This window comes from Sinohyriopsis cumingii, chromosome 14 (assembly GCF_028554795.1).
Source record: "Sinohyriopsis cumingii isolate HCF-2022 chromosome 14, ASM2855479v2, whole genome shotgun sequence".
In the NCBI taxonomy this organism is placed as follows: domain Eukaryota; kingdom Metazoa; phylum Mollusca; class Bivalvia; order Unionida; family Unionidae; genus Sinohyriopsis; species Sinohyriopsis cumingii.
In genome coordinates this window covers 117,644,445-117,716,533 of record NC_142974.1, presented here as the reverse complement: position 1 = coordinate 117,716,533, position 72,089 = coordinate 117,644,445, and the positions used below count along the sequence as shown (strand labels likewise).

General features: G+C 36.6%; 1 protein-coding gene across 1 annotated transcript; it reads right to left on the bottom strand.

The window, feature by feature from the left end:
- Positions 1 to 13,633: 13,633 nt before the first annotated feature.
- Positions 13,634 to 67,750, bottom strand: LOC149784687 (uncharacterized). The gene is made up of 3 exons (XM_089933034.1): positions 66,555 to 67,750; positions 48,161 to 48,997; positions 13,634 to 16,350 (listed from the first exon to the last, which is right to left on the bottom strand). The coding sequence occupies exons 1-3, from the start codon at positions 67,444 to 67,446 to the stop codon at positions 15,500 to 15,502; spliced, it is 2,580 nt and encodes an 859-aa protein (XP_089789160.1). The 5' UTR covers positions 67,447 to 67,750; the 3' UTR covers positions 13,634 to 15,499.
- Positions 67,751 to 72,089: the final 4,339 nt, after the last annotated feature.

Below are 72,089 nucleotides of genomic sequence, written 5' to 3'. Positions count from 1 at the left end.
TTGGGCTATCCTTGATGGTGGGGGATTTTGGTTTCATAATCTATTATTTGTTGAGGTTGTTGATGTAACCCCTGATGTTATCCCTGAGGGACCAGGTATTTGGTATGTGAGTATGTTATCCACATAGAGTGTTGTTACGCTCTTCATATTCATTGGTCTTGTTGGGGTCTTTCAAGGTAATTGGTGATTCTTTACTTAAGTTACGAGATGCTGCACTTAACAAATTGGTCGGGGAGCTAGTTGTGAAGTTGAGTTTGGTTTGATTTATTTGTTTGATTCTTGGACTTGCGCTCGTGTCCAATTGTCCTAATAGTCATGGAGAACTACTAGTGTTCAGCTGAGGATTTGTAGATTGATTGCTGGGGGCTATTCTTTTGAGGGTGTTGATTTTCCTAACATTATTCTTTCTATCGTTAAGCGCCATTTTGTTTGTTTTCTTGAGACATTTTGGGTTTAAGCTATTTTAATTGTCCAAGATATTGTAGTTAGATTTTGCTTTTATTTTTTTTGTTTTATTTTAGATATATATATGTTGCACCAATATAAAGATGATAGCTGTGTTTGAACTAGTTAATTTTTTCCTATTTTATTTTAGGAATAGTTATTGAATCAATATGAAGATGAAAAGACAGGGTTTTGTATTAGTTATGTATTGTTACTATATTGTCGATATTCTCCTATTACAGAAAATTTATGCAGAGGTTTTCTGGAGCACGAGAACGTGCTAGGATTCTGTCCAGATTTTATAGTTGTGTGATTCCTAGTACCTGTTTAAGGATGTTGCGTCAAGAGAGGGTTAGTATTAAATGGTAAGGGTTAATGAAAAGTGGATTTGGCGCTATTGTAATTTTCTTATAACCGAGAATCTCAGAGATTTTATGGAGCTTGTGATTATGTAAGGGACCGTCCATAAATGACGTCACGTACCTAGGGGGGAGGGGGTCACATATTTGTTACGCAATGTGACGAGGGGAAGGAATTTGTTTAAAAAATGTGTGACGGGGGGGGGGGGGGTAGGGTAAAAAAATCGGCCAAAATCGCGTGAGGTCATTTATGGATGACCCCTAAGGACTTAGTTCAGGCATGCGTTAGGATCGTACCTAGCACCTTTTTAAGTAAAAATGGAGCCCAAATCTTAGAACAAAGGAATTAGAGTGTTAAAATGAGAAAAAGAAAATAGAAGAGGGAATGATACTGATAAAAGTAATATTATATTTAAAACAGCACAGAGTGTTAACGCCGGAAGGTTTAGTAAATACAGACCCATTAAATTATGTTTCCTTTATTTGATGACGAGTTCTTTTGTTCCTGGTTCTTTTGTGGTGTGAAGGCTATGCAGGTTGGTGTTATTTGATCACTGTAGTCTTTATGTTTCTTCGTTTCTATTCTTTGTTTTTTTCTTGTTCTTTTTAATGCTTTTCGGATTTGGCGGTTAAAAGAATTGCCCTAGACAGCCCCATCAAAAACGTGCACGCCTGTGTGGATCGGAAGCCGTGCTTGGAATGAATGATGGCGTGAATGACTCACCGACCAGTTTAATTAAAGTGGTTTTCGTAAATTAGTACGGGGTCTCACTAAACACAACCAAGACTCTCCAAGAACACATTAAGACTTTACAAAATACTTTAAATTTCGAGAACAGCAACAACAACCAAACAAACATAGAGTGTGAATAATCAGCGAATGTTTGTGTAACAGGAAAAGGAGTGAGGTCAAGAGTTGCCAAGGGAAATAACTCCCGTTTTGACGCAGAGTGTTCGGGTACAGTAACGTGAATATTCATCCAAATTTGTCAATAAGTAGCAAATGCCACTGGGGAGGTAAACATTTCAACCCCAATTTAATTCCCAAAACATGTCGACACATTCAACTTCAGCCATGGGACAATTCGACCCCAATTCATCCATATTTAAAACAATAATTAGCACATTGCTAATGGTGATCTCCGCTAAACACACGATTATTCATTGATATCTGCAATTCAAGAAAATGCCAACAAATCGCCTTGTCGCCTAAAAAGATGTCGACATTTAATTATAATTAAAGTCATTTTTATTAACTTAATGAATGCACGCTAATTTGATTGAAAAGAAATAAAATTTACCATACATTGTAAATTTGTATAAAAATCCGATTTTTTAAAAACAATAATTAGCACACTGATAATGGTCATTCAGAATAACCACACGGTTATTCATCGATGTCTGGAATCAAAAGAAACCGTTAAATCGTAGCGTAGATGTAAATAGCTAATTATAATTAAAGTCACTTTTCTTTGAATGAAAAGAAAACGGTATGAAAATGTAATGTTCTACGCGTTATACTTTTTTTTTACAAAGAGCCGAAAATTTTCATTACATGCAAATTGTTATCTTAAGCTTTAATAAAGTGTTAGTTTGATTAGAATTTTTAACGTAGCTTTAACAATTTGTCAGTCATATCGCTACGATGTCTGCGGTATGGCCAATTATAGTGATGTCTAGCACTGGGGCATCATGCCGCCGACATGTAGCATGATGTCCCACCTAGTCACATTATCCTGACACCAGGCCGACCAGTCCCAACATTAACTTCTTAATGCTGAGCGCCCAGCGAGGCAGCTGTTAGTACCATTATTTGCAAGTCTATGGTATGATACGAACTGAACTATGTTAATTGTGACAATGGCGTTTTATCTTTGTGTACAATGCCATAGTCGTGTCAAGCCTAGCCAGCTTGTTTTGCCTTGTAATAGTACGGGAAATGGCAGCATCTCATTTGCGATACAGGTTAGTGTAATGATTCATTGTCTTGTTTTCTTCTATCAGTTTTCCTCTTGTCAACATTTATTTATTTATTTATTTATTTATTTATTTATTAATGTCAAAGTTGAACTTGCTGAGTAGCTTAGATGCGGCTTGTATATTCATACATTTTTTATATATAAAAATACATTTAAATGATTACGTTCCTTCAAGCTCATTAACTTCCTCAAGTGCTTGAATTTCTTTATTTTTAGAACATAATGTAAATACATATAGATGAACGATAAATATCGAATAAGTGAACGATTAACAAAAAATCGTACTAATTTGGATATTTAAAACTGATTCTTAAATTGCTTGTAGTAATTGTGAAGCATTAAATGTTTGACTTTAAATACCGATATATTACGTTCTGTAACTTCAAAGGTATTTTATTTCTAAATTATTTCTGAGCCTGAAGTTAGTAACGAAATATTCTTTACAATAAAGCAATACTACGATTACAGATACATATACATTCTGAATAATATTTAACTTTCCAGAAAAACAATATATATTTTATGACTAGTAGTATATATAAAAAAAGAATTAAAAAGAATGTTTTAATTGCTTTGACATAGAATTAGACCTATTGCTGTACTTAAGTAATAATCACAATCTTTATTAAAATTATACAAATTAAAGTTACAAAAATAAAATAATGCATTCTGTAAAACTTCTTTCAAAATTCAATCTTCACTTGTATATTAAGTATATAAATTTTGTAAATTATTTATCATTGGTGCTTAATATATTGATTACGTATACAAATAAAAGAGTATGACTTTTCTTTTACAAATTAATTTTTTCTTCTTTAAAGTTGGCATTTTGTTCCTTGGATTAATACATAGTATTCGATCACGTAGTTCCTTAACGAGATATGAATGACAACCAGTTAAATACCGTTTTGGTTTTTTACAACTTGTTTGTATAATATTGCTAGTATATCTTGAGAACAGAGTTATATTGATTTATTAAAAAGAGCGATTGTCCCTATGGTACTAGAAATGCAACGTATACTTCCTCTTTTGATAACATATCATACTTATTCAGCCTTTCCTTTATTTTGTCAATTATTAGTATATCTCGTAACCAGTTTTATTGTTCATGTGTGTGTAAGTGTTGAGCATTTATTGGCCCTCTCAGTGACATGCCTTTTCCGTGCAGTTCCTTTAGCCTTATTAATTAAAGTGTATTTTCCATTTTGTGATTTTATGTACTTTGAATTTTGTGTACGTTTAATGCTGTTGAGGATGTCTGCGAAAGTCTCTGTCTTTTGCAGTTCGGAGGTTTACCACCATACGCTGTCATGTATTTGGTTAATGTGTTTTCCTTTTGCTAATTGGTAATTCCAGCTATCGTGAAGAGCGCTTCAGTAATCTATGAAATGGATCTCTGTCACGCTTAAAAGTTCATGTATTAGGTCTTGTGCGCGCACTACACTTTACAAACAACTTGAAACCAAGACAATAGATTTATGTTTTCGAACCTAGCCGCAAAACTATGAAATGGATCTCTGTCACGCTTAAAAGTTCATGTATTAGGTCTTGCGCGCGTTGTGGTTTCGAGTTAACGGGGAGTTTTATAATGTTATTGATGGACTCTTCATTGTCATTAGTCAAATTACCGCGTTCAGTAGTTTTGCGGCTAGGTTAGAAAACATATTTATAAAGTCTTGGTTTCAAGTTGTTTGTAAAGTATCGTGCAAATGTCTGATGCTCTTCATTGATGATTATTTCCAGATTTTCTGACCGACTTTAAAACCTATTGTAGTATTTGCGTCTGTGGTGACACCAGTACCAAATATTTTGGCCATTATTACATCACGTTCACCTGTTTCCACTCGACGTTTATTTTGAAGGTAGTGCCTGGTATTATCCTTCAGATATTTAGTGCAGAGATAGCGTGTAGCCCAACTGACTGTAGCTGCTTGGAGTGCGGAGGCAGCTTGAGAAGTCTCAGCACCCCATTCTTCCGTCTCTGGGATAGTGAAGGCTTCCCTCCTTCTCCTACGCCACACACGGGGATGATGTGGTCACATTATTTCCCCTTCCCAGTTTTCCTTTTGGGGGATCACGGCTCTTGGTACTGGTTTTAATTATTCGTGTGGCTCGTGTGGCTGTGTCTGTAGTTGACGTAGTACTGGGGGCGTCCTCACTTCAGGCTTGACCTCACACTGAGGCCTTAGCATGAGGTGAGGCATGATTCTTTCTTCCTTCTCTTTCCTCTCCTCCTCTTCTTCAAATGTTTCACTTTCCTAGATTAAATCCATGGCCAGCTCGTCCAGGAGGCGCTTGGCATATTCCAGGTGCATCTGGAGTTCCATAAGCTTGGTGAGTCTGCTCATCCTCTTTAAGTTCATGAATCAGCGACGTGTAACCAGACTGACGAATGTGTTTGCTTTATATCTGTGAAATGCGGACGTGAAGGAAAACATCCCCTGTTACCAAAACGTACAAGACCCATATTATCACCACAAAAAATGGAAAGCGAGGACCTAAAAGAACCACTCACTTACATTTCACTTTCAAACACTAATTACAACCACAAACACACATAATATTTGGACAAGCCACGGAAACGAAGTGTTTATATAAACACTTCTATTTATTTTGGACATAAAATAAAGAAACGAAGTGCTTATAAACATACTTTTATTTTTGTAACTTACTAACATACAACTGACAATTGAACTAGTATGTCTTTTCTAGCATACTAGGGTATCCCTGAAAAGAGCTTTTTGTGTGGACGGGTAGTTATGACAATCTTTTATCATCAAAGGTTGCGTCCCCGTCTAGCGGCAGGCTTTCCCACAGGATAGGGCCTGCTTCTTCTGATTGAGGACAACTCCGCCGAGTCTACAAAGTCACCAAATGCTCTGTCTGGTTCCTGCTGCTGTTGCTCCCTCTGTCCTCTCTGCTTCTGAAGTCTGTACTTCTCCATCCACTCTTCTTGCTCTTTCTTGATTTCCTCTCTGAAGACCTCACCTATTGGGTCTTCGGCCACTTTCAGCATTGTGACATTCTCTATCTCTTCAGGCGTGGGTATCGGCTTTGCCTGACACGGTGCGAATGCAAGTAGGCTTCGTTTAGTTTAGCTAAATTAGAAGGCATCTTCTTCATAGGCTGATGAGTCAACAATGGATGGTGAGACTGGTTGGTTTGGTTGGTTATTTGGATTAGATGGGCCTTCGCACAATTGTGTATGTTGCTCTCATTTAATCCTGCACGCCATGATGATAATTATTCCTGGGGGAAGGAATTAGAGCCACATCCCCCATGCGTTTATGGGTTCACAGAGCACTGTTAATATGCATATCAGGTCGTGGGACTAAGTGTCCCTAACGACCAGAATAAAAGGCCTTTATGATTGGGAATGGACGCTACACGTTCTCATGTTAAAAGATGTTATTTGAGTCTGTTATCAACTGAGCCATGTGTCAACTAAATCAATATGAGACGCCCGTGCCGATTGGTCGCCACTATGACATCACATTGGAAAACCTGGATTTGGACGGGTGGAAATGGTTCCACATCTCCCTCAAGGTACAGGATATCCAGGAGAAGCAATGGAAGAGAGGTACCCGTCAGCAAGCGCAAACGCACAGGGCCCTAAAACACCAGCCTGTACTTAACCAAATCTAGTCCAGTTATTTAAATGGACAGTAAAAATAGAAATTATGTGTGATCCACCTTTGTAATTATTCAAATCAACTAAGTCAAATTGTTTTGAACATGATTCATTTATGAAGTTGGAAACTAATTTACAACGTGTACATACAATAATCTGATTTAAAAACCAATCAGTAAAGTCGGAATGACTTATAGTTTGCATTACGCAAAATAAAAATTAGAGAGTAAAACGTTTGTGGTGGTAAGCAAACGGATAAAATTAGAATATTACGATAGAGATATTATAAGGAATGGTTCTCAAGCCAAAATGATAACCATATACATTCAACCAGGCAATATAATTGTTGCTCGATCTTTTCATATCGAATTTAGGAACATCGTCCAGGCAGGTCCGGAAATGGTCTACACTGCTACACGGATTGGCGGGTTCCTGATTTGTAGGCAACAACATAGGTGCACTTCCTCCAGATGAAGTCCACCATTTCCTTTTCGGAGTCATGCGTAATTTTCGGTCTCAGCTTTGATACTCGACTATTGGGTATAACCGGTCACTGATAAATCCGAACTTAAGTCTTTGGACTCGTTGGTTAGATAGTTGGGTCTCCGCAAGCTGCTACACATGTATATAGCCGTGCTCCCTTTCCTTCTATTTTGTTGGATAGGCACGGCCCATGTGCATCATTCTTTTTACGCTCCTTTCTCCTTCCTTGTCGATTTAGTGACCATTGCTCCGGAGTATTTTACCTGTTACGTTCTTTGTCTTCCAGTGAAGTTATTCTGCAATACCAGTTGCTGTCCACTGCTAACTACGGTACTTGTAGGTCTGGTGGCCTCGTCTTTTCCCTTCTCTAAGGTTCGTTCATGGCAGCACGTGGGCGCTCGGTTGTAGTACTCTGCGATGTTCACTGTACGACGTTCCCTGGTTGAATGATATAATGAATATGGAATGAATGATGGTCAGACTGATTGACTGAATTATTGGATTTACGTCGCGTGCGTAAATGGTCAGACTGGAGACTATCTCGCTTGATATGGATCAAGCGCAGACGCGATAGAAACATCCCTAAAATGTTTAGGTCGGAACGCTATGATTGCTTCATTTTATGGCGAGGGATAGAGAGAAGTGAAAGAGCATGTATCGTGATAAAAATTGAAAACAAAACGACAGACATATTTTCAAAAACAGTTTTATTCAAATAACTAGCAACCAACAAGTAACAATAAAACAAAACATTTTTCAAATAACAAACTATTTTTGACAAGGTTGATAACGTTATGAAGTTAGACATGATTTTCATTGATGCAAGCGAAGTTTCCTAGCTAAAGACAAAAGAGAACCATAATGGTCATCGTTTCTAGAAGAATGACGATCAAAATAAGTCACTAAATGTTCAAAGGAATATCAAGATTGCGTTGAGGAAGAAAATACACACAATATTGTCAAAACACCATATAATCGGTGCCTTGTAATTTCATATTACTGAATCGTGCCGTCTGGGCATTTGTTCTCATAAAGGTCGCAATCCATACAAATCAAATTAATCCACACAAACCTCTTTAGGGAAGTAGACGGCTACCCAGTGTGTTCCTGGGAGATGACTGTCGTCTGTGTTGATGACATAAGCTTGATGGTCTTGAGGTTAGCGATAAGGCAGTTCATCTTTGCCACACACAACAGGATTTCAAGAAGCAGTGTACAAACTGTTGTTCAAAAGGTAATAATGTTCCCAGGTATCAATTTTTGAGTTGTTTTGTTTTGTTTACTAGATTTTTCTTCACAGGTAATAATAAGTTGTCAATTCAATTCCTGATATTTTGCTTGAAAATCTCTGACAAATAACCGTTTCATAGATTCGTCACCACAATCTGAGCCAAGAGAGCTTCGATGTGATGGATCTATAGAGCCATCTACGTAGGAGATGAACGATCACGCAAGTCTGTATACCAGTTATGCAACACGGCTTATTCCGAGATGAGACTCCTAGCTTCCTCCAGATACTTGTCCAATTTTTCTTCTTGACACAGCATCATACATTAATTGTGTTGAATTTGACTGGGATGATCGTTTGGACATCCATAGCAATCCTTCTTGATCAATTCTGTATTTTGTTCTGCCAGGTGTTTGTTGTTCTTGTGCTGGCTATCTTGACTTCATCGATATGTTCTCATCGTCTTTGTCTTGGTGTTATGTTTCCATGGTATCTTCCCATTCTATTTCCATAGATTCTCCACCATTAAAAGTGGGATTACAGTCTTCCATAGTTTCTATTATTCTAGAATGACTTATCTCAAACGGTTGATCTTTATGGTATTATCAAATTGGGCATACAAGATGACGTTCACTGTGTGGGGTAGATTTGTTTTAAACTGAAATTCCACACGAATCTGACCGGATTGTATATGGTGGAATTGTCCCATGTCGCGGCCTTGTTCAGGAGTGAAATAAGAAGCACACAAAGTGTAGTCTTATGCATAATCCTCGTCCGTAATACTGTGAGTGGTGTTGGTTCCTAACTCACCGATGGCTTCATATGGGGACAAGTACGACCTCAACTAATACTTCTCATCCTTAGGTTCGAAGGGTCTGGTACACAAGGTCTTGTCATCGTGACTCACTTCAATCTTTGATACGTCGTAGTGATAAAAGTTGAAAGAAATTCCATTTTTGACTCCGCTGAATCCAGTGTCGCTCACAATACCAATGATTAAATGTTTGGGTAACTGCCCTTGAAACAGAAGATCTTCGATCATGGAGTGCTGTCCAGTCGGAATGGTGAAAGTTTTCACTTTCATGCGTCCAATCGTTTACCTGGCCGTCGTTCTGCTCAAAGTGTGACTGATGTCGTTTCCCACTTTAGGTAACACTTCCACATGTCGTTCGTAGAGTATGGCTTACTCAATGAAACGTTTGTAAGGGTCATCAGTTGCATCCATCATATGGAAAGCGATACTGCTGCCATTCAGTCTCAGACGGACATCCACACCATTCAGTAAATACTTTTCTTGTAACCACATTTCCAAAAACGATCCATCAGTTCTAAACTTTTGTTGTCTGCAATGATTTTGTCTCGACAAGCGTTGAATCCAACATTCTCATCTTTAATCTTTCCTTCTTTAAATGTCGCATGCCTTCCTCTCCCTCTTGCACACATCCTGGAAACGCAGTTAGGGGCTGCAAACTCTTCTGGTGCCAGTGGCCAGCTGTTCATATAGAATATCCTTTGGCAGCCTCCCACCCTCGATGCGTCGGACGTGTCTCAGCTATCGAAGGTGGCGTTTGCTCAGCATGGAGTATACGCCGGGGATACTTGCATGCTGAGTGGGACGCGGTCTTGCCAGGCGATTTTCAGAGTGACTAAGTCGATTTTGATGGAAGAAGCAGTTGTGTCATCTTGCACGCTGATGTTTCTCTACTTCAGACATATGCTGGGCCCGAATTGCATGATGCAGGCATCTGCAAAACGGTCTCCCATTCTCTGGAGGGTATCCTTGGTGTCGGTCACAAGATCCGCCTCAGCCGCAGAGAACATCTACCTGATGAGCACCGACCTCATTTTGGTTTTCGAGCACAATCGTGTAGGTCGAACAGCCTCCCGTCGGACCTGCTGTGCAGATATACGCCTTCAGTGGACGCGTCGTAGGCATAGCAAAGGAGCAAGAAGATTCTGAAAAACGTCAGCGTCAGCACGCAGACCTGCTTAACGCCACTAATGATGGGGAAGGAGTCTGAGGACAAAGTATCGTACAGGACTTTTCCCTTCATATCGACATGAAAAGAGATTATCATGCTGCGGAATTTTTTCGGGGTGGGGGTGGGGGTGGTCAGCCGATGTTACTGAGAAGTTCAAATAAGCCCTTCCTGATGATCAGGTAGATGGCCTTAGTGAGGTGGCTTACACTTGAAGAAGGTGTTTGTAACGCAAGGTCATAGTAAGTGCACAGTTTCAACAGTCTGTGACCATTTTCGTTAGTCTTTCCAGTGCCATGACTCGTGGTCCACACCTACTCTGGCATTACAGTCGCCGAGGAGGAATATTGGTTCATCTTTAGGGCATTCCTTGATTTGTTTGCCCACCTGCCCATAAAGCTGTGCCTTTGTGTCTTCTGAAGACGTGAGGGTGGGAGATTAGACACTAAGGATGTTAGCAGGACCTGCAGAAGAGGCAAGGCGGATTGACAGGAGACACTCAGTGCCCCTTGAAAAATGCTCAGCTGAGGCCAGGAGGGTGTTTTTGATGTTTTTGAAGCCCACTCTGTGCTGGCGGGGCTCCTCGTGCTCTCGACCCTTCCAGAAAAAGGTGTAGTTTTCCTCTGAGGGGGCCGCTGAAAACGAACCTGTCTTCCTTGAAGGCAGCTATGCTGACATTTAGTCTGGTGAGCTCTCTGTCGATGATGGCCGTCTTCCTTGTTTCGTCCACCTCCCTGGGGTAGTCAGAGATGCATGTGCACATGATGCATACATTCCTGCTTGCGAATTGAAGAGCTGAAGTCTTCTTTGTTGGTTTGTTTCTTTTGTATTGTGCAGACCATCTGCCTGCTTGTCATGCTGAGCAACACACTGAACTCCAGGCACCCACTAGAGAAGGCAGACGTTGGCAGGCAAACACATTACTGACTGGGGACTGCCTGTCTTGAGGCGGGCGGTAGTCAGCAAGTGTGACGCAATGATTCCTCCCACCGTCAAAGCTGACCCGTGGCACCCATTTCCCTACGCCAATCGGGTGGGACTTATAACCTGTAGACTGCCAGCTTCCGTGTTGTTTCCTTAGTCATGGGTGAGGCTGGAGTGTCCTCTCCATGGCTCAAGCCTGTGCATGGAGTATTGAGATCATGGGCTGCCAAAACATCAGGATCCCCCTCTCGTCCTAGCTGGTGGGCTCCAAGTTAATGCTGAACTTGACAAATGGCACCAGTTTGAATGTAGAAGCTGACGTAATAAAATCGTAGTTGACACCCAGCCTCCTTAGGGGCTTCACTCCAGATATTCTGTCTAGGTTTATTCCTGTAGCCATTCCTTCTCCCGACGATATCCACATGGGGGGGGGGAGGGTCTGGGCAAGAGTTCCTGCTTGCCAAGGGAAAGTAAAGCATATCACATAGTCTCTTCTTTCCAGGTGTAGTGATTGCCGCACAGTCTGGTTCTGCTAGGCATGAGGCATGAGGTTACTTGCTTATGACCTCTCCTACACTATTGTGTCCACAGCAGCACCTTGATGCGGGGTCCCCTGTTTTCAAGCCTGCTGTGTGGCGCAACTGAGTGACCGGTGGTATAACTGGGTGGGCAGACAGGGCTCCTTAGCCTTACCAGGCAGCCAGCCAAAGAGATGGAAAACTCTGACTCCAAACATGGGTTTGTTAGCATTGTCAGGCTGTTCATATAGAAGAAGGAAACTCTGATGCCAAACCCACCATTGGATGATGGCTCTGATGCCTTACTGATCAATATTACTGCACATATGCAAAATCAATATGAAGTAAACAGAGCTAACATGTCAGTGATGTCATGTTCAGGTGGGCAGAACTGAATTAAAAGTTTATTTTTTTCAGATCATCTTTGACAGTTATCATAGCGGAAGAAGGAATCAATTAAAATTTGATTGGATTAACTTTTGATAAAATCTCTGCATGCGTGTCAGTTTACTCGACAAAACAGTCATTTCTACAAACATGGATATTCAATGGCTAGCAAAGACTAATGGCAAAAGTGGTCAACTTTAATTTTGTTTAACAAATTATTCATTTCCTTTGATCAGTGAAAGATTAAAAATTTCAGGTGTTTAATTAATGCATCTTTGAGTAAGAATATACCACAAATTATGCTCAGACAGAGGTCTCAGTAGAATTTTAAAACTAGGAGTACAGGACTCCCATTTTGGTAAAAATAGGAGTCTGACTAGCAAAAGTTGCAGTCCCCTTCAGGGGTCAAGCTGGACTTGAATTTTAGGGAGAAATGACTTCTCCTTTTGGATAAAACATGGAGAAGTAAGAGCTCAATAGGGGGGTTTCATGGTTGTAATGGAGTTACTGATCATAGCACCTAAAATTACCTCCCGTAGCTCCAATGCGCATGCCCACAAAAAAATTCCAGTTCCGGATAGTTCACCATTCTACACTTGGATAGCAAAACATACAGTCAACAAAGGAAGGAATCTTAGCTGTACTACAGATAATTATGGTTAAACCAATGAATCAGTTATATATGTCAAACATCTTTTGTTCATGCTAGAAGAAGAATTATAGACATTAAATCAGATAATTAGATTCAGCGTCCATACTTACATTATATCTGATAATTAAATAATATTTTCTTTCCATACTTAAATGATATCAAATAATTAAATCAAATACACTGTTCATACCTGATAACATAGATTCATTATCCATAATTTCAGATACATTTGTAGGAACATTTCAATTTGCTCTCCGATTTTAAGCATTTATTGCACATTTTTGGTTATATAACTTTAACAAAAATGATCTTAACAATTGTCATTTTGCATATTATATGTTTATATATCCTTCTTTCTCAGTTACTTTTGCAAGGCCAATAGTTTATTTATAACACAAGTTAAGAAAGTGATAACGCAAGTTCGATAAGAAAATTATAACACGAATTTGATACCTTAGCTAAACATTTAAACCAGAAAAGATTTTTTAAAAATGAAACAGTCTTTTAGTGTATTCAGAAGAACTTAACAAAGCAATAATTACATTAGCTATCATAACGATAAATGCGTGTAATTAATGCTGACGGAATATTTATTCATATTTGGGTGTTAATATCGTACAATATTCAGATTAAATAACATCCCAATGACTATTTTTTTTGTTTCATTTTCTTTTTGACTTTTGAAACATCAAGTATCGGACAGTACATGCAATAACTTTCAGCATGATTTTTTCTTTGCTTATGCTGACATGTAATAATTCTGAAATTTGCTGGGGTCTTTAGACAACATTTCTGATTGCCACCAGCAAATTCATCTAGAACAGCCATCTTAAAATTAATTTAATTCTGTTGAACTTATCTTGCATCAAATATGTAAGTTTTAAAGATCCAATTATTTTACAGATTCCGTCCTATTACTTTGGTTCGCCTTTTAAATTGATATTAATCCACGTGACCAGATGTAAAATTGCACACAGTATGATTTAAAAAAAGAGACTGCTTGTAAGAACATGCTCTACAAGTCAATAATAAATGGATACTCAAAAATATTCATTTTTGTTGTCTTTATTTATCAGTCACTCTTTCTATCTTAGCATCATTTTATACTCGTTTTTAACCAGAAGTATGTTTATGTAATATACGTATGCGAACACACATTCATTCGAGGATATACATACCCATGCACCAGATGAAAGAAGACAGACATGCATACAGACATACAGGCAGATAGGTGAGAGCCACAAATGTCCTACAAATGCATAGTGTGTCTAACATCGATATTTCTCCAAATTTTATACTCTAAAATTTCCAACCGTTCAAGGAAATAAAATTAAAATAATCACCAAGTAGACTTGTACATGTGCCTGTCTGTGCAAGCGTGGTTGACATTTGTGCATTTTGAAAAAACTGTTATTTCTTAAAAAATATCATGAACATTCATAGAAAAGCAACAGTTTAAATCAATAATAAAAAAAAACCTTAAGAAGTTAGAATTGTTTTCTCGTTGTTCAATCTCCATTAACTGCTATGACTGAGGCTGTAAAAAATAAACATTTTTATTATTCTTCAAGCAAGATAAATTGCAGTAACTCTTTACGCAGCAATACACTTTCGCACAATCAAATAATACAAACTGGAGCATAAGGTAGTAATGGAAAGTTGATTAAGTTATGAAATGGTCAGAAAACATTTATTTGAAAGCTGGGAGCAGTGCAAGTTAGTGAGAAAAAATTAAAAGATGTAAAAATAATTGATCAAATATTGATAGAATTTATTTTTAAGATAGTGAGATATCAATCCTGCTTGCATAATGTGTCATTTTCTTGATCTACATCTGCCAACTTAATTGACTGAACTATCAGGAAGTGAGTTGCACCAAGATGCCCTCTGGTGTTTTCAAGGGGAGATACTAACCGTGAAACCCCCTATATGGAGAAGTGGATGCACAGCAAGAAATGCAATCTTGCTCTCTCTCTATATATATTTATATATACAAACATAAATACATATTTACATATGTATGTTCCATTATTTGAATTTCTCAGTATTCATATTTGCATTTAACTAATACATTATTTTCATGTAGACAATTTTCTGAGTTATTTTGGCCATATGACTCTAAAGATAATAACACACACTACCTTGCAACAAATTTTAACCAGGTAACCAGATTATATTGCTGCAAATTAAAGTTTTTAAATTCTTTTAATTATTCATACTTTATAAAATTTCACAATAATGGCAGCTAAAGTTTTTATTTTGATGTACTCTTATAAATTACCACATGTACATCTCTGGGTCTTTCTACCTCTGAATTCAATCACTGAAAACATTAGTACATTTGTCCCCACGGACAACAGACAAAGCCTTTGAACTTGCCGTCCAGCTATTGCATCCTGTTCTTGTGATGTACTCTTATAATGACAACATGTACATCAAAGGGGTCTTTCAGCCACTGAATTCTTTCATTGTAAATATCTGCACAGCTAATTGATCAATACATTTTCCCACAAAGCAGATGGCTGAAGCCGCACACTTATCACATGCATATGGAGGATTCCCACCTCAGTGATTTTCTATGACACAAATAAATGAAACTGGTGTCTAAATATGCGTGATTAAGTGTTTCCAAGATCTCAGGTCATGATTTATGTTTTCCTTAAGAACTGTTTTAAACTGAATAATAAGACTGAATACTATTGTTAGATCTATTTCTGAACTGTTTAATCACAATATCTTAGAATTATATTTTCTTTTGTCTCGATCTAAAAAACTATCAGTAAGTGCCTATAATATAAACTAAATTATTGATTCCTCTATATTATGAATAGATGCAATCAGATCCACAAATTGTCCAACAGTGTCAACTGAAATCTGAACTATCAGCAATGTTACTGCTCATGTTTCTGATCCTCTTATTTTTTCTTTAATTTCGTTTTCAATGTTTTCAACTGATGTTGCTTCTGTAGATGCCTTTTCATAGTTCCCCTCTGTCTAAAGACTTGATCGCAAAATTCACATCTGAATGGTTTTTCTCCAGAATGTACTCTCATGTGGCCTTTAAGAGTACCACTGTGTTTAAACATTTTATTACAATGTTTACATATATACGGTTTATATGCAGAATGAATTCTCAAGTGTTCTTTGAAATTTGCCCCATGATTAAACTTCTTTCCACATTCTTCACATTTATACTGTTTGTCTCCTGAATGAATTATCTTGTGGTGCCTCAAGTTTCCACTGTCAGAAAACGTTTGTCCACAATCTTCACATTTGTACGGTTTTTCACCTGTATGAATTCTGAAGTGTGTCTTTAAGTATGCTTTTGCACTAAAACATTTACAACATACTTCACATTTGTATGGTCTGATTCCTCCATGTGTTGTCATATGCGTCTTTAGGATTCCAGACTGGTTGAAACTTTGGCCACACACTTCACATTTGTACGGTTTTTCCCCACTATGTACTCTCAAATGCCTCTTAAGATGACCGCTTTCAGTGAAACGCTTATCGCATACTCCACATTTGAATGGTTTTTCGCCAGTGTGTGTTCTTATATGTTTCTTTAAGTTACCACGGTCTGCAAACTTCTTATCACAAAACTCACATTTGAAACGTTTCGTCTCAGTCTCATAGGTATTATCACTAACTTTTGGAATCAAGGACTTCAAGGAAGTGGACAAGGATGATCCTTCGTTTGAAAGATCCATTGACCTAGAGCTAATTCCGGGTCGACGTTTTGTGTGAACTACGGATGGCACATAATCTTAGGATCCTGCTATTCAGTAACTCCGTTCAATTAATATTTCGACTGTACATTGTTGGCATACTATAAAACTTATTAAATCAAGGGTAAGAATAGACAATGCAGGTGTTTCTGCTGTTCGGAGATCTATACCTTAATATGTACACGAACGAACAAGGTCGACCTATTTGTAGCCTCATTAAAAAAAAAACACAAAAAAAACCCCCCAAGGCGAATAAACAGTGATGCGGTAAATATTCCAATCTTAGGATTCTCCTATCCAGTAGGACATTAACTCCGTTATATTAACCTCGAGACTCTTCATAAGTATACGATAAAACTAATTAAAGTTAAGATTAGACAACGCTGTTTTTCGGAGCTCTATACCTTTACACGAACGAACAATTTAAACAACACGGCGAACAAACGGTGTTGAGGTAAACATTCCAATCTGTCATTTGACCGGTGCAAGGACTTTTTGTATGCACGATTTTAATGCCACATACACCTGCCTAATATAAAAATTCAAAAAAATAATCCCCCAAACACACGAGTCTGGTCAAAAGCTTCCCTATTTCTGGAGAGGAAAATAAAACAAAACATAAGAAAGCATTCATTTGAGGAGATAAGTGAATGGAAGTTTATAGGATAAAAAGTTTATGCACCCGGATAAAAATTATACACGCATTTTTCACGTTGGAAGGTCAGTTTTGACAGTACGTGATTCTCAGTGAAACACAATCCCTTTCCCTCGGTACTAATTTTGAAGACAAAAGTAAATAAATAAATAAATAAATAAATAAATAAAAGCATTGTGTAGTCAACAGCTTGATGCAATTCAAAATAGTTGTCATCTGCGCAATTTTTTAGATGTTCTACTTGCCTTGAACCCACTCGACTGTTGCTATTAGTGGCTAGCTTGTACGTCCTAGCATAATATTCTATTGTTATGTTTATTTAATCTACATTGTTTGTCAGGTTTAAAAAACAAAAATTCATTACATACTATTGTAATTTAACATTGTCTCTTGGACTTGACCTTGTCCAGAACTGAGTTCATTTCTGCCTTACCTGAACTGAATTTTTTTAATTTTGTTGCGTAAACAACTAATACATAGCTAAATTATTATCCTTGCGTATGGGTTTAAAATTACTATCATTATTAATAGAAGTAAATATGTTTATTTGTGTCTAGTCCCAGGTTTTGAATTTCCTTAGTGTATTTTACATGATCTAGGTTCTGGTTTTTATTTTGTAAACATCAGGAACATTATAGAAGGTTCTTTTCCATTAGGTAATGGGAATTTTTAACATAGAAAACGCAAATTGTTACATGTGATCGAGTAGAGACCTATATAATCTTGTAAGTTTATAATCCATTTAAAGTTTCTTTAATTATGCCGAGGACGTGGTCTTGTGTGGAGGTAGAATTAAATGATAGAACAATAAGCAGCAAAAGAGTACAAGATAAAGATAGGTATAGCCAAAGCATTTAAAACTGTAGCAAATCTCTTAGCTAGTACGGAGTAGAAATTGTCACCAGGACTAACTTTCATTTGCTTTATGTTGTGCAATTTTAGAACTGGTAATGTTAAAATATCGCATAAATGCTATTTATCCAACAGATGTACATCTTATATTACTTGCTTGCAATAATGATTTAAAAAAAAAATGTGCCGGAAATAAATGTGATTAAAACTTGTATTGTTTTAATTGTTTTTATTCGTGTGGAGAATATAGTGGATACGTATTAATCATCGTTCAAAGTAAATACGGCATATGAAACTATTCGTCAAAATGCTCCGATTTGAAATGCGACTAAAAAAACATTTCACCTTTTTGACTATTTCAGTTAGGAATGTTTCATTCCTGTAAAGGTCAATGTACTTGATGTCCTGGCTCGAAGGTTACTGGCTGTTCTTACGAGGTACATTTCTGTGCACCGTTGCAAGTTAAGTTACCCTTGACGCTGAATAAAATAGTCAGTTTTCATCTATAAATTACTTTCATTCCTACGGAAATGTAATCTACTGTTAAGTTTCAAATATGGCAATGAGAGGTGAAATTACTTAATCGCTACACGAATATGGACAACTGACTTCCACAATGGGAGGTTTATTTATAGAAACCATCTGGTGTGCAGCCAGAAATGGAAACCTTTTGGAAACTACAAGTCCGCAGGGCTGCACTGAATTCCCAAAGTCCGCTATCTACCTCTGTACGGCGACCACATCGAGCTTGTGCCCATATATGTTCAATAGGTTCTTTCTTGACATTTCTGACAAAGATAAATTATTTGTCAAACAACGCTATTTGTGCAGTCCTTTGCCTTATAATTCGCCAGAAAACTTACTAAAATGAATCGTAAGGTTAAAATTTCTTTTAATTATGCCAAGTGCGCATTATTGCGTGCCCGTATATAATTAAATGACAAAAATATGTCATCAAAGATTATATATTGAAAGAATAATACGTCTATCCAAAACATTTGGAATTTTAAAAATAAATACCTCAATAAATATATGTAGTTTCTATATCGATTTATATTTGATTTAGAGATTGACAGTGTAATTTGCATCCGTATAAAAATGAAAAATTAAAAAATTAAAATCAAAATCAAAAGGAACGCCATGGGAAAATAAATTCACTTACATGTTATTATTCAGGCGGCTTAAATTAGAGGTCTGATCGAAGTAAATGAGACACATACACATGTCCGAAGAGTAAAATTAAGATTTAAATCTTTCATATTTCACTTTACATAGATAAAATTACACTTTCATTACAAGCTAAGCCGTTGGCCGTGGTATAATTATTAGTGCGCTCGACCACGGAAACACGTTAGGATCGTAAAATAACTCTGTATGTTACCCTTTTCTAGAAAATTCCCAATTTTGCTTTCTGTAATGACATCGTGTAATATATGCAATGAGACGCATTTTAACACACAAACCTTTCAACTCGCTCATTCTTTTGTATCGAACCCCTCGCATTTCTTTCCATTATTTCTTCTCTTAACTGATGAATCATTATTAAACAAAACATTGATTCCATGATCAATGCCTAAGCATACTTTGGAATGTACACTTGTATATCAATTGCTGGACCAGTAGCGGTGGTGCCTCCGATAAATTTTCAGTGGCAGATAACTGACCACTAGTCCCCATTCCTTTTCCTCTTTCCGTGAGTGGAATTTCCCAGGATTCATTTAAAAGGTCAAACTTGGCGATATATTTCGCATTTCCAATTTTCGCGACGCAACCATCTATCCTTCGCATTTGAAATGATGCCATTTTGGTGACACTGTTGGCTTTTCTATAGTGAGCACACGTGGGAAATGTATCGTATGCCTTAGTCACAATAATACATGGTAAACTGCAATTACATTAACATGGTTCTATTAAAGCATTCTGGAGTAATTATTAATATTTTTCATTCACATATTACTTTTCGAGGGGATTCATCCAGCCAGAACGCAGTTTCGCAGGTGTAGATTCCACTGTATGAACGTTATGATAGATTTTAAATTGTTCTTTTTGGAACCTTAGGAAACAAGTACTCATTCTCACATAATAGTTAATTTAGTTCATTCATTTAATATTGCTGCTTTAGATATAAAATTTTCAGATCCGGATTGTTCAATATTTCTGAGTTGCAAAACTTGGTGAAGCTAACTTTACTACAGTCAGATTGCATTCCATCGTTTACACCCTCAGTCTGCGAGCAGCAGGGAAGTTGTACAGACCAGTGGTTCCAGACCAAATAAGCCTTCCTACGAGAACATTTCCCGTAGAAGCCTCAGTTTTCAAAAATAAGCCTTCCTACGAAAATTAATTTGCGTAAATTCACTCCCGACTGCAATTTTTTGTGTGCAAAATCGATGATTCCGGACAAGGATTTTGGGGGGGGGGGGGAAATTTTATTCTGGTGTCGATGAAGTTTGCAAAGTTTGGCTGCTGATCCTAATTTTACCTCGCATTAAAACAATATAGTTGAAAATAATATGAGTCCGAAAGCTAGTACAGTTGGAGAGCCTCATTCTGCCAGATTAGCGCGAGAGCAATTAGCGGCATTAAAGAAGCTTATCCCGACAAAACAATTATTCAAGAGAAATGTTCGTGGTTACGAAGATGTACAACATGGAATTGCCGAGGAATCATCGAAATGGTTGAAGCCAGTTACCGGAACAATCGAGCAAGTTGTATTTGGCGACGAAAAAGATCCGGATACTAAGAAAAAGGGAATCTTTCCCATGTTGAAAGGTATTGAGGAACAATCACGAACATTACCCGAGCGATTAGCAATAGCAGCAGCAGCAGCACAACAGGGAGGGCAGCCTGCAATTGCTTATAAAATAGGTAGTAAGGGAAAACCTGGAGTAGGAAAACCTAGAGTAGGAAAATCGGGAGTAAAAAAAGGGAAATTTAATATCGATGATTTAAGAGAAAATTTTACCGATGAGGGATGGAATATAATATCACAACCGTTATCTACGATATATAGTTTAGATCAATTTGGTCAACTTGTGGAAGATATGTTTAGTATTCGAAATGAATATTTGACTGATATAGGAAGAGGAAGATATCGAAGTCGTAATATTTGGTTTAGTACGTTATATAGAGTTTATGCGGGAAAAACACAGGCGAGTGAAAGGGATCCATCTTTTAGGAGGTTTTTAACAGCAGCAGACGATAGATATAATTATAATAAACAAATGGCGGAAGAAAGAAAACAGCAAGAGAAAGAAAGAAAAGAACAGGAAAAGAAAGAAAAAACTAAAACACGAGGAAAAAAGGTAATACCACAGGAAGATATTCAACCACAGGAAGGAGATATTCAACCACAGGAATTAGGAGCTAGACCAAAAGAAAAAATTCCACCTCAGAAAAAAGAGAGAAAATCAAGAAGGAAAAAAGATCAGAGTGATCAAGAACAAGTAACTCAACCAAGCGAATATAAACCATCTGCGGATAATGGTTCGTTTGCAATTGATCCTAATATATCCGCTGATAATTATTTGAACAAGAATTTGTTGTATTTACTCAGTAACGATGGTTCAAGAATTCAGATGGCTGCGGATAATTCTCCGGAAAATAAAAGATTTTTTTTGAATAATAAGGATATTGCCGATAAAATTGAAGAAATTCATTGGCTAGCGATAATTTATTTTGGTGGTTTAGGAAAACCAGTAAAATATAATGATGAAAATTTTGGAAAATTTTCATCAGATGTTATTAAACACAGATTTACGAGTATGAAAAAGACAATTTCGTCATCTAAGAGTGATAGTCCTTCTTCCCCCTCTTTTGATCTTCACCATCCCTCCCTTTCTCCTACATTATATCCAAGGAGTCCTCCTACAACGCGTCCCCTTTGGGCCGGCTTCCCACCTCCAGAACCAACATCGACAAACTGGAAACCACAGGAACTTTCACCCAAAGAAAAATGGAATGTTCCGAGAGATGAGCACCCTGCTGCTAGAAGCCGCGATCCTCAACAATTACCATATTCGCCAATGACGTCGCCACCGACGTCGTCAGGGACATCACCAGGGTCATCTTCAACGCCGTCAGACGAAGTATTCCGCGTAACGCCATTGCAATCTCCAGAACCAAAAACAGGAAGCGGATATACCGTTTGCCCTGACAGCGTTGTCAACGATGTATCTCGCCTTGAGGTATTAATCGGAGGAAAACGAGCCGGAAATAACTCTCGCGAAGTAATCAACGAAGCCTCAGATATTTGTCAGCGGTTATTCCGCGGTGGCATCATCAATTCTCACATTTACAAGAAACTTGTCGATGAACTCATCAATTAAAACAACACAATTGAAATAACATGATTGTTCACAAACATCAGCGCAGACCTAAACAGGTCCGCATAGTAAACTCTAGATTGCCCGTGTACAAATATATCCACGGCAATGGATTCGGTGATATCATTGGAAGTCTCGTTACGCGAGTAATACCTAAAATCGGACCCACGATCAAACAATTCGCGTCAAAAGCAATAGGAAAAATCGGCGAGACTGCCATTTCTGGTATCGGTAATTTGGCCAGCAAGGGTTTCAATGCTGTCAAAAGTAAAATATTAAATTTAGTGCGCAAAAAACAATTCGTCAAATTACCCATCACCAGAGAAATGCCACCCGAAGTCAGTAAAGCCATAAACGACGCAGCAAATAAAAAAATAAATGATCTCGCAAGGGAAGTTGCTAAGACAAATATAGCGCAGGAAGTTGCTAAGACAAATCTCGCAAATGAAGTTGCTAATACAAGTTTTATTTCAGGCAGTGGTCTTCGTTTTAGATGATATTCTTAATAATAAATGTTCGCACAAGTGTCAAATGAAGTGTTCGACATGGACGAGCCTGTAGGCAGAGACACATCCGTGCGAGATTTCCAGTATTTCTCGTACGATGCAGTTGAACCAAATACAAATAATCGCTTGGAAATTCAAGTTCACGATACAACAAGATATTTTCTTCCATCTGAGGCATATATCGAGGTTGTTGGGAGAATTGTAAAGGAAGATAATACCAACTACGATGCAGATTATAGTGTTGGGTTTGTCAACAACGGCATCATGGCATTATTCAAGAGCGTCACTTACATGATCGACGGAAGAGAGATCGAATCAATTACGGACAACGTTGATACTCGGATGATTTTACCAGGTCAGCCGGTCCTAGTATGATGTTCGCCAAGGATAATTCCAATGACTCGGACCATTCCCCGTATGTTATGGGCAGACCGCAAAATCTCGCTGGTAATGCCGCCGCCACCAACGTCGATGTAGTACTCGGCCCCAATCCCGATTACAACCTTGGATTTGCCACGAGAAGAGCTATGTTAAAGGGAGTTGAACGAAGATTTTCCTGTGCAATTCCGCTATCTCACATTTTTGGATTTTGCAGGCACTTCAGGAAAGTTATCTACGGAGCAAAACACACGATAACTTTCGTTCGAGACGCTGCTGGCAGTGACAAAGCCATCTGGCGAGATCCTGGTGATGCAGGCAAGGTAATCCTAAACAAATTTACCTTATGGATGCCAGCGATAGTTCCATCGATGCTCGAGGAAGAAAAATTATTATCATTCATGAATCAAGGCGGAAAATCCGTCATGTCCTGGTTGACAACGATGACCGACTCCTGCGATGTTAATATTAACGGAATATTTACCTGGAGAATTGCGTCACAACAAGGCGCTTCGGCACCTAGACATATCTTTGTTGCCCTTCAAAGCACAGATAGATATAATCAAAATCGCAGTCACATGATATTTGATAATTTCGATGCAACAAATGTATCACTGAGAATAAACGGTCAACAAGAACCATCGGAGGAAATATCGATTGATTTTGACAACTATTCGACTGCCCGCGCGTATCATCGATTGTTAAGTTTCATGGGCCGCGATCAAAATATCGATACCGGATTGCAAATATCACAGTTGGATTTTAATAAACTTTATCCCATCTATTACTTTTCCTTGGAGCATCTCGATTTGGTAAAACAATCCGTTGTTGATATTCATTTCAAGGCCAGAATTAACACAGCCGGAGCAGCAAGAGCCATCGCGGTGATCCTCAGCGATAGAACAATGATCCTGGAAGGCATCAGTGGTAGAATGCGAGTCATCGATGCTCCTGTCGAGAATATGTGATAAATTCCAAATTTAGATTAAGCGATTATTAATATGCCATACGAACACGTCAGCGTAACTCTGACCCCAGGTCAGATGAAAAAACTCCAAACAGCGATATCAAAGCGATGCGGTATGAAATTAACCTTGAAAAATGATCAAATTCACGGTGGGCCTAACAAACTATCGCTAACTAGAGGTCAACGTGAACGATTTACCAAGGCCAAATCAGCAAATTCTGGCGTTCATGTGAGTCTCTCCATAGGCGCCATCAGAGATATGGTCAAAACAGGCGGATTTCTTCCTTTTCTTCCTCTGATAAAAATGGCCCTTCCGATTATTGGAAAGACATTAGGATTAGGCGCGCTCTCGGGCATAGGTTCCAAATTAGGAGAAAAAGTGGTGGGAGGACGATACGGTAAAAAAAAGGGAGGGTTACTTCCCGTCCTCTCTCTCCTGTTGCAAAAACAACAAAAAGGATCCGGCCTTTATCTAAGACGCCCCCCATACGGATCCGGTCTAAGATTAGCACGGCCTATTCAAATTTAGATTTACTTAGCGAAGCAAAGAAAAAAAATAATAAAATTTTTCAGAGGCGTATTTATGCGGGATCAACTACCAGAAAAACCAAACCCTACCGAGACAGGAATAATAAATCTCGATAAAAATACCGGCCCTGGCACGCACTGGGTTGCATACGCGATTAATCCTCGCGAAGTTATTTACTTTGATTCGTATGGATTAGCACCGCCAAATGAATTTATCAACTATGTGTCTTCGCTGAAACTTCCGGTTTGGTATTCGACACTTCCAACGCAGACATTAGCGGATCCACCGATATGCGGCCCTGAATCAATTAACGTCCTCGATGCAATTTCAAAATCATCCGGTCCGTATCACAAAATTGTATTTGAATACGCCGTAGATAAATATCATGGTTGATATTTACGGTAGATTTATCTACAGGAAGGAAAAGGCAGAAGTGACTGACGTCGATCTATCAAAGTTCGCAACCAAGAGCGATATTAAGAATCTCCTATCACTGTCAGAGGTGGACCCTGGCGAAGTTGCTGTTTTTCAAAATACCGAAGGGCGATTACACACCAGCAACGTCAAAATAACTGATATAATCAAGCGAGACGAATATAATGATCATATTAGTCAGTTTACTCGTCAATCGGAGATGGTATTAAAATCTATTGCTGATATTACCGATCTATTAGCGGTATTGCCACTAAAGGCTAATATCGCGGATGTAGAAAAATCCGACAAAGAGCTATCAGCGGCGATGCTTCTAAAGGCCGATAAAGCATTACACGACGATCTTCAGGACAGAATGATAAAAAGATTTACCAAGCTAACTAACGATCTTAAAAAACTAGACGATACATCAAAAAATCTCAATAAAAAACTCGACGAGGATATAAAGAATTCATCGAAACTTCCTCAACTACACACAGCGATCTCATCGAGAAAACAAGAAAAATAAACGAAGATATTGCCCAAATCAACAGAGAGATTGAATCGGCACGTGCATTAATATTTCAAAAAGCCGATAGAACATCACATAACGATCTCAGCGAGAAAGTAAAATCCATCAACGAGGAAATTACCAAAATAAATACCGCGATGGGTCAGAAAATCGATAGAACATCACACAGCGATCTCATCGAGAAAACAAGAAAAATAAACGAAGATATTGCCCAAATCAACAGAGAGATTGAATCGGCACGTGCATTAATATTTCAAAAAGCCGATAGAACATCACACAGCGATCTCATCGAGAGAGTAAAATCCATCAACGAGGAAATTACCAAAATAAATACCGCGATGGGTCAGAGAGCAACAATCGACGATATCAACAAGGAAATTAATAAACTCAGCGAACTTGTTGTTCCCGAATTTACTAAGGGGTTTAACGCGATGCGTGAATCGACAGAGGAGAAAATAAAAAAATCAACGAGGATCTTCTCGACTCATCTACAAAAATTAACGATATCAACACAAAAATATCACCACTGAATCTTGGAAGATTATCGCGTATTTCGATACCAGCGGAGGTAGAAACAAAAAATCTACAATGCCGTGTGCCATTTATGGTAGAGACACAAAAGGGCGCATGGACACCCGAGAATAACATATTTAAATTTACCCCGCCAATTACTGGAGTATATCGAATATTTCTTCAAGCTCCGATAAAATTTAAAATAAAAACCTCACGTGGCACTTTCTATGAAAATTTTAATTACATTATGTCCGCAGATTACGATTCCACATTTGTGCTAGAACCGCCAGATAGAACCGACATGGGACCAGTGTATTATTCTATATTTTTCGAATTTTTATCCGAATATACGCAGAATCCGTAATTGTTATCGTAAGATACTAATAAATGACCGCATCTGACTACCGTTACAATCAGGCGCGATCATGGCAGGATTCGCTAAAAAAACTACTCGACGAGTATCAGATAAAAATAAAAAAATACCAGCGTAGATTAGTTATCATTGACGTCGCCGTGTACACGGTATCCGCGATAGTCGCTGGTGCTGGAATAATTTTATCCGCGGTAACAACGATAGCGCCGATCGTAGCAACGATAATAATCTCGTCAACAACGACAATCGCAGGTGTTCTCAATATCGTAGCGAAAAAGATATCCTCGTGTACGAGTGAGAAATTATCATTGTACAAGAATAAACTATCCAAGGTCAACGACGCGTATTCGAAATTATCATCGCTGCTTTCCGAGAGTCTCAACGATGGCGTTATCTCCGATCCAGAATTTTCGGCAATGATCAGTATTTACTCCGAGATTGAACAAATGAATATTAATAATGTCCGAACTAGCCCAGATCGTGACAAACACGACACCGCCGACAACAACACTAATATCGTTAAGCTCAACCAATCCAGAATTTAGCATTAATTTTTCAACACCAATCAGCGTCAAAGAAATTGCGTTAACACAATTGCGTGTCTACAACAGCTGGCCTAATGTTAGATCGAAATCATTCGGTAAATTATCATCGAATAATTCGCTTGTTTTTGCCAACAAAACCAAACCCGATGGAACTCCCGATTGGATATATGTCGGTATACCAACAGGCAGTTACGAAATTGATCAGCTGGATAAGGAATTTACCACCAGAATATCAAATATAACCGGCGATGCTACTCCGGGAATAAAAATATCTGCGCATGAACCAACACTGTCATCGATGATAGAGGTGAAATCGCCGTACATGGTAGATATTTACCAATCATCGATTAGGACCATATTAGGTTGGCCTGAAATCGCACCTCTAGCAAAACCAAAAAAATCAGATTTTATTATTCCAGGTTGGTACGAGGAAGCTCCTCCAGAACTACCGGAACCAAAAAAAGAAGATTTTACCACCGACGAAGGATGGTATGGAGATATCAAACACAAACCTCTGATTGATAGCGCCATCAACCTCATAAACAACCACAAAATTAACCTGGTAATATTCGCTTTTACTTTTATTAACGAAAGAATTCTCTCGTGGTTGCCTCTTCCTAAAATTCCCCCCGGTGTGAAAATCTTCGACGCTACCCACATTTACAGGATAATAGCCCCCATAGATGGTATCTTGGTAAGAAGAACCCTCGACGAATTTATTCAAGATCATACAATACAATTAAATTTATTGCGGGAATCCTTTCATGAATGCATCTTAAATAAATCAGGCTCATGTAGCGAAATTATCAAACGCGTGAAGATTTTAAATCAACTCGCGAATGATGTTGAATATTATCATGGTATGTTTATTCAGGCGATAGTCGACGATATATCAATTGCCGATTATGTTCTTCCTATTAGCAAATTCGAGTTGATCAGAAATTCAGGAGAAAAACAAAAATTCATGAGAGTATTTGGATTAACCGAGGAAACGCTACCAAATTTCAAATTTCCCGATTATGATGTTGATAAAATGAGAAAATCCGTCACTGATACCATCGATGATTTATTTCCGAAGTTACATGCTGCGTGGACTAAAAAAATACAATCAGAATCGATTCTCAAACACGATAATGATCCCGCCGGGCAAGGTCGGCATATCTCGCCAGGTATCGTTAATATAACGGAAGTTATCGCGATTTATCTTCACGCGGATGTTGTCGAGGGCAGCTACAATGTTGATTCATCAGAGTCAAATCAGGCACAACAGGGATTCATCTTGTATTCGTTTTCACCTAGCGCATCTCCGGGTTATTTGATAATAAAGGAGCCGGTGAATCCGTTTTATCTGCGATGTCATAATCGATTGTTGTCAAGGATAAATTTCAAATTGACGGATCAGAAAGGAAATTTGCTTGATATCCGAGGGGAAACTGTTAGTATCAATCTACTGGTAAAATCGTGAGATTCTTCGAATCTATCTGCCATGGAAAAATGGGCCAAAAAAAATAAATAAAATCCAGGGAAAATTTTAAAATTGGAAGATTTTTTTAATTTTTGTTTTTTTTTGTGGAATTTCTTCAGGAAGATATTTCCTTGGCCTTGCTCTCATCGACAAGTTTTTTCAACTGTCTGATGCGTGAACTTGTAATTTTTCTTGATTCATATTCGTCGGATAAAATCAATCTAGCTTTTTCCACTAGCGTAGATAATTTAACAAAATCCTCAATTTGATCATCGCTGACTGTTGCAAGCGATTGATACATCGCGATTTGGATCTTTTTTATTAATTTGTATTCGGATGGTAGCGTGTATTTGTATTCGAGTTTTCCTTGAATGATTGTTTCGAATTCGGATCGGATTTTACTCGTGTCCAACTCTGATGGAAGATTTATTTTTTTCTTCAGGTCATCGATAGCTTCGATGATGTTATTTATATTTTCTTCGTCCATGTTATATTAATTTTGTAATATTCAATTATTCTTCGTCGCTTTCCGAATCGAATATTATTGGTATATAAGAAAATTTGATCCAAGTGCCGAGATTGTAGGAAAATGTCGCATTGATTTTTCCTTCTGCCGCGAATTTCACCGAGCGTGAATTAATTTCATAATATTTCGCAGCTGCAGTCATCGATTCGAATATCATCTCCTCGCCCGTTTCCTGATTTATCGATTTGACCGCCCTGGCATATTTCGGATGTTTGCCAGTATTACCATATATACAATTTTCACTCGGAGTTACCGCGCGTAGATTGGATAGTTTATTATTGAGTTTGTTTCCGTCGATATGGTCAATGACCAAATTATTCTTGATGAGTCCGCGGAAACACTCGAATACAAACCGATGAAGGGCGTAATTTGTGGATCTTCTCTTTCCACCATTACTGAAGTTACATATCAAATAACCAGTATTACTAACATTACCAACATTTTTCTTCGTTCTGATATGTCTGACGGTACCATCGGATGATGCTTCGTAACCCTCGATCGTAGGATGCGATCTATACTCGTGTGTGATTTTCATTGCAGGAATCGTTGATTTCATTTCCATTATATAATAATTATCTGTCTAAATCATAATTTGCCTTGAATCGATTAATATAATCTTCTTCGCATGTTATCACCGACGAGGATCTTTTTTTGTAATATCTGAGCAATTCTCGATAATTTTTCCCTCCACAGGATAAACACAATCGAGTCTTTCCTCGAGTGCCAACTTGGCAAACTAAACACCGCTGTGGTCCTTTACTGCCTCGTCGAATCGCATATATGTGAGCGCCACAATAATCACCTCTGCAGGATTTGTCGCATGATTTTGTTGATCCGATTGGTATCCATTTGCACTGCATATTATAATTTAAATATTTGTCTAAAATATAATAATGGATACATTTGATCTTGATGAGGCAGAATATATTATACCTGAGGTTGATCGTGCCAAAAAAGAATTTTTCGATGATGGGGGGATTCATGTTTGGTCGACATGGAAAACTAACGCTGTTGATGCTACGATGAATCTGGAACGGGCCAAGAAGATAATCGAGCATATAAAAAACTCGCATTCCGAGGAGCGATTTATCTTTGGAATAAAATTTATTGCACAAATGCCTGACGACACTTGGATTATTCGCGATAAACGAGATCCAATACGTGGCGGTAAGAAAAACGTCGTTCTTGATAAAAATTCGAAGCCAGGATTATTATTGGGAATTGACGGTCCTTATTATGCCAGGGCGTATCCATCTAGCGCTGTTGTTTATGGAATTTATCGGCTAAATAATAATCCTGACATGAAAAATCTACCTGCGATGAAAGAATCACCGATGATAAATTGCGTTGCCGAGCGCGTTATCGAGCATATGAAAAACGCTCGTCGTGGATCTGGTCTGACTCAGTTGAGGTTGGATAAAATTAACGCGTGGGCGAAGACAGTTGTTGATGGCGCATCGATTGACGATGTTGCTGTGTTGAGCAAGAAACTTAAATTTCCTATTACCGTGAAAACGCTATCGGGAGAAATATTATATTCGTCGCCGTATAGATCTCGAGGAGTACCAATCGAGATTATTGATCATAATTCACATGCGTGGTCGCAGTCGGTAATGATATTCCCGCGGGATCGTGTTGTTAAATTTTATCCTGTTGATGATGCAAAGGATAATTCCGATGCCATGTTCCGATATATCAAAATATTAGCCGCATCTGATCCAATATCGGTTTGGTTATTCTCGAGTGAAGAAAAATACGATCAGTTTATATTGCCGCGAGGAGATATTTATCGAGATGAAAAATTACATGAATCTATGAAAAATATCGCGGTGAAATATTCGTCAAATCCCGATCAGTTATTAACGAACTGCTTTACTGTTCCATCTGTTGCTGCTCACGCTGCCAGAGAGAGAAATTCGTGGAAACCTACAAGGAACGAATACCTCGCTGATATTCAACTTAGCTGTATCGAATACGGCCATGGCGGATTATGGAATACCAAGTATTATTTCGAAGACATGATATCCGTTGACATGAGCGCGTGTTATCCTGGAAGTTTCCTCGGATATGGCGATTGTGCGGATTATTTTGCTAAATTTGGCCATCCCACCAGCGAGATGACAAGGGTAGCAATTAACGGACCGTTACCTGATTTTGTCATGACCGGATTCGCTTGTGTCACTTCATTCGAGTTTGCTGAAAATTTACATAAAATTTGTTATATTTGGTTTGGTCGGCATTTCTCTCAACGCAGATGGGTCCCTATAGTGTTATTGAGGTATATGCTGGATTCGTCAATGTTAATATCGTTGACGGTTAGCGAGGCAATTATATCATACAGAAAACAAACTAAGGTGTGGCTACCGACGGACTGTGAAAACGCGAAGGATATTGGAAGAAAAATAATTGGTAAATTTACTCAAGGAGGATCCGTTGATCATAAACACCGACACGCTAGGTTGTTTATCAACGATGCCGAAATGGATTTTATTATTGCCGATACGGTATCGCGAGGAATATTCTGCAACAGAGAAAATATTATTATTGACGGAGTAAAGTTGGGTACCGTAATTAGCTATCTCGACGGAGAATCAGCGCAGTATACGCATTTGAGATCATCGATGCTCGCTTATGTGAGTATAAATTTACTGTCGATGATAAATAAATTTTCTGATATCGCGGTAAGGGTCGCAACGGACTCGTTTTATATCGATAAGAAATATCAGTATAGGCTGGATAATTTAATCTCCGATGGCTCTTGGGGCACTTGGAGGATAAAAAACGAGGATATCCTAGATTATTGTGAGGACGCTGATGTTGAAGATTGCGATAAATTTCATCGAGATAAATTTGAGGAAATATCGACGGCTGCATCCGCATTTGACCCGATTTCACGTAACAAATTCGTTTACATGAATGGTCCTGGTGGTAGTGGTAAAACAACACGAGCGATAAATTTATTTGCGAAATCTGATATGATAGTGTTGACTCCAACTCACAGATTAGCGCGAGAAATAAGGCAACGCGGCGTTGATTCTAGTACTTATCACAGTTATTTCAAATACAGCGGTGGATTATGGGATTCGGCTCGCATGGGAAATAAATATATCAACAGAATTATAATATTTGATGAAATTTGCACAGTAAATTTAGTTGTATTAAAATCTTTCCTGATCTGGCTGGAGGAGAAAAATACAGCCGTGATAATGTGCGGAGATCATGGCCAACCTGATCCGATTGATGGTGAATCTCCTCACGAATGGCTCAGGAACTTTGTTGACTATTATGAGGAAATCGACGCCGATTATAGATCCGATGATATTTTACTGACTGAATTTAAGAAAATAATTCGATTACAACCGAATAAAATTCAATGCGATGTGATGAGAAGAATAATCGACGAGACTCCGATGGATATTTTTCTTAATTTGTGGCGTCCCGATCATCTGATTGTTGCTAGTAGGAAAATTGTTCGTGATGTTATTCAGGAAATGTTATTCAAGCTTCATTGCGAGAAATTTCCAACATTGCAGGTGCCGTTGTGTTACAGGCCCGCTGATACCAGAAAACAAAATATCAGTGTTACTTTACCATGTGGAGAGGAAAAGATCTTAGTCTTGAATGATATTATTCTCGTTGATATTAATCTTGTCAATGACGCGATAAACGCAGAAAGATCACCATGGAAACTAGGCTACGCAACAACGATACATTCATCGCAGGGATTAACCGTGGATGGCCAAGTTTGGATCATCGATGATAGAATTTCCTGGTCAAATTTAGTGTATCTGGCCGTGTCAAGAGTAAGAAAATTATCTCAGTTAGGTAGAATTCGGTTTCACATTAATGACGCTGGCGGTAGTTGAGTATCTTTCGGTATTATTTGTAATTCCTCCTTGGTAAATCCGCGTTGTGGCGCTAGTGAATCTAGGAAATAAATTGCTGGTCTCCCTGACGATCTTGTTACGGTGGATATTTTATGTGTTGTAACGCTCCAATTTGGATCAGTTGCTCTTTTTCTTCCTCCTTCGGCCTCGCCTTCTTTATATAAATACCGGACCGTGACGTTACCTAGCACAGGTGGAATTGCGGAATCTCGCTTTAGGGGTATATTTGTTTTTGTAATTGCAATTGCAGGTTTCATTGCTATTGTTCTCGTTGTCTCGTTATTTAGTGCGTTAATCACGTGAGGTAATCTTGTTACCCAATCATGAGATCGATTATCTTGAATAAATTCACGCGCGTACTGGTATCCGAATAATCGTTCTGCAAGCGTTTTGTTGAATCTCTCAACGATAGCTTGATTGTGATGAACACCTGCAATACCGCGACGGATTTTAACATTATTCTTTTTCATCAGTGAAGTAACCGCGCCAAGAAATTCTCGACCTGGATCAACCTGGAGAAGCTTCGGCCAGGTCAACGGGGATCGTAAATAAATTTCGCTAAACGCCTTAGCGATCTCCGTTGCTGTTTTATTCGATAACGGTTCTGCTTCCTTGTATCTGCTAGCGATATCAACAACCGTCAACACATACTTGTATGTGACTCCGTCGACGGTATCGTAAGGAAGAAACATTAAATCAGCCTGATGGACTTCATTAGGGACGCTGACAGAGAAACTCGCATATAATATTTTCTTAGGTGGAGGAAGATAAATTTGCCAGACTGCCTGTTTCGATAGCCACGATTCAGCGGTGGATTGTTTTACTTTAGCGGCTTTAGCGAGTTTGGCAATTGCTGATTTTCCTCGCCAGAATCCTCGCGGAGAATAATATATCTGCTCCATTATTATTTACCAGCGCCGAGTACTAATTTACCTTTCATCGCGCCTTTTATCAACCAAGTTGCCAATTTTTCTTTGAAACTTTTGTCAGGAATCGCGTTTAGTGCATGAATTAGCCTAATATCAGCGAGATGTCTTTGTTGTAAATCCCCGCTGCGATACGCAAGATCGTGATAGTAACACGCGTTATCGATGGCGTTTACTGGATCTTCGCCGGGATTTGGTTGATTATTATCATTGAGTCTTATATCAAGCCTCGTGCCGGGTCCGCAGTAATTGTATCCTGGCAGATGTTTTTCTCCGGGATATTTTGCCCAAGGCAGCCCAGGTAGATTTTTCATGGAGGCGGTAATGTCTCCTCCGGTTCTTCTATTTTTTTTTTTTACAAATTTGAATTTGCGTGTCTTACAAACTTCGCATTCTCCTGCAATTGCGTTTCTGTTATTGCGTGTGACAATTTCGATTGGATTTATCGTAGCTGTGTGAGTGCGACACTTAACACAATATAGATCCATAATATTCTAGTAACATGAATGTAATTGATTTTTCGGCCACGAAGAAACGTGAGCAGGTGAAACACAACGCGGCGTTACCAAATTCGATAAGGATGATAATTATTGGCCCGTCTGGTTCTGGAAAGACGCAGTTGTTGCTAAATTTGATAATGCGATGGCTAAAATGGGATAAGTTGTATTTGGTTGCACCGTCAGTTGATGATCAGCGTTGTTATCAAGTACTAAAGGAATTTAGCGACAATACCGACGAAGGCACGATAGAATTCATCACAGACATCAATGAAACCCCATCCGTGGAAAATTTAGATGGCGATGTTAATAATCTTGTTGTTTTCGATGATGTAATGCTGGATAAGCAAACTAATCCGGCTAGGATATTTTCGCGTGGCCGACACAAGAACACCGATGTGATTTACGTGACGCAGCGATATACGCAAATTCCAAAGGTAATTAGGGACAATTGTAATATCTTATCGGTGTTCAATGGCGTCGATACTCACACGCTAAGAAATATTCATCAGACTTGGTGCAACGGCGATATGGACATAAACAAATTTAAAAATTTCTTCAGTCGCGCTCAGGCAATACCGCATGGTTTTATCACGATTAATCTTCATGATCCGCGTAGTAGATATCGAATCGGTCTTGATCAAATTTATTCATGAGGCTTGCAGCCAAACTTTGCAAACTTCATCGACACCAGAATAAAATTTCCCCCCCCCCCCTAAAATCCTTGTCCGGAATCATCGATTTTGCACACAAAAAATTGCAGTCGGGAGTGAATTTACGCAAATTAATTTTCGTAGGAAGGCTTATTTTTGAAAACTGAGGCTTCTACGGGAAATGTTCTCGTAGGAAGGCTTATTTGGTCTGGAACCACTGGTCTGTACAACTTCCCTGCTGCTGTCTGCGAGAAAACAACCCAGTTGTTCTTCAACTGATTCTGTAACAGCAGAGAACATCAAATGAACACCATCATCGGAATCCTTTTCACTCTCACAGCAACATATCCAGATCATATTCTTCAGAATTTGATGCATTTTTCCAAATGTTCTTTACATACAGAGTAATAGGAAGAAGAATTAACCAATCATACGCTATGTTTCAACACTCCAAATATAAAATTGTACCATCGATCACTCTGGGCAAATCTGGGAACGCCAACAGTTGTATAAATAGTTTTAATTGTAATAGTTCTCAAATTAATCACCTTTGGAAATATTGTGGGTACACACCTTATGGTAATTATTTGGTTCTTACAGATGAGCTTTTAAAATATTTTTTCCTATTATTTGACTAGTGACAAATTTAACATTATTTAGAAACATTACCTTTAATTTTCGGCCAATACAATTGATTCAAAATCATATTATCAGTATTTAGTGACTCATTCTTTACTATCGAATTGCTTCATGGGCTAGACAAAGAATTTCCTATCTTTATTTTCCCTGAACAGTTTGAATGCTTTCTGACAACTGGTCGCGGGGCCCCGAGTGGCCGAGTGGTCTAAAGCGTTCTCCGTTACGGATCACTGCCATCTCACCTCTGTCTTCTTGTGTTCGAGTCTCGGATTCAGTCAACGTGGGTATGTGAGAAAGCTTGCCAGTAGCTTCTCGTGGGTCGGTGGTTCTTTCCGGGGGTTTTCCCGGGTTCTTCCTCCATCATTAATACTGGCCGCCATGTAGAGCCTATCGTGTGCTGAAAAATGGCGTTAAACCCTACAACAACAACAACAACTCGTCGCGAGCGGGTACCTCAGGTGGACTCAATTTTATCATAAAGACCCCATTTTTGCACAAAATAACCAACCGAAACTTGTGTGGCTTCATTTTCACTAATAGCCAACTGCAACAAACAGGAGATATCAGGAACTTATTCTTGTTCGACAATGAATGATTATATGTTGTCCCCCTGATTAGAAAGTAGAGAATTAATAGTAGACAAGGATCACTATGATCAATACTTATAGACTGATCAATGTCATTAGCAAAGTTGAAATATGTCTGGGAATAAAAGAATTGTCCTCATCAATTTCTAATGTGTTCTATTTGTCATGGCTCTAGCAACTTCATAGTCTCATACGAATCATGGTCTGCACCGGGTGCCGGCAACCTACGGCACGCGTTCAACAAGGTGGCACGTTAAGAGGTTTTATGTGGCGCGCGAAGGGCAGCCAAAAATCTTAACAGTGTTACCCTGTTACTGGTGACATGTGCTCGTTCATTTAGTAATTAATCCGGATAAAGTGTAAAATGGGTTGCCAATGCGTGGGCCAAACTCTCAATGGATAAAGGTTGTCAGTTACTAGTGAAGTATTCACTACATTATCTTCAGCTACTTCGTTGCCTAGTAATAACTAAATACCTACTATAAGTAAAGACCCACCGCTCCGACAGTCACGTGTCTTGAGACTAAGTCTGATGTCAAATTCACGCAGTGGATAGAAACAGTGTCAAAGCCGCACCCTACACCCTAAATAAAAACACTATCACTAGAAGAAAACTTTTTAGACAAAGGCAAAGAACCTGATAACAAAAGAGAAGTTCTTGTTCACCAATAAGTGATATAGAACCATTCTTCATGACTGGTACATCCTTCTCCAAAATATAACCAGACTGAGGTTTGTTTGACCGAATAAATGTAATACTTTCAATATAAGACCATGACCTTGACCTCTATGAAATAAGGTTCATTTGGAATACCTTTAAGTATTGTGCTGCTTATATTTCAAACTATATCAATCGGAAATGATATGAAGCTTCTTTGTACAATAAGTGCACGTAAGAAGAGTTAAGACCTATACATATACAATACATAACTTACATACTATACAGGATATTAGATCGACACATATCCAGTACAAGACTTACATGGTTTACAGGACATCAGATCTATATTATGTCCAACATAAAACTTACATACCGTAATGATTGTAAACATTGGGACACAAACACATTTCATAGCCTTTTCTGTGTCCCAACACTTATAGACATAAGACTGTCACACAGGATTTACAAGTTATTTCAATAACCACGTGAATATACTGTCATAAACCACTATGATTGTTTTTTTTAAAATATTTTTTATAATTATCCCCGTAATTAGTTGACCGTTGGGTCGGGGAACACCATCCAACGGTCACCTTACAATTACACATTTCTGTTTATCAAGTAATCTAGGAACAATAAATGTACAAATTTTAAAAGGCATACACACATACAGACACACCAATGCACACATGCATATAATCTCTTTGACAAAACAATTTAGATAGGCTGGCACATGTATCCAGTATATAGATGACATAGACTTCGCAGTATTACTTTACTGGTTCTTGTTTACCACATTGCACAAGTTTTATGTATGTTCATGTCTGATGTCCATTTTTTGAAGAAATTGGTCCTCTTCATTGTTTGACTTAGCAGGATATTTTTTCAATTTTCTTATGCGTTTCAACTACTTGCTTAAAAACATAAACGTAGGGACTATGTATGTTGAATCTTCAAGCGTAAATATAATATTTACTGAAAATAGGTAAGAAATAACACAAAATGTCTAAGTCTTCACATCCTAAAAATATTCCTTTTTGCGTGGTGGTGGTGACAAATGTACAATGTTTGGACATAGTACAAAAAGTTAAAACGATACCAAAACGTTTAAGTAATGTTGCAATCGTAGAATAGATGATAAATACTTTCGTTCTCGCTCTTACAGAAAGTGTATTTGTCGTCATCCAGGATGTTAATTATTCTCTGAATTAATTTAAAATTAAAAGAGAACAACTTCGTAAGTTTAGTACAAAGTTTCGCCAGATTATAAATCTTGGACCACTCCTCACTACTTATATTTTTAATTTAATAGACCACTCTCCTCTACTTATAATTTTTACTTAACAAACCACTCCTCACTACTTATATTTTTCTATCAATCTTAGGTCACTCCTCACTAATTATATTATTTTATTTAATAATTTACTTAGCTGCCTCTTTACCTTTTCTAAACAATATCGGCCAACACATTTCAGTAAGTTTTGTTTCTACAAATTCCTTATTGTACCCTCCAGTAAACCTAACATGTTGTGAGCCAAATTGTTTTGGGTTGCATCTTTGTAAGATTTTGACATTTTGAATATTAATTAAAAGTATTTAAAAAAAATCATCGCATACAGTTATTAGTGTTAACATTTCAAAATGTCTTAAATTACCGTGACCATGAACTAAACCATTAAGAGCTTCAATGCTGGCATCTTTCCAGGATTAGTAATATTGGAACTTTCTAAGTGGAACAAAATTTTAAAAAAACTTAGGGATAAATACTCATTTGAATTTTGCGGATCCCTTTTCGAACTCGATGTTGGACAAATTACATCTCTCCAAAAACTGTTTTTAGTGAGCTTACCAGTTTCTTCTCCTCTCCTAAAGTCCAGATACCTGAGATATTTTTGAATACAGTCATACTGACTATATCCTGCCACGCTCCATCCTCGTTTACCAGTAATCTTTTAACTCGTATTAGCTTAATATACCTAATGAATGAATAAATGTGTATCATTTGTAATCCTCCCTCATTCTGCGGGATACTAAAATATCCAATCCAATAAAAGAATAAAAGCGTCATCGGCATATTGACACAATTTAAACTCACTCATATCAAAGAGTCCCCTACATTCGCATTTTGATTTTCATTTATAGCTTTAAAATAATCACCACACCAATAATAAGCCAATAAGGCGCAACAGGATCATCACGACAACATCCTCTTTCAAGCCTAACAATGTTATGACACATTTCCATTATTTATAATGCACCTTTATGAGTTGCTACAAAACAACAGCTTAAACGACTTACAAACACGATCCACCAAAGTTAAAAGATCGTGAAGTCGTTTTTTCCCACAATGTTCCAATTAATTGAGTAAACATAAATCTATAACTCGTCTAGAATCTACAGGTATACACCAAAAAGTAATATCGATACGGAAAACAGGACAGATCTCAACTGTTCTTTTGATAGCCACCAGGTTACAGGTATGCGTCTAATATGGCTATAAGTCAATCAGTCAAGTGATAGGGTTGACTTGAAAAGATCAATATGGCAGCCCACAGTACCTAGCATCGTGAGGTTTCCCATGTGCATTGTATGCATGACCCAATGTGTATGAAAAATGCAACACTCTTTGCACCTTGACAATTCTTCATGCAACAAGATAATTATAATGGAATAGCTCAATACTACCTAAATGCATGTAAAATGGAATATGTGATACATGACTATACCATACCCACCCACCCGTAAAGGTAATTTGCATTACCGACAGCGAATAATATTAAAATGTTTAGCTGTGTACTATGGTGTTTAGTTAATGTCACTTACATCAAAGCAAACAACACAAGTTTTAAAGTATTACAATTACTTTTGAAGCATTATTTCTGAAACTTATTTAATAGTGATTTGGGAGATATTAAGTTTTATACAGTATTATGTATGATTGGAATCCAAAGGATGAAATTAATTCAGTGCAAGTTAAAACCTTCAATGTACCAGTACATATAGTGATGCCATGATGTAAATATGATCGCTAAATAAGAATGCTGACCCAAATACTATTTTTGTCTGTTGTTCTCACAAATGGGTCACATTTTAATGAGTTAGATTTTAACACTTTCAAGGCAAAATAAAAATTTAATTACTGGTATATGGAAAGAAAATTCCATTGCAATATTGCGAAAACAAGCAATAGCCAACTGTAGACAAAAGGGATATGTTACTGTTATAAATGCACACAGCACCCCATTAATGCTCAATTCTTGTCATGATCCGATCAAATTATACATATCTGAACTAGATAAAAATAATGAAAACAGGAAAATTAAATATATTTATTGCATTTCCAAACAAATTATATTAACTTATAACACTTTCATGTAATATTTCATAATGATAGTTGCTTAACTGTGTTAAGAATCAATGTCATTTTAAAAAAGTTATTCATTAACATAAAAAAATTAAAAGTGTTCTAAGACTTTTAGCGCATTGAAAAATTGCTATAATAAGTCAGACTTACAAGTTGTACTGCCCATGACTTACCATCATCAATGTACTCTGCATAACATCAGACCTATGCATGTCCAATACAAGATTTGCATACATCAAATTCAACCTACACATGTCCAATACAAGATTTGCATACATGAGATTTAATCTATACATGTCCAATACAAGATCTGCATACATGAAATTCAGTCTATACATGTTGAGTACTAGCCTTGCATAATATGAAATTCAACCTATACATGTTGAGTAAAAGACTTTGCATACATGAAATTCAATCAATACATGTTGAGCACTAGCCTTGCATACATGAAATTCAATCTATACATGTTGAATACAAGACTTTACATACATGAAATTCAATCTATACATGTTGAGTACTAGCCTTGCATACATGAAATTCAATCTATACATGTTGAGTACTAGCCTTGCATACATGAAATTCAGTCTATACATGTTGAGTACAAGACTTTGCATACATGAAATTCAATCTATACATGATGAATATAAGACATGCATACATGAAATTCAGTCTATACATGTTGAGTACAAGACATGCATACATGAAATTCAATCTATACATGTTGAGTACAAGACATGCATACATGAAATTCAGTCTATACATGTTGAGTACAAGACTTTGCATACATGAAATTCAATCTATACATGTTGAGTACAAGACTTTAAAAAACATGAAATTCAATCTATACATGTTGAGTACAAGACATGCATACATGAAATTCAGTCTATACATGTTGAGTACAAGACTTTGCATACATGAAATTCAATCTATACATGTTGAGTACAAGACATGCAAACATGAAATTCAGTCTATACATGTTGAGTACAAGACTTTGCATACATGAAATTCAATCTATACATGTTGAATACAAGACATGCATACATGAAATTCAGTCTATACATGCTGAGTACAAGACATGCATACATGAAATTCAATCTATACATGTTGAGTACAAGACATGCATACATGAAATTCAGTCTATACATGTTGAGTACAAGACATGCATACATGAAATTCAATCTATACATGATGAATATAAGACATGCACACATGAAATTCAATCTATACATGTTGAGTACAAGACATGCATACATGAAATTCAATCTATACATGTTGAATACAAGACCTTGCATACATGAAATTCAATCTATACATGTCCAATACAAGATCTGCATACATGAAATTCAGTCTATACATGTTGAGTAAAAGACATGCATACATGAAATTCAATCTATACATGTTGAGTACAAGACTTGCATACATGCAATTCAATCTATACATGTTGAGTACAAGACTTTACATACATGAAATTCAATCTATACATGTTGAGTACAAGACATGCATACATGAAATTCAATCTATACATGTTGAATACAAGACCTTGCATACATGAAATTCAATCTATACATGTTGAGTACAAGACTTTGCATACATGAAATTCAATCTATACATGTTGAGTATAAGACTTGCATACATGCAATTCCATCTATACATGTTGAATATAAGACTTGCATACATGAAAGTCAATCTATACATGCTGAGTACAAGACTTGCATACATGAAAGTCAATCTATACATGTTGAGTACAAGACTTGCATACACGAAATTCAATCTATACATGTTGAGTACAAGACTTTACATACATGAAATTCAATCTATACATGTTGAGTACTAGCCTTGCATACATGCAATTCAATCTATACATGTTGAGTACAAGACTTGCATACATGAAATTCAATCTATACATATTGGGTACAAGACTTTGCATACATGAAATTCAATCTATACATGTTTGGTACAAGACTTGTATAATATGAAATTCAATCTATACATGTTGAGTACAAGACTTGCATACATGAAATTCAATCTATACATGTTGAATACAAGACCTTGCATACATGAAATTCAATCTATACATGTTGAATACAAGACCTTGCATACATGAAATTCAATCTATATATGTTGAATACAAGACCTTGCATACATGAAATTCAATCTATACATGTTTGGTACAAGACTTGTATAATATGAAATTCAATCTATACATGTTGAGTACAAGACTTGCATACATGAAATTCAATCTATACATGTTGAGTACAAGACCTTGCATACATGAAATTCAATCTATACATGTTGAATACAAGACCTTGCATACATGAAATTCAATCTATACATGTTGAATACAAGACTTTGCATACATGAAATTCAATCTATACATGTTGAATATAAGACTTTGCATACATGAAATTCAATCTATACATGCTGAGTACAAGACTTTGCATACATGAAATTCAATCTATACATGTTGAATACAAGACTTTGCATACATGAAATTCAATCTATACATGTTGAATACAAGACTCTGCATACATGAAATTCAATCTATACATGCTGAGTACAAGACTTTGCATACATGAAATTCAATCTATACATGCTGAGTACAAGACTTTGCATACATGAAATTCAATCTATACATGTTGAATACTAGACTTTGCATACATGAAATTCAATCTATACATGTTGAATACAAGACTTTGCATATATGGAATTCAATCTATACATGTTGAGTACAAGACTTTGCATACATGAAATTCAATCTATACATGTTGAATACAAGACTTTGCATACATGAAATTCAATCTATACATGTTGAATACAAGACTTTGCATACATGAAATTCAATCTATACATGTTGAGTAAAAGACTTTGCATACATGAAATTCAATCTATACATGTTGAATACAAGACTTTGCATACATGAAATTCAATCTATACATGTTGAGTAACAGACTTTGCATACTTGAAATTCAATCTATACATGTGAATCCAAGACTTTGCATACATGAAATTCAATCTATACATGTTGAGTACAAGACTTTGCATACATGAAATTCAATCTATACATGTTATGTACAAGACTTTGCATACATGAAATTCAATCTATACATGTTGAGTACAAGACTTTGCATACATGAAATTCAATCTATACATGTTATGTACAAGACTTTGCATACATGAAATTCAATCTATACATGTTGAGTACAAGACTTTGCATACATGAAATTCAATCTATACATGTTATGTACAAGACTTTGTATACATGAAATTCAATCTATACATGTTGAGTACAAGACTTTGCATACATGAAATTCAGTCTATACATGTTCTGTACAAGACTTTGCATACATGAAATTCAGTCTATACATGTTGAATACAAGACTTTGCATACATGAAATTCAATCTATACATGTTGAATATAAGACTTTGCATACATGAAATTCAATCTATACATGTTGAGTACTAGCCTTGCATACATGAAATTCAATCTATACATGTTGAATATAAGACTTGCATACATGAAATTCAATCTATGCATGTTGAATCCAAGACTTTGCATACATGAAATTCAATCTATACATGTTGAGTACTAGCCTTGCATACATGAAATTCAGTCTATACATGTTGAATATAAGACTTTGCATACATGAAATTCAGTCTATACATGTTGAATATAAGACTTTGCATACATGAAATTCAATCTATAGATGTTGAGTACTAGCCTTGCATACATGAAATTCAGTCTATACATGTTGAATATAAGACTTTGCATACATGAAATTCAATCTATACATGTTGAGTACTAACCTTGTATACATGAAATTCAGTCTATACATGTTGAATATAAGACTTTGTATACATGAAATTCAATCTATACATGTTGAATATAAGACATACATACACGAAAGTCAATCTATACATGTTGAGTACAAGACTTAAAATTAACAAAAGGCTTATTTGGTTAATAAAATGCAAAACACTAACCTTATATTGGTATCACTTATTTCTCTTTTTTTTTCATCAAGAGAAATTTATTAAAGGCAAAGAATCTCTATATCTAGGATATTCTTCCATAGTGTGTCTCATGTCAGATAACACATGACATAGTGTTAATTGACGTGAATATAGAGAAACAAGTTTTGTTTGGTTCTACACAAAGCTTTGAATATGTTATCAGACTGAAAACTGGATCCAACAAAATCACAGAATGAGAAAGAGTGAGAGAAGATATATTGAATCCAACTTTGGTTCCTTTATAATGGTATTCACTGAAATTTCAGAAATAAATTGAAACAATGTAACAGTTCTAAAAGCAAAACAATCTAGTCTAGTGAAATGTAGCAATGTGACATTTCTTAAAGTGACACAATCTAGTACTTTGTGCAATGTAACAGTTCATAAAGCAACACGATCTAGTGCTCTGTGCAATGTAACAGTTCATAAAGCGACACAATCTAGTGCTTTCTGCAATGTAACAGTTCATAAAGTGACATGATCTAGTGCTTTGTGCAATGTAACAGTTCATAAAGCGACAAAGTCTAGTACTTTGTGCAATGTAACAGTTCATAAAGCGACACAATCTAGTACATTGTGCAATGTAATAGTTCTTAAAGCGATACAATTTAGTGCTTTTTGCAATGTAACAGTTCATAAAGCGACATAATCTAGTGCTTTGTGCAATGTAACAGTTCATAAAGTGACACAATCTAGTACTTTGTGCAATGTAACAGTTCATAAAGCAACATAATCTAGTGCTTTGTGCAATATAACAGTTCATAAAGCGCCACAATCTAGTACTTTGTGCAATTCATAAAGCGACACAATCTAGTGCTTTGTGCAATGTAACAGTTCATAAAGCGACACGATCTAGTGCTTTGTGCAATGTAACAGTTCATAAAGCGACACAATCTAGTGCTTTGTGCAATGTAATAGTTCTTATAGCGCCACAATCTAGTACTTTGTGCAATGTAACAGTTCATAAAGCGACACAATCTAGTACATTGTGCAATGTAACAGTTCATAAAGCAGAAGTCGCACTAGGATTTTTAAAACTAGGAGTCCAGGGCTCCAATTTTGGCAAAAATAGCAGTCCCACCATCACAAGTTGCAGTCCCTTCTTTCCTACAGAATCAACACAGACATGAGTGCATCTATTTTTAGATGGAGAGGTTTTCGTAATGTAATCACTCACTATAATATAGCTTAATTACCACAGTCCATTGACAGGATTGCAAATTTATGGTTTATTTATTTGTCTACAGCCTTGTAGTAATTTTAGGCAATGGTTAAATAGTATGTGATTTGCTGTTCCCTCCCCTTTCTTTCACAAAGACATGTCAAGTCAAAATCATCTTAGACCTTAAAGCGCATCTCGCGAATTCCACAACATTGCATTGTCCCATACATTTCAGACCTACATAATTTGCATTTTAAAGTTAAATCTTTAATAAAATCATACCTTGGCTTTGCTTTCAATGATTTGTATATTTTTCTGAAAATATTTGCCCCATGAATTACGAAAACAAACAATCTAATAAACTGGTACATCCCAGACTTAGCGAAGTCCACCATTATTTCCCATTAGACCAATTGCAGTACTGGTTCACTTACAGTTTCAAACTAATTTTATGACAAAATAGTGTACAAGTTAATATATATCCAGATCACCGATTATGATCTTAAAACACATGTTTGTGTTTTATCATCAAAGTCAAAGCCTTTGAACTTGCCACCCAGCTATTGCATCATGTTCATTTTGACGCACTCTTATAATGGCAACATGTATGTACATCAAGGGGTCTTTCAGTCACTGAATTCTGTCATCGTAAATATCAGCACAGCTAATTGATCAACACATTTTCACACAAAGCAGGTGGCTGAAACAGGACTGGCAAGTCTTCAAATTTTGCCGCACACCTATTACATGCATACGGAGGACTCCCGCCTCAGTGATTTTCTGCGTCCCAGATCAAAAATTGGCATCCAAATACGCGTAATTAAGTGTTTCCGAGATTTCTGATAAAGCAACACAATCTAGTGCTTTGTGCAATGTAACAGTTCATAAAGCGACACAATCTGGTGCTTTGTGCAATGTAACAGTTCATAAAGCAACACAATCTAGAGATTTGTGCAATGTAATAGTTCTTAAAGTGACACAATCTAGTGCTTTGTTCATGGATACAGATGGCCCAGCATCTACCAGAAGTTTTGGAGGAGAAAATAAAACACATCTAATGAATTCATAAAACCATTAGTTAGGAAAATGATTTTGCTGACAAAATGATCATTGACATCGATGAAACTCCTATGAACTTTGATCCCATTCCTGGACAGACTGTCAATAAGAAGGGGGTTAAAAGTGCAAGAATTTTGTACGACAAGTGTAGATACAAAATTATCTTTAATCCTCGCAGTTTCCACAGCAGGAGATTGTTGCTTCCAATGATAACTTTCCTGTGTGTGACAGAGCTAACAAATATTCATGCACCGAAATGATGGATCGTTCATGTGCAGGAGAAGGGTTGGGTTGATGAGGTAAAGCTGCAGTGTATTAAAGAGTTTACTCAAAAGTACACAGTTTGATAGTTTTTCTAAAATTAAATTATACTTTGTGTGCATTTCTTGACACAATGTTTTTAATGATTTTAAAGGCGTGCCACAACTGACAACTTGCAGAACACAAATGAACAGATCGTACAGTACTTTTAATATTAATTTATGGTGTCCCAACAAATATGGCGTCTCCAAATATACGACACACACACAATACATTTGTTGCTTTGCTTCTTCTCCCTATTCAGACCTCATTTCTCTGTCCAAATGGAATAGTCTCTTCTCCAAAAAATTCAAGTCTAGCTTGACCCCTGCTTAATGACCAATATTACTGAACATATGCAAAATCAATATGAACTAAGCTGAGCTAACACATCACTGATGTCATGCTCGGTGGGCAGAACTGAATCAAAACTTTGATTTTTTTTAGAGCATCCATAACGGTTATCATAGAGGAAGAGGGAATCAATTATAATTTGATTGAATTAACTTTTGATCAAATCTCTGCATGCGTGTCAGTTTGCCCAACAAAATAGTAAATTATACAAACATGGATATTTAAGGGCTAGCAAAGATGATCGCAAAAGTTGTCAACTTTAATTTTGTTTAACTGCTTATTCATTGGCTTCAATCAGTGAAACACTTAAAAATTCAGGTGTTCAATTAATGCATCTTTGAGTAAGAATATGTAGCAGAAGCATATGTTTTATAATTTTATAGTTGTGTTTTAATTAGGCAGAAATAGGTATTTTATTATTTTATGTAGTTAATGTTTATTATTGAGTGAAATACAGTCATCAGTTGCAATTAGTGTGTTGTTCTCAGTTTACACATATTTAGCCATTTAGGTAACCTTGAACCAGGATTACCTGTTAAGAGTTTTGTTCACTGAGCAATGTAACTACCCTGATTGCTGGTCATGCTAGATTGTTCTATTGTATGACAAGTGGTAAACAACTTTCTGATTGGTTAGTTTGCTACTTGTCTGGATAAACAACATAGTATGAACAGCATATTAGTGGTCAGTCCATTAGAGTTTCTTGTGCTTGCAAGGATGTAAATTGGCCTTTGTCCCATATGATAAGGGTTTGTGTTAGAAAGCAAAGAGAAATGTCTCAATCTCCACCTATGAACCCAATAACGCATAATAAATCCAATACTGAACGAAACACTGGACTTGTATTTTCTAACCAATGAGTGGAAGGCAAGTGCGGTAACAAATATACCACACATTATACTTATGTTTTTCTTTAGAATTGTTTGAAACTGAATAACAAGACTGAATACAATTGTTAGATGTATTTCTGAACTGTTTAATAACAATATCTTAGAATTGTATTTTCTTTTGTCTCAATCTCAAAAACTATCAGTAAGTGTCTATAGTATAAACTAATATATTGCGGATTCCTCGAAATTATGAATAGATGCAATCAGATCCACAAATTGTCCATGTGTCAACTGAAATCTGAACTATCAACAATGTTACTGCTCATGTTTCTGATCCTCTTATTTCTTCTTTAATTTCGTTTTCAATGTTTTCAACTGATGTTGTTTCTGTTTGTGCCTTTTCATACTTCCACTCTGACTAAAGACTCGATTGCAAAATTCACATTTGAATGGTTTTTCTCCAGAATGTACTCTCATGTGGTCTTTGAGGTTACCACTGTGATTAAACATTTTATTACAATGTTTACATATGTATGGTTTATATGCAGAATGAATTCTCATGTGTTCTTTGAAATTTGTCCCACGACTAAACTTCTTTCCACATTTTTCACATTTATACCGTTTGTCTCCCGAATGAATTATTTTGTGATGCCTCAAGTTTCCACTATCACAAAACGTTTGTCCACAATCTTCACATTTGTACGGTTTTTCACCCGTATGAATTCTAACGTGTATCTTTAAAGATGCTCTTGCACTAAAACATTTACCACACACTTCACATTTGTATGGTCTGATTCCTTTATGTGTTGTCATATGCGTCTTTAGGATTCCAGACTGGTTGAAACTTTGGCCACACACTTCACATTTGTATGGTTTTTCCCCACTATGTATTCTCAAGTGCCTCTTTAGATGACCGCTTTCAGTGAAACGCTTATCGCATACTCCACATTTGAATGGTTTCTCGCCGGTGTGTGTTCTTGTATGTTTCTTTAAGTTACCACGGTCTGCAAACTTCTTATCACAAAACTCACATTTGAAACGCTTTTTCTCAGTCTCAGTCAAATAGGCATTATCGCTAACTTTTGGAATCAAGGTCTTTGAGGGAGTGGACAAGGACGATTCTTCGTTTGGAAGATCCATTGAACTAGAGCTAATTCCGGGTCGACGTTCTGTGTGAACTACGGATAGCATATAATCTTAGGATCCTGCTATCCAGTAACTCCGTTCGATTAATCTTGAGACTGTACATTGTCATACAATAAAACTTATTAAATCAAGATTAGAATATACAATGCAGGTGTTTCAGTTGTTCGGATATATATACCTTAATATGTACACGAACGAACAAGATCGACATGTACGTAGCCTCATAAATAATAATAAAAAAAAAAAAAACACGGCGAATAAACAGTGCTGAGGTAAATATTCCAGTCTGGAGTTCTAGAGGTACAATGACGGTTTTTATGTACAAGTTTAATGCCGCATACACCTGCCTAACATAAAAATTAATTTTAAAAATAAAACAAACGTGTCAGGTCAAAAAGAGTTAGGTCTTTGTATAGGCATAATAAAACAAAATATAAGTATAGCATTCACGTGACCGGTCAAGACAATGGATTTTGTTGTTTGAAATAACTTATGTGTTGAATTTTACAAAGTAGCACTATTGGACGATTCCCAGGGTACAAGTTCCGCTGTCAGTGCTACGCGAACCCCACTCATTTCCACCGTTGTATCCAAGATCCCATTCTTTTCATGGGACGAGCCAATACAGAAAGTTGACATCACAGACTACGAGTTGAGATTCGAGATTAAATGTCTCCTACCTAAATATCCCCCCGGCTAATATGATGCAGGCGCTCAGACGGTCTCTACGAGGCAGGGCGAGATATAGCGATAGGCGAGAAAGCATCAGTTGAAGCTAAGAGACTTCCTTCGGATATATGTCAACTCAAGGCAAGATCATGCAATAATTTTTCATCTCTTTCCAGAGAGAAGGAGCATAACTACCTTCGGTTGCAGACTGGAAATACTTCTACAAACCGTGATCTAAGTGGGCCACATCAGAGAAGAGGATAAGGAAGGCCTCCTCCGACAGAAGTTTTGGTTTTCACTGAGGAGTGACTTCCTGAAGAGCCACACTCGCTATAAGTTTGACACCATCACTAACTATGATGATGTGCTTGGAGATTAGATTGGTAAACAATCAGCTGTACCTGCCGAAGGTCGCTGGCCCAATTCTTACTAAAATGGTATACCACCAGCCCATTCTAGACGGCGGACGCAAGAGACATGAGAGAGAGAGAGAGAGAGAGAGAGAGAGAGAGAGAGAGAGAGAGAGAGAGAGATTGCAACTCAATGATCCAACTAACAGAGACGAGATTGGGATCTCAAATCACTAAACAGCTGCATGAACAGTCGTTACTCCTCAAGGAACTGACGGAAATTAACAGAGAGCAGAGTAACGACAACAAACTGGACCGAAACAATAAACCAAGCCATTACAGTACAGTAGCCGGTACAAATACCAAGGAAATCGGGCAAACGGAAATCGAGGTAACGACAAAAAACGGCGTGGCTATGGTGGAAGAGTGCAGCATTAAAAAAGAGTAACCCCATATTTGGATGACCATACAAGGTTTGGTAACCATCCTAAAGGCCAGAGGATTCACTGAGTATCCGATTTTAATGAGTTTTTGTGTGATTTTGAATTTAGTGTCCCTATTTTAGTGGTACCGGATACAGTCTAACCATACCTGTCCTGTAGTAATAGGAATAAATGTCATTCGTTGCTGTATGGATTAAATACTTGATAATCCTCCTACGGATATTTATTCCAGATTCATAGAAGATCGTTATGGATGGCATTGAGTGTATGTCATTCACAGTCAAATCTACCAAAGCACGTAATGTCAATATTGCGCCGTATGAAACTATTACTATCGACGGCATTGCCCGCAATGTTGATGCTGATATAACGGAAGTGATTACAGAGAGCTTAGGAAACTCTGAACATTTTACAGTTTGTCCAAGAGTGATCAGGGTTAATCAACAGGGTTCACATTCCAAAGTTCAGGTTAAACTTTGCAATATGTCTGCAAAATGTGTGACAATAAAACCTAAGTCTGATATATGTCTCATAAGTGAAGTCAAAGTAGTTGACCACTATCCTTCTGATTTATCAGCAGGTCAGATACCTATTTGCATTCTACTCCGTAAGATCTGAAGGTTAAGATCGACATTGAAACTCTGACCCCAGAGCAGCAACGGAATAGACTCAGACAAGTATTGGGAAATGGGACTGTGCATTTTCGAAGCGTCACACAGACTTGGGAAAGACTGGCCTCATCAAGCATAAGATAGTACTCAACGATGATAAACCTTTTAAACAACCATACAGAAGATGTATGAGGAGGTGCATCAGCATATTACGGAAATGCTAGATGCTGGTGCAGTCAGGGAATATGATAGTCCTTACTTCTTTAATGTTGCGTTGGACCGCAAATGAGATAACAGCCTACGTTTCTGCATTGACTGCGTCCTGCAGTCAATGCAGAAACGTAGGCTGTTATCTCATTTTGATGATGCCGTCGATATATTGCGAGGGGCCAAGTTCTTCTCCCAGATGGACTTAAGATCAGTATATTGGAAAATCGAAGTGGAGGAAGAACATGAGCAATTCACATCCTCCTCCGTATGTCCACTCGGCTTTTATGAGGCGAACCGCATGAGTTCTGGTTTAACGCTGGAGCTACATTTCAACGTATTATGAAGAAATGGGTGAAAGAAATGTACCTCAAGGAGTGCCTCAGTTTTATATACGATGTTATTATTTTCTCCAAGACGTTCCATGAGCACATGGGCAGTTTAAAAACAACGTTCGCACGCTAACACAAGCATGGTCTTAAGCTGAAACTCTCTAAATGTGAGTAGCTCGTGTCTTCAGTCGCTGATCTGGGTCATGTTATATCTGAGGAAGGCATCAAGACTAGCCAAAAGAAAATATCGGCTATTAAGGCATGGCAAAAGCCTAACAATATTAAGGAGCTACGTCAGCTCTTAGGGATTGCGGGTTACTATTGCCGCTTTGTCGAGAACTTTTCTCGTTGATATCCCAACCATTAATTAGAGGGTCCAGGAATGACTAAAGCGTCTCGAATGAATTAGTCCAAAAAGAAACAGATAGCTTCTTGAACTTGTGGCACTGACAAAGAAATCACCTTCGCGATCCTTATAGACAAGTTGACCTCTACCACGATTTTTGCATTTGCCGAGTATGCTAAACCATTTATCGTGCATACTGATGCTAGCAGCTCTGGTTTAGGCGCAGTCCTATGTCAAGGGCAAGATGGCGTACAAAGGGTCATTGCTTACGCGAGTCGCGGACTGAGATCCAGTGAACGGCGTTATCCAGCACATAAGGTCGAATTTTTGTGTTAAAATGGGCCGTGACGGATAAATTCCATGACTATCAAATAGGTGCCTCGTTCAAGGTGGTCATGGACATCAACCCATTGACATACGCCCTTTCGACGGCAAAGCTTGACGCTAAAGGGCATAGACAGAAAGCTATGATTTCCGACACATCCACCGTCTCTGTTCCCTTCACTCAGATTGTTTTCGATGATTGGCACCATCATTCGGCCGATGTGGTGCTCTCATCTGAACGTTGTAACAACATTAAATGGGACAGGGAATAGTTCTCCGATAAAACAATAGCAAAAGTTGTTGACCTCAAGAGTAAGGGTTTTCCGCCCAGGGAGGATGATCTCCGAAGAGATATTGCTTTTCATGGCTGAATAATGTTTTGGAGGCTGAGTACACTTCCTGTAATCGGATTGTCATTTTTCCATATGGATAACTCCAAAAAGTTCATGACAAATCTACTGCTTTTGGTGGCGCTCCACAGTTTCGTATTTTGCATAGGGTTAGAATTTAAAGAAAAATAAGTCCCTGGGTGTCTTCACTGGTTATACTGGCTATTTATAAACGACCTTGTATATCTTAGGTGTTGTTCAAAAGAACCGTTAGTTCCCTTTATTGTTTGTGTATGATTGACGAGTATAATATGTGTTATAGAGTATACAGCTTCGCTTACTCCAGATCTGTACCTTTCAAAAACTGCTAGCTCCTCTTGGTCATTTTCACTTCCTGGACTTCAGAGGTAAATTGTAAAAAAAAGAGCCGATAACTATTTAACATTTTATATATGTAGTAATTCGTTCATTTCACTTTCAGAAGCTGATATTGCCCAGTTGGTCAAATTTTCATTTTTCCTATTGTAATAAGGGCCAAAGATAGTGTAATTTAGACTAATTCAAGCTGTTTCTTTAGCGCAAGAGAGCAGCCATTTTAGTTAGCAGTGTGCTTAGAACATTTACAATTTCCGTAAGTACAATATACCAAGAAATTTCAGCCACATTACATCAAAATAGCATATAGGTATGGGGTATGCCAACATTTTTTTACACTGTGCATGTTTCAAATGCAAACAACTTCACCGTACATACTTCACTCTCTCTCAAAAGTACATAATAACTGGTGAGCTCCCCCTTAATCAGCACATATGTATTTGTATTGTACAATTTCTTTTTTATTGTATGGCTGAAACATTTAAGTCGCAAGCATCAAAACAGTCGTTGTGAATAATTCTCTTGTATTTCTCCCCACATAACAATATTTATTAGTGTCAGAGTCTCACACAAGCCCAGACCCTCCCCCCCCACCCCTAAAAAGTGAGCTATTTTAAAAATGCACATTTCATTTTGTCAACATAGCAACTAATATAAAGAGAGGAACATGAAAAGTGCCAGAATTATTCCTGAGATATCACCACTAAATTTTACAGTTTGAAAAGGATGTAAGAGACGTGGTTCAAAAAGTCAAAAGTCAACGTTTAAAATATTTGCTTATTGTTTAATATGGAAGAAACCGAATTTGCTTGGTCATCATTTATATTTTTATTTCATTACAAATAAATGAAAAGAAATATTTTCCCTACATATTTCTTTTACTTACTTAACAGTTTTAAATTTAAGTTGCCTTCATTTCTATATTCTAAGATTTCCTATTTCCCCATAATTAAGGTCACTACTCACACAATACATCCTCAAGGCAAATTATGTAAGCAAGAGCAAAATAAGCATAATTAACTTAGTTTCATGGATAAATCAAATTTAATATACCATGTTGCTTAGAACATCATACACAATGATATGAAGATAAAAAACTAATTGTAAACAATTTCATGTTTATATAAAGGATTGCGCTCTACAGTTTTGTGTTTTGCATAGGGTTAGAATTTGAAAGAAAATGATTTTCCCCCGGTTGTCCTCACTGGTTATGCTGGATGTTTAAAACAAAGACCTTACATATCTTAGGCTTTGCTCAAAGAACCTTTAATTCCCTTTATTTTGGTGTATGATTGGCGGGTGTAATATGTATTATCGAGTATACAGCTTCGCCTTACTCGAGATCTGTACCTTTCAAAAACTGCTAGCTTGGTCATTTTTACTTCCTGGACTTAAGATGTAAATTGTTTTAAAAAGAGCCGATAACACTTTTTACTTTTTATATATGTAGTAATTCATCCCTTGTACTTTCAGTAGCTGGTATTGCCCAGTTGGGCCAAATTCATTTTTTTTCTATTTTAATAGGTACTAAAGATAGTGTACTTTAGACTAATTCAAGCTGTTTCTTTAGCGCAAGAGAGCAATGTCACATTGATTCACTGTGCACAGACGCTAGAGCATCTATATGGTGGCGCTCTACAGTTTCGTATTTTGCATTTTAGGATTTTAACGAAAAAGAATTTCACCGGCTTTCCTCACTGGTTATACTGGCAATTTAAAAAAAAAAAAGACCTTATATATCTTAGGTATAATTCAAAGAACCTTTAATTCCATTTATGTTGGTGTATGATTGATGGGTATAATATGGGTTATAGAGTATACAGATTGGCCTTACTCCAGATGTGCACCTTTCGAAAGGTGCTAGCTCCACATGGTCATTTTCACTTCCTGAACTTCAGAGGTAAATTGTATAAAAAAGAGCCGATAACTTTTTTTTTATAATTTTTTTATATACTTGGTACATCATTCATTGCACTTTCAGAAGCTGGTATTGTCTAGTCTGGCAAAGTTCATTTTCCCTATTTTAGTAAATGCTATGGAGTGTGTACGTTAGACTAATTCAGACTGATCTTATAGCACAAGAGAGCAGTCATTTTAGTTAGCAGTGTACACAATTTCCATCAGTACAATATCCAAAGAAATTTCAGCCACATTACATCAATGTAGCATATAGGTTTGCCAACCTTCTCTCCGCTGTGCATTTTTCAAATGCAAGCAACTTCACATTACATACATCACTCTCTCAAAAGAACACAATAACATGAGAGCGCCCCTTTTCAACGCAAATTATTAGAAACTCGTAGGCTTTGAATGGACTGCTTTCAAATTACTGGTATATTAAGGAGCGAACGAGATTGATACATCGGTGAATCCTCTGCAACCAATGGAAAAAATATTTCCAGGAACTTTCCACAACTTAGGTAAGATTTCCTCTTAATATCTTTTAAATTTACAACCAGTAAGTAGATAAGAACCTGCTATGAGTATTAAGTGGGATTCTTATAACAGTCTCAGTACTTAATTATGTAAAATAAAATTATCTCCCAGCTGCCAATCGTTGCAGACCGGACGTGCCATATCACGAACAAATGAGGTCTTCAACCTAGTATCTACATTTGACGTGTCTTAAAATGAATATATTTACCACACTGCAGTGTTTTGGTGAACTGTACTAACCTAACAATAAATGAAGAAATAAATCAGGAAAGCTTGTTAATAAATAAGTAAGATTGAATTACGAACTTTTCCGACCATGGACGTTTCGGATATGGGCATTGAGGACCATGTGTTGCGACTTTCGGACCAAATTTGAATACATCTTGGAAAAATGATATGGAAAGTGTAACGGATAATGTATAATGGAATGTGTAGTGCACAAGACCAGAACTATCTTGATTCAAATTGAGTTATTGCCCTTTTTAGTTTTCACATGTAATTGTTGTTCATATTCCCAACTGTATTCGTAAGTAAATACAATGAGCAATATGACTGGATCAATTTCCTTAGGCTTCATTCATTCAGTCAGCAGCGAGGCAGATACTGTTTTGGTTACCTACACATACCAGGGGTTGATATAAAATAAAGTGGATGAATGACAATAACTAAATAGGAAGAGCAGTCCGATTAGATCAATTTCTTTTAAGCTGCAGTCACTCAGACAGCATAAAGGCAGACACAGTTTGGACTAGCTACTAATTCATGGGGCTGATGCAGAGTGAAGTGGAGCAGTGAACCTTTGGCAGCAACGGTTTTTAGCAATGTCCGTGACCATATATCTCGTTTCTGAAAATAATGGACTTGGCTTGAGTGCTAAAGGCAAATTCGACAGTCATATGTATTTTAGCAATAGCTGATATGGATTAATGACTTAGAAGAGACATTGATAATTTCTGGTGTTCAACTGCCTGCTAGGAATACAATATCTTACCTGCCTGAATACAACAGTGGCCAATTCGAGTTAAACTATGACTATAAAAACACGTTCTGGTAGTGTCCAAATAAAGTACAGTAGATTGTGTTGTAAAGGTTTTAACCGATTTAAATTACTTTTAGAAAAAATTAAACGATAATTGTTTCAATTTTTATTTTGTCAGTTTTGATTTTGGGGTTCATGGAGCTTCCGAGTTATATCCAGAATTGTGTTATAGCAAAGGGAATTATAATAGAGGATAGCTTAAATGAATAAATGTAAATGTATTATAATTAAGATTCACTGCGAGTGGACATTCTGCTTTAAAAAGCGTCTTTATGTGCGTATGTACCCATGGAAGCAAGTTTTGTTGATGGACGAAGACCACAGGTGCTCTCTCGACTGTTTTCAAGAGTAGAGCTGCAAACCTTCTTGAAACAGATGGCAATTTTCACACAAAAAGGCTCAAGTAGATTTGTACCTCTGCGGTTTATGAAACTCACAAATAACACATTATCCTTTTCATATGTTTTAACTGGATGGCTATTTGTACAATGTAAACATTTGTCATGGAAACCAAATATACGTATGACATGGAATTAAATAAAAAGAGAGCCTCCATATAGGGCAACAATCGCTCTTCTATACAAGTTATAATTAATACATATGATTTGTTAATTTCTGAAATAAACTGTAGTGGAGTATATACCACATTTTGAAGGTGAACTACATACAATTGTCAAGTTCGAAGAAAATATTTTATACATAAAAGCATAAAAGACAAGATTTTTGAAAAATGCTGACACAGAACATTCATTGTGGTCTTCTAAGTTCGAATGACGTAGCAATACCTAACTCTAGGAGAAGGAGACAATGTAAAATTATATACATATGGTCTAACATAATAAAAATGACTCTTAGAAAATAAATCTGTTATTTATTATGATCGTCCTGACAAACTCTTTCCTTGATCAAATCTAGTACCTGGCTACCATTGCAAAAGTCTGTAGTATTAAATGATTTTCCTTTGGAATGTTTTCTTTAATGGCATTCAATGTAGATAGCATTCAACATTCATTATTGCATAGGCTTTGGGTAAACTATTTTATTATTACATTTTTAAAATATAATTAAAATTCTAATTAGACTAATTGCACGTACATGACCTGTATGACTTTCACTAAAAGAGGAGATGAAACAAAACATATTTATGGAAGGACGATGTCAGAACATACAGCATACAGTATACTATGACAAGAGCATCTGGTTCGGGGGGGGGGGGAGGCTGAACACTGGGTGTTTGATTGAAACAGGTCCATAAAGTTACAATCATGATTCACCGATAATAAATAATTATCGTTCAGTGACAAAACAATCTGATAGCCCGATACCCTCTAATTTCAGATTGGGCCACTAAAAGTGAAGTGCCTGTTGGGCTTGTGAAATAATCTAATTTATGTGAGAAAACTTTGATTGCGCTGATGAAATATGGACATTTATTTTCAAGATGTTGACTTGCCATAGCATGGTGTCATGCGTAATACAATTTGCACTCCTAAAACCGCTGAAATGGTTGTGTTTGAAAAATATGATCTTCAGTAATCTTCGAAGATAGAACACAAAAGAATCAACGTCAGTATATGCATGTTACGAATGGCATGTATAAAACGGTAAAATGTCATGATTGGGGATGATGTCGAACTATCATTTGGGTGGTTCAAAAAGAGGTCATTAAAAATCACACAGGCCAGGTATAAACCATCATTTTATGTATTATTTAGCTTGCTCACAATAGTTAGTGTAATGTGTTTGAAGATTGCAGTGTGTGAGCCCATTATGCTAATTTGCACAGGTTAAAAAAGATCACTACGTGAAACAACCCAATATATGTATAAAACTACTAGATATATGTGGGCGAACAAAAGTTATTACGTATGAGTGTTTTTAATGAAAATGTTTAAGCCGTCTGTATTAAAGGTTACTGACAAGTTTGTGAACAGTGGCAATGTTAAAGTTGGATAGTACCCAATATATGAAATGGAAAGCATGGCTATTTAAGTTGTTCGAATAGTGTTCGAGCGATAATCACTTTTGAAGGCGATTTAGAAAACAAAGCAAGAAAAATAGATTTCAAAACTCTTGGTTGATGGAATTTTACTTTGTGAAGCAGGTAACAATAACAATAGATTGAGGGGAGAGACATTTAATTTTTTGCACATGTGACAAACAAAATATCCACATCGTCGAAACAAGAACACCACCTGTATGTAACATATTTAACACACTAAATTAAACATTCTGATTCGTTCGTTTTATTATTCATAATCTTATCTTGTAAAAATACTATAAATATACATCGTCTTTCAGGATGGTTTTATCCATTAAATTGATCTATTCAAAGAGAACAATAAAGCACAAACCTGTGTTTGCTCAGTTGGTTGGTATTGGTAACGCATTACCACGTGACAGGGGTGTTTAATTGTAGTCTGGATTTGTGGGATTTGAGTCAGGGCATTTATTATTATTTTTGACGAATTTAGCAATTGCGTTTCTAAGTAATTACATGTACATTTCCTGTTGTAATTCCCAGTCATAAATAATAATTAAAAAGACTCGTTATATTTTACACTGACAAAAAATAATAGCAAAAAATATTTTGTCATTAAGACAATTATTTTTCTGCTGTTAATTTACATTGAGCTGAGTTGAATGACAATTTTTATCGTTGCGAGGTTATACTATATATCTCATAATACAGCTGTTATTTTATCATTCTGATGCTTTTATCGCCGCTGGTGAAATACTGCTATGATAGAATATTTTTTTCCCGCCTGTTTTGGTATTTCCTGTATCGGGTTAGATTAGATCAGTTCTCACATCAAAATGAAGTTTTTATTGTTGATATAAATAGTCATGGCAGCAAAAAATATTTTTGGTTTTTATTCTAAAGTGCCAAAGGTAACATTCCTAACAGTAAAAGATAAAGAAGCTAATATGAAGTTGCATTATCATAAATCTGTAAGTGAAATAGTCAAGCGATTCTGAATCAGTTTAACTCGTTTGTATGAAATCTGGCGTATAAGTGATTTTCGAAAACACAACCCGATAAACGGTAAACATTTTTGTCAGGATGCATTTGTCCTTAATGAAAATCATAAAAGTAATACTAAAATCCTTGAAAATAAGACCAGGCCGGTATTCTTACCTCAAGTTCAATCAAATGATAATGCAGAGTTAGAAAAACTCCGTAATGAAATAAAACATCTACAGGGTATAATTTCAAACATTCCTGATAACAATATCATAAAAGAGTTGAATGACGAAATATCCTGGCTAAAATCAGACATATTTGACCTTAGTTCAGAAAATAAAAAACTTCATGAAGAAATAAACAAAACTAAAATCAGAAATTAACCAGCATAAAAACGAATTGACAAAAATAAAATCTGGAGAGCTGGTAGTTATCAGATCAAATCCAAATCAAGATAAAATAAAAATTAATCAAGAAATCGAGGAAATAAATGAAGAACTACACCGTAAAATAAATTACTATACTTATTTAGTTGATGATTGCGAAAAGACTGTTAGAGAAATATAACTGGCCGAGCTAAAATGAAAGCACCGTCGTGATGCGCGAAAGGATGAATGGTTTCTCAGAAAGCATGATAAAATGATAAGCAAATTTGAAAAAATCTTTGAAACTCCAGTAAACACTGTTTTTAATAATAATAATAATAATAATAATAATAATAACAACAATAAAACAAACTGACTCAGCTGTTTTTCTTCCTTGGACGTTCAGGCTGACTTTTAATTCTGGTATCATAAAAAATAATGACGGAAAAAATACTCGACTGTGTGGAAGCACTCTATATTTATAGTATAAATGTAATTTTTTTCTTTCAGCATATTTCTTTTGTAATCGTTCTCTAGCTATTTCATTTCGAGTCTTCTATCTGAAAGTTTAAAGCTGTGAGAATCCTGGATAAATTCTCATGAATTTTAATATATTTGAATCATTTATTTTTGCAACAGACATTTTACAACCTGGAATAGGTTGTTCTCTGATACAAATAATTTTGTTCATCTCTTACACAACTACATTTATGTTTTAATTATTGATGTTATCAGATGTTTCTTAATCAAACAGAAGCATCGGAGGGGATAAATAATCATGTTATCTTGAAATTTCGCCCAGTATAAGATATTTATATATCATGTGTGTTTGGTGAAAAATGATAGAGACCTCCGATAACATCACTGGCATTTAATTAATATTGTATTTTTAATCACATATGCTATCAGGCGTTCATAATCAGATACAAGTATCAGAATTGATAAATAATTATTTTACCTTGAACCATTTATTAACACTCCAGATATGAAATTTTAACAGCTCGGAATGTTTGTCGGTTATCGAAATATCATTTCCTCCGTGATATCCTTGACAGTCAAGTTTCATATTTCGCCAATCATCATTATCAATAAAATCTGATTTCGGCCCGACAGGATATCCTAGCGTAAAATCAGCCCAATCGGTGTGAATTTTGTCATTTGATGTTAAAGTTGCGCCGAATTCTTGATATATCAATTTGATCTTTTCCATGATATCTCTGATTGTTAATTTCGCTGGTCGAATTTTCCTCTCAGGAAATACACTGTGCCGATTTATGATTATGTTGTTATATTTAGCTAGTTGATCGTTATCTTGGATCATAACTTCTACACGCGTCTTAAGATCTTCTCTGGAGATTTCAACTGATTCTTTACTGAGGTCTTTATCCTGAGCTATATCAGGAAGATTTAACATTGTCAAGAAATCTCTTTTTCAAGTTAATTTTTTCACGGGGACTTATTTTATCCGATCGAAATATTTTGTTGTCTATCGTTTTGCCGTTGTTGAATTTATCAACAATAACTTACTGAGCCAGTATAAGATTATTAGATCTCATACAATTTTTCAATCTCATCGGCAGGTAACATTTCAATATTACACTGAAATAGATTGTTGAGACATTTCTTCTTTGCCACGTGTGGTTCTAAGATCTCTTCGGGGTTATATTTATAATATTTGGTTGTAGTTTTACTTTCCTCAATAACATCATTGTTATTTTCTTCCTCGATAAGATCATTGTTATTTTTCTTCCCGATAACAGGATTGTGATTTTGTTTTTCTTCATTTTCATCATTATCGAGTTTGGCTTTTTTTTATTCGATTACCAACACTGGTCTTTAGAAATTCGTCAACGCCCGTATGATCGTGTTTTGTTTTCATGTTTTTCGTGGATAACCAGGTATCATAATCGTCTGGCGGTGTTATCGATTTCATAGCCAATATCTTTCATTATCGATATCAATCTCGGTGTGAAGAATTTTTTGAATTATTTTCTTTTGCGATATCATGCATATATGCGAGTCCACATGGAGTTGATAAATCCTCGGAATTCGGAGCTCTGCGTAACTTTATTTCATTAGTAAGTGATATCTCGCGATCTGTTATCACTTTTCTGATATCAGCGCAATTCAGCGGTATTTTACCAGGATGTGATTTTGTCACGGTTGAATAATTAATCTCATTAACACATCGACATCTGTGTAACGCTTGTTTCGTTGCTTGAACCGATCCTAATTAATATGAAAACACAAAACATTGTATGAATCTCGGATCGGTTATGCTGACTCCTGCTTCATGTGTATGGTCGAATATAGCAAAATCAGTATCATTATACGCTTTATCTACATCTGCAAAATTTAACTTCTTTTGTTTTAGGTCGGTATCAGCATGATAATATCTCACACGATATCCTCGTGATTGTATTATGTTTGCAAGACCTTCTACAGAATAATTTGTGTTGGCCTTGTAATGCGTGAATATAACGATTTTCTCGCCACATGCTGATAACAGTTTTATTTTATCCAATAGCGTTGACAGATTATCTTTATGAGAGTTTTGACGATACATTTCTTATCATGATCGGGTTTATATTCGTTGGGAACAAAATTTATATTTGGTTTACATAATCGGAATAAGTTCAGATCATCATCATTAGTGTTGGCATCAAGAACAATAACACAACCGGATAAATTTAATAATGATGAAAATTTATCCCAGTATTATTTTTTATGCGATTTAACATTTCTGAATATTTGTCTTCGTATTCCGTGCCACTCATCGACGATTAAGATATCAAGGACTCCCTTTACTCTGCGGAGTAATTCTACCTGAACAATGACTCTACGTTCATCGCCCGGTTTAAACGTTATATCGCCAGTAATATTCATGCAAGATTCGATATTATAATCAGCTCTGATTTTCTCGGTAAATGTTTTCCTAAAGCTCATTATCAACACAGATTGGTTAGGACTTAACAATCAACACAGATTGGTTAGGACTTACAATCAACACATATTGGTTAGGACTTGCAATCAACACAGATTGGTTAGGACTTACAATCAACACACATTGGTTAGGACTTAACAATCAACACAGATTGGCTAGGACTTACAATCAACACAGATTGGTTAGGACTTACAGATCTCCATGCTGCTTCTGATTTACCCATTCCACATGCCGATCCATCAATATAATCAAAATTTCCGATTACAGAACATCCAGGCCCACCTTCATGAACAGGGCTTGATATGTATCTATAATTCGCTGTTTTCGCGATAAATTCTCCAGGATATGTTTGTTTGCGTTTATATTTCAACAGAAATTTTATATAATCCGGACGTTTTTGACTGTCTGGCAATTTTTCGACAATCTCTGATAATCCAGAATTGTTGTTAATATCTCCCGAAATCAATTTCTTTATTTCCTCACCAAGTGATTCTTCGCCATGGTTGATTATTATCCTTTTACCTTTCATTGAACTTGGACAAATTACAATATAACGACCTATATTAGATATAACGATACAATTGTTGCATTTAACATCGATTGATCCGTTAAGAGTGATACCGTGATTTCGCTCGCAAATGTTGCAATAATGGCCGGGCCTTCGTTTAACATTGCATGCATCTCCGCTGCATGAAAAAATACCCAACAGCTTATCTGGTTTTCCGGTCAGCTCGGTCGATATTAGTTCTAGATCTTCATTCGATATTAGATTTACAGAGAATGTGATATCCCTTATTTGTTTCAGAGAGATAAATTCGCGATCGTATACAATCACAAACATTTGCAAAGTAATCAATAATTTCATCTTGATTTATTTTTTCATCAGTGATTGTAAAAGTCCCTAATTTATCCTCGAGACTCATGTGAGCAATTCTACACTTGAAAAAGAATCGATATCAAAAATCGGGTATCTCAATCTAAACTCCGGTATAATTTTAGCAACCGAACATTCGTTAATGAATTTGTCAGCAGGTCGTTCAAAATCGGTATCTGAAAACATAGAATTTGCTGAAATGCTGAATCATCAAATCACGAAGGACGTATTCATGCATGAATTCACTTCTCATTGTCTTTATAGCTTCGGCCTTACTATCGATGTATACAGAATTTGTTTTAGTGAAGAAATATTCATCAAGGAATAATAATCTCTTAGAATGAAATAATTGTCCTTGGCGATGTCTAACAGTTCATCTTCAGTATTTTTGTCTAATAGTTCATCTTCAGTATTTTCCTCAAGCAGATAATTAGGATAAATAAAATCAGGACCATTTCCCAAACAAATGCAATATTCCTCTTTTTTATTGATATTAATCTTGTTATCGATTTTATCGATGTTGGTAATTTCTACGTCATCGTTTTCACGAAATGGACGCTGGGATTAATTCTCAAATAGCATTACACACGTATCAAACATCATTCTATATATAAATATAAAACAGATTTTTATGTCTAATTAAAAAATTGAATAATTATTTTGTTTATACAATATATAATGCCTTTTCAGATCGGTACGAATAAGTGTAAATGGCTTCCAGAAGGGTCAATCGATATTTGTAATAGAAGATGTCACGGCGAATACTGCAGATGGCACAATCAGTATGACAAGAAAGATTCTGTTGGACCTAAGCCATGTTTGGGTTGTAAAAGAGGTCTGCAAGGTGATATAGAAATCTGCAGAAGATGTGGAGGAAATAATTACAGATCGATGTTGAGTCATTTTAAAAAGAGGAACACGAAACATTTTGTATCAAAAGAAAACCCTCCAACAGCTGAGGAATTTTTATTGAATCAGAAGAAAAAAACAGGATAGAGAAAAAATCACAGTCACTGGGGAAGTCTGCAATTATTATGATTATATAAGTAATATGCGGACTTTCCCCACTCAGAAGGACATCTAAGTGATTTTTTTCTTCTTAACAATGAAGTATTAGATTGACAAAAAAATGTTGTATCCAGTATTTTTTTGCTTTATTTAGCTACATCACGGAGATCATCACTGGGCGTGTTTTCAAACACTTCATATATATCATCGGGATTCATAAAACAGTCGATAAATTTAGTATCTTCACTTATGATTTTGTTATCAAGATTTTCTTGATTATTATTTAAATTTTCACATTATATATATTCAACTGCTGAAATTAATTCTCAAATGATACTGCATTCGTGGGTCTCCAAAGCCTGTAATTAAAACGTTTTTTGTGATAAAATATAATCACACTGACGATAGAAGTTCCAGATTGGTTAAATAATTATTCTATCTTGAAATTTCGCCCCCATGTATACCTTGTGTGAGTGGCGAGATTCATATATATATATATATATATATATATATATATATATATAGTGATTTTATTAGTTTCGCACTGATAGAGACCTCAGAATGATAAAATAATTATTCTATCTTGAAATTTCGCCCCGTATAAAAGTACTTGTATATCATTGCGGGTGGGAAAACAATATAAATATATAGTTTATTAAGTTTTCTCAAAAATGATAGAGACCGCAGAATGATAAAACAATCATTCTAACTTGAAATTTCGCCCTGTATAATACAAACAACTGAGAAATTTTTATTGAATCAGAAAAAAACAGGATAGGGAAAAAAATCACCGTCACTGGTGAAAGGGATTGACAAAATACTGTATAGTACAAATATGACAACTATTTGACAGAATTTGTTTATATACCGCTCGTTTGTGTCCATGAAACAAATCAGTTTTTGTTTCTTCTTAGACGGAAGATTATTTATTGCATGCGTAAATACATCCAGGGAAGAATCAGACATCCAACCCTTCAATCTTTCATCATCTATTCGGAAAGCCATCCATAATGATTCGTCAAATATTTGGAAAAAAGGTCTGTCAATTGCATCTATCGGAACGCCAAGATGAGAGCGGCTCTCATCTTTCTTGACTCATATTCAACAATTTGTTTTATCGTCAGATTTAAGCATACCATCTTAATACTGTTGTCAGGAAAATAATCGTACGGTGTTGAGAGTGGCTTTCGTCTTTCTTGACTCATATTTAACAATTTGTTAACAAGAACTGATTTGTTCCATGGACACAAACGAGCGGTATAAAACAGCGAAATTTCCTGATGAATATTTTGGTGGGGCTATCTTGTAATTTGCCTTTAAGAATCTATCTGCATCTCATGAGAATTCTTCTACTTTTCGTGATAAATACGTTTTGTTGTAGCTAAATGGCATTTTTATTGTTATCTCTTTATTCAATTTTTTATTGTTATGGATTTTTTAATTGATATGTATTCTTAACAATGCAAATTCACTATTATATAGTGAAAGAAGCGTAATAATTTAACAAAAATCAGAGCATCAGAGGAGGCTAACAACCTCAATAAGACACTAGATGAGTAAACAAAAGAACATACAAAATAACCAATCACAAAAAACCCACATGATATTCTAGCTTTCAAAGTGACGTTTCAACAAAGGTCTGTTTAACCTCTATATAACGATATATTTAAAAAATGAGAGGTTCTATAATTGATTTATTAATTTTGTTTCTTTTTTTATATATAAGATTATAGTTTAAACAAATACGTTTCAGCAAAAGGTCTGTTCGTCTCCTCTGCTGATCTCTAGCTTATTGAGAGACAAAGTACAGTTTACAGTACAGTTCAAGTGTATTTTCGGAACCACATGCCTTGCGGTGGGAGAGTTAATCCCCCCCACTTTCACTCTGCGACGGAGAAATAATAATATCAACATACATTTGGGGTTCTGATTTATTTGACTATCAGAGATGTTACTTCTAAGGGGCGGTCTTATTTTTTGTTGTTCTTCTGCTTCTTTACTTTAATTGTCTGTGATGTTTTTAACTGATGCTGCTTCAACATGTGTCTCTTCATACTTCCCCTCTGACTAAAGACTTGAACACAAAATTCACATTTGAATGGTTTTTCTCCGGTATGTATTCTCATGTGGTCTTTGAGGTTGCCACTGTGGTTAAACATTTTATTACAATGTTTACATATGTATGGTTTATATGCAGAATGAATTCTCAAGTGTTCTTTGAAATTTCCCCTGTGATTAAACGTCTTTCCACATTCTTCACATGTATCCCGTTTGTCTCCTGAATGTATTCTCTTGTGCTGCTTTAAGTTTCCATTATCATAAAATGTTTGTCCACAATCTTCACATTTGTACGGCTTTTCACCCGTGTGAATTCTAAAGTGTATCTTTATACTTCCTCTTCCACTAAAATATTTACCACATACTTCACATTTGTATGGTTTGATCCCCGTGTGTTTATTCATATGCGTCTTCAGGATATCAGATTGACTGAAATGTCGACCACATATTTCACATTTGTACGGCTTTTCCCCACTATGTACTCTCAGGTGCCTCTTTAGATGACCGCTTTCAGTGAAATGTTTACCGCATTCTGAACATTTGAATGGTTTTTCGCCAGTATGTGTTCTTATATGTTTCTTTAAGTTAGAGTTCTCTGCAAACTTCTTAGCACAAAATTCACATTTGAAACGCTTCCTCTCAGTCAAATCGGCATTATCACTAGCAAATTTCCATTTGTGTTCAAGCTCGATGGAATCCACCGACACTTCTGTATTATCTGACCCATAGGGAACTGAAACTGCCACTTTTGGAATCATAGACGTCGCCGAAGTAGACATGCAGGATTCATCGTTTGGAAGATCCATTGTACTTGAGTTGATTCAGAGTTGTTGACGTTTTGTGTGAATTGCAGATAGCACATAATCATAGAGTCCTGCTATCCTGTATGCCATTTACTCCGCTCGATTAATCTCGAGATTGCCCAATGGTATAAGATCCAAATCAGTAAGGGTATGAATAGACAACGCGAGTGTTTCTCTTGCTCTGTACCTTATAAAGATGGTGAACAAACGGTGCTTGAGATAAATTTTCCAGTCTGGTGTTCTATGAGTGCATGGACAATTTTTATGCACAACATTTAATGCAGTCATAACAAAATAATAAAACACACGAGTCAGGTCAAAAAGTCATATTTCTGGATGGGTAATATAAAGCAAAACATAAGAATATCTTTCACTTGACCTGACAAGTCAATGAAAGTTTACAGGATAAAATGTGTATTCAGCGTAAACAATATACTTGTATTTTTCACGCTGGAAGGTCAGTTTTGACAGAATGTGATGTTCACAGTGCAACCAAAATCCCTTTTCCTCGATCATAATTTGAAAGAACCCCCCCCCCAACCCAACCCAACCCCAACAAGCAAAAACAAAAAAAAAAAAAAAAAAAAAGAAAAACCACATTGTATACTTAATAGATTGGCGCAGTTCAAAACAGTTGTCATCCACTCATTTTTTTTTTAATTATAGATTTTCTACTTGCCTTGAACCCGCGTGTCTACAGCTATGGGTGGCAAGCTCTGCTACCACTTGTTGAACCAAGGAAGATTTTGTTACCACCATTGCGCATCAAGCTGGGTCTGATGAAGAACTGTGTCAAGACCATGGACAAAATACAAGCAGCTTTCGAGTACCTCCGTGGAAAATTTACACGGTTAAGTGAAGCTTAGATAAAAGAATGTGTCTTTGTTGGTCTTCAGATTCGTTAACTTTTTTTGAGACGATGCATTTGACCGTGCACTGTGTGACAAGGAAAAGACAGCATGGAAAGCCTTCAATGTAGTGGCAACAGATTTTGTCGAAAATGCATACAACAATGCAACAATGCAGACAACTACAGGGAGTAGGTGGAAAACCTCCTCAAGGCATACGTGGGGCCCCGAGTGGCCGAGTGGTCTAAAGCGCTCTTCGTTACGAATCACTGCCATCTCACCTCTGTCTGCGGCGGTTCGAGTCTCGGATTCAGCCAATGTGGGTATGTGAGAAAGCTTGCCAGTAGCTTCTCGTGGGTCGGTGGTTCTTTCCGGGGTTTTCCCGGGTTCTTCCTCCACCATTAATACTGGCCGCCATGTATAGCCTATCGTGTGCTGAAAAATGGCGTTAAACCCCACAACAACAACAATAAAAAAATCCTCAAGGCATACAAAAGCCTTGGCTGCAAGATATCACTAAATATACATTATTTGCACTCTCATCTAGATTTTTTTCCACCGAGCTATGGAGCAGTGAGCGACGAGCACTGCAAGCGATTTCACCAGAGCATTGTAACAATGGAGAAATGCTATCGGTGCAAATGGAGCCCATCAATGCTTGCAGACTATTGTTAGACAGTGACAAGAGATGCTCCATTTCATGAATACAAGAGATAAACCAAGAAGCGCCAAGTAGACACTGAAAAAGGACTAAACTATGTACTTATATATACATAATAGTTTTTTCCTTTTTGTTTCATAATAAATTTTCATTTAAAGCAACGATAAACACATGGAATGACATAGGTTTAAAAAATTTATGGTCAAAACTCTACTCTTACACAATATGCATAGACGTAAAATGTAAAAAGTAAATATCTTGGAAACAGTAGCCCACTGAACTTAGACACAAAGACACAGTGATCACATTCAAGAGGTCTCTCAAAACTCACTTATTTCGACTGCAAGAACACACTTAAAGACCTAATAATGTTTCCTACCTTAAATATTCTCAGCATGATTTTTTAATGCTTTCTAATTTCATGGTGTTTGTTTTTGTAGTCATGTCATTATACGTTTTTTTATCTTATAGGTGTTGTCTAATGTTGTAAAGCGCTTAGAGCTTCTAAAGATTAGGCGCTATACAAAGTCCTCATTATTATTATTATTATTATTCAGCTGTTTTAATTGTCATATCTGAATTCAGCACATCCGTAATATACAGCACATTTGATCGCTGAAGCAGACGACTTCTAACAAATTGTAGACCAGTGTTACATAGCCTTAAGCCAAGAAATTATTTACCTGGGGCCAATTTACGAAACTGTCCCCTGCCACCTAGAGAATTTATCAGCTGCTGATTTTTACATTACGCCAGGAGGTCTAGCTGTACTAATTCAGTTCTCATAGTAAATCAACGCAAACACTTTAACATTAAAAATTCAATAACTTAAAATTTATGAGTACACATGATCAAACTTATAAGTATAGAGACACCCGTGATGACAGCTTATCTTTAGAGAAAATCATATGAGCGGTGGCATTTTCTGGACATGCATGTCTTCGAAACATGTGATTTCAATACTGCACTAAAGAGACTGGTGCTAGTTTCAGTAACGAGTCTTCAAAACCTAAGTCTGTAAAAGGACTGAGAATTACTACCCAGTGAAAGTAGATCATATTCATAGGCGCACCCCAATACATCGACTTCATGGTTTCAGCCACACTTAAACTATGTCACAGTGATCAACTGCGTACGAACTCTCTTGTGCCTATATAATGCATATGACGTCACGCGTCACTCTCTTCTGACTGAAAGAGAGAATCCCCGCACTGACCAGATTTTGTAACTCGAATTTTGGGTTGGCGAAAAATTTAGGCTCTAAATGCAATTGTATTGTCCAGCAGTTTCACATGTTCTCACGAAAAGAAGTGGACGAACGTTGAATCATCTACGATTGTTTTGGGGATGCTGTTCAACCCGACCTAACCAGTCTATGTGAAGGCATCGTAGGCAACCACCAAGTTTACGGACGCAGCTATTCGGAACACAAGAATTTATATGGAGAGACATTTTTCTGCCCCAGAAGAGCGTTGCTGTACGCATCCGATGTAGACGAAATTTGCCGAAGAGAAGAAGACCGGTGTAATGACACGTATGTTAACTCAATTTGGTAAACAAATGACAGCGGCCCTTGTCATGAGCCACACAGCTGTCTAGAAAAGAGAGATACTGTTCCACGAATGTCATATGTGTTTGTCTATGTAGTGTGTATGTACTTGTCATTTTATCATTAGACTTCTCGTTTGTCCTCATAAATCTTTTTGTCTCCATAAATGCCTCTGCCTCATAAAAACCACTGTCCCTTTAAACACCTTTGTCCCTATAGAAACTTCTGTCCCCATATTTCCATTCCCATGTTAATGCCATGGGTCAATTTAGGATTTCCAGTTTATCCCCAAGTGGCATCTCCGTGTAAGTCTACGTGCTAATGCTAACTCGTGTCTATCCCTCAAGTGGCACATACAACTAATAATATGTAGCGTGCATATCTTTTAATTACACTACATACAAATTCAAAGAAGTTTCAGTGGAGTTTAAGATTTACTATATGAAAGTGTGCATTGACGTAGGGAGTAGAATCTTCACATTTCTTCGCAGCAAGACGGCTACAAATTGTAGTTCCGCATCATTTTAACTATTCACTAACCTTCTGAAGTTGTTAATTTGCTGTTTTGGAGCTACTAATTTCATTCATACTGACGAAATAGAGAAATGAAAGACTGACGATTTAAGCAAGAAAGCTGATTTAAATGAAGGTAGAGCACTGCAAATATCTCACAACTGCCGTTCCAAACAGCGAAAGTGGCGTCATTCGATCGCGGGATAATACATGAAAAGAAGTGAAGAATAATTTCAAGGAAATAACGAACCAAGAAAAGGTAATTCGACTTTCTTCCTCTCTGCATCCATCTCTCTATTGGTCGGTTTGTCTTGCTATGATTCTTAATCGTAAAATACGTAACAGAAAGTGACATCAACAATCAGAGTAAAGTCAACACGCACTTTATTTCTCTAGAATTCAGAGTGAAAATTCAAGAGACACTAGCAGTATTGTGATTCAAATCCCAAATGTCATGGAGCATCCTCATTACGTGCAGGAGCCATTTGCACATAAAATAACTTTCAAATGTGTGTCACTGATGCCTTTTTTAAATTACTCAATGGTTACCAATCTTTCCATATATCGTTCTAGACGATGACATCATTGAGGTACGCGTCGAAGTTATCTAGCTCAGACCCTAACACGGTCATCATCAGACGTCGGACTGTTGCCGGGGAATATTTCAATCCGATTGGGATCACTTGATACCCACAAAAAATCTTTTGGGGTTTTGAATGCTGAAATTTATTTTCCTCTTTCGTTGCGTGACATTTGCCAGAATCCTTGCGAATGGTCAAACTTCGTGACATATTTTAGATTTCCAATTTTGTCCACGCAACTATCTATTCTTGGCACTAGAACTAAATGCCTTGTTCACATTGTTGATTTTTCTATAGTCAGTGCACATGCGAAAGTGTATTATCTGCTTCAGAGATAATAATACATGGTGAGTTCCAATTACATTTACTTGCTTGTATAGACACATTCTCAAGTAAATATTAAATTTCTTTTTTTCCAAAATTCATTTTTGAGAGCATTCACAGAAGGATGTCGTTTAACAGCTGTATAATCCACACTAAGAACATTATGATAG

Excerpts from the sequence above, each read along its gene's own strand:
- LOC149784687 (XM_089933034.1), bottom strand. The coding sequence starts at position 67,446 with ATGGATCTTCCAAACGATGAATCCTGCATGTCTACTTCGGCGACGTCT. Across the intron at positions 48,998-66,554 it reads GCAGAAGAACAACAAAAAAT|TTCACACAGAACGTCGACCC; the intron begins AAGACCGCCCCT and ends TGCTATCCGTAG. Across the intron at positions 16,351-48,160 it reads AACGAAATTAAAGAAGAAAT|ATTATGTGCCATCCGTAGTT; the intron begins AAGAGGATCAGA and ends CAGGATCCTAAG.